Source organism: Camellia sinensis, chromosome 7 (assembly GCF_055761805.1).
Source record: "Camellia sinensis isolate YWXY chromosome 7, ASM5576180v1, whole genome shotgun sequence".
Taxonomy (NCBI): Eukaryota; Viridiplantae; Streptophyta; class Magnoliopsida; order Ericales; family Theaceae; genus Camellia; species Camellia sinensis.
In genome coordinates this window covers 148855818-148911736 of record NC_138967.1, presented here as the reverse complement: position 1 = coordinate 148911736, position 55919 = coordinate 148855818, and the positions used below count along the sequence as shown (strand labels likewise).

The 55919-nt window shown below is 38.1% G+C and overlaps 2 non-coding genes and 1 pseudogene across 2 annotated transcripts; 2 read left to right on the top strand and 1 right to left on the bottom strand.

Annotated features, from left to right (window-relative positions):
• Positions 1–33898: 33898 nt before the first annotated feature.
• Positions 33899–34558, top strand: LOC145796202 (receptor like protein 27 pseudogene; annotated as a pseudogene).
• A 7732-nt stretch (positions 34559–42290) lies between these two features.
• LOC114315366 (small nucleolar RNA SNORD96 family) lies at positions 42291–42384 on the bottom strand. Its single transcript, XR_003647760.2, has one exon. It is a non-coding gene; the product is annotated as a small nucleolar RNA SNORD96 family (small nucleolar RNA).
• A 2855-nt stretch (positions 42385–45239) lies between these two features.
• Positions 45240–45333, top strand: LOC145796488 (small nucleolar RNA SNORD96 family). The gene has a single exon (XR_014336955.1). It is a non-coding gene; the product is annotated as a small nucleolar RNA SNORD96 family (small nucleolar RNA).
• The last annotated feature ends 10586 nt before the right edge of the window (positions 45334–55919 follow it).

Genomic DNA, 55919 nt, shown 5'->3' with positions numbered 1-55919 from the left:
AATTCCTGTATGAATTGCAACACATCTACCTTGATCACCTTTCAACACTTTTTAAACATCATAAGATTAAACCCATCTGGTCCAGGTGCTTTGTTACCTTCGCAACTTTTAATTGCAGCTACAATCTCATTTTCCGAAAACTCAGCTTCCAAGAGCTCAACAGCTTCTCTATCCCCAACGGATACGAAAGACCCAGCTAGCCGTGGTCTATTGCACCATGGTTCAGTAAATTGATTACTAAAATGTTGTTGAACTGCAGCCCTCACCTCCATAGGATCCTCCTTAACAATTCCATTGACTGCTATTGAGCACAGAGAGTTTCTGATTCTCCTAGAGCTGGCCATAATGTGAAAAAACTTTGCGTTCCTATCCCCTTGTGTTGACCACTTTATTCTGGATTTTTGTATCCATGACCATTCCACCATTTTACTTAGTTTCCAAGCTACACCTTTAGCCTCTCTTCTTCTAGCTTGCTCTGCCATAGATAATGGTCTTTCTTCAGCACTTAAATCAAGTGCATGAATCTCCTCTTCTACTTTTTTAAGTTTATGCTCCACATCACCAAAGACTTCTTTAGCCCACTGTTTCAAAGCCAGTTTTAGAATTTTGAGCTTCTGAAGACATTTGAAACCGGCCCATCCCACCACATTAGCTTCTAACCACGTATTTTCCACAAAAGATCTGAACTTCGGGTGTAAGGTCCAAGCATTTAGAAATCGAAAAGGAGTTGGACCCCAATCTCTCTCATCCTCCATCAACAGAATAGGACAGTGATCTGAGACCTTCCGGGGCAGCCCCCAAAGCTTAAAATTTAGCATTTGTAGCCATTCTGGATTAAGCAAAAACCTGTCAATTCGACTCCACTTCTCCCCCTCCTGCGAATTGCACCAAGTAAATTTTCTTCCCCTCATTGGTAAATTAGCCACTTCAAGATTATCAATTAACTCATTAAACTCCCTCATACCTTTATCTCGCCTTGAACTCCCTTTCCTTTCTGATATACTCATGATCTCATTGAAGTCCCCTCCCAAGCACCAAGGTTTATCGAACACCGACTTTATTCGAACCAAGCTATCCCACACCGCCTTTCTCCTCCCCATATCATTTGGCCCATAAATATTTAAAATCACACACTCAAAACTGTTATAGAGAGTACCTGATAAAATTATGAAGTTCTTGTTGCTGCAGCAATCAACCAGTTGAAATACTTCTGGGTTCCAGATGCATAATAGGCCACCAGCAGCTCCTGCTGAATCAACTGCCATGAAATCCATTTGATCACTGCCCCAGATTGATCTAACAAATTTTTCATCAATTGTGGATCTCTTGGTTTCTTGTAGTAGCACCATATCAACCCTTTTTTCACAGAACACTTGTTTAATCTTCCTCCTTTTCCCAGGCCTTCCTAACCCTCTCACATTCCAGGAAATAAGCTTCATAAAAAGAAATTTTTCAACTCCTAAAACCCCCGGGGCAGCTGCTTAACAAGCATCCCCACCGCTATTCCTCGTTTTTTCCTTGTCATTGACTTCCAAAGCTATTAGTTTATTGAGGACAACTTCGTCATTCCCTTCACAGTTCACTCCAAGAACACGCCCAATTTGGAGCGATGCTTCGCCTCAGTGAGTAATATTCTCTTACTGTTTGCTTCAGATGCCGCTGAGAGTGAGAGGGCTGCCACCGCCGACCAGAACACTGTGCCTTTCTTCAACTTTAGAGAGGTTCCCACCATTGGGTTGTCCCTTTGAAGACTACCTTTTTTCTTATGATGATTGTTAGGGAGCTCATGATTTTGCACCCTCTTGATGGCTGCCCTCTTCTGAATTGATTCTACAACAGAACCCAAAATCTCGCTTCTGACCTCTCTTTCATTTCGGACTATTGGTTCTTCATCAGTACAAGGTTGAATAGAGTTGTCTAAATCACTTTGGGCCTCCACTGATTTAATTGCATGTGGTCTGTGGGTTTGGGTTTCCACTTCATTTAGTTCATGGGCTTTAGTCAAGACAACCTCAATGTTGAGCCCAGGCATTAATAATTCAGATTCACTTAGACTTTTTAAGAGGCCTGGGTTACTAAAATCACCATCAACGGACCTATTCACCCCATTTTGACCGTTGATAGAGCTCATCACCAGAGCTACCTCCCTACTCCCGTATGCGCCCCCAGAAATTGCTTTCCCCGTGTTGCTGACAGTTTGAGCCACCACAGACGTGCTCTTACAGCTAGCCTCCCTTTTCTGCCATTACCATCATCATTTCTTGGGTCACTACACCTTACTGCTACAACTCCATCATCGTCCACCTCATTGCCTACTAGTGCCTCCTCGACATCATCACCATTTTCTTGCTTGCTCTCTGCTTCCACCCTCTGGGTAACCTCATCCCCATAAGAGCTATGGTTGACACTAACACCATGTTGATGATGGCATATACAGTGTTTATTCACCATCTTCGCAGTGACAATCTGATCTTCACACACTTTTATCGGATAAAGTACCCCTTTGCAATCCAAATTGATTGTTTTATTAATGGATTCCATGCACTTGGTGACTATTCGAACCTTACCGCAAATCAGGTTTTCCATATTGGATGTATCATCAGCGAGACTAGTCACTTCCCCCCATAATCTGCCTATTGAAAAGAAGGTGTTGTTGTTCCAAACGTTTAGGGGCACCCCATAACAGCTCAACCAGACATCTCTTTCTTGTGCAATGGACATCCCCTGTTTCCACTCTGAAACCGATTCAGCCCAATCCTGAACCCAAGCCTCCATTAGCTTGAGTTTTTCGCGCATGTTTTCCATCGATGGGAAGGACAGAACTATGTCTCTACCCCCTCTTTCTCGAACCTCAATATCCTCCATGCCTCTAGTCCTCAACTCTGTTTTGAAATCTTCTCCACAGTGCAGCGGCTTTAATCGCACAAAGGCGCTGGAATACAACCATCCATTCCCTACTTCATAAACTTTTACAGTTAAAGTTGCATTAGTGCCTGACCCTTTTCCACTTACTACCTGGGCAAAGGATTCTTTACCTTTTAGCTTCCAAGACACCTTTCCCGTACCTCCCATTTCCTTTCTTTGGATCGAACTCTGTAAAGGCCTTTTCTGTGCTTCAACACGACGAACAAACTCTGCGACTTTCACTGTTAAGGCTCTGTTATCACACCACAAACCAGTTGCTTTCTGGACTACCATGTTTGCTGCGATTGGGCAGTTATATCTCACAAATCCAAACCTGGAGTGCGTCATCTTCCTTCTTTTATGTGGTATGAACACATCCTGCACCACTCCGAAGTGAGTGAACAAAGTAAACAACCCTTTTGGATCCATTGACTCTGGTAAATTATCCACAAAGACCGTATGGATGCCTGAATCCCCCCTCTGATGTTTATTCCCTACACCTCCATGCTTGCGTACCACTGGTCTCCAGCAACCTGCTTCCATCTTCAACTTCTTGTGGGAGCCTTCTAAATAGATTTTGTCCGACATATTGTTCGCCTTGTCAGAAATTTCTCTGGTTTGGTTATGGTTTTGCCTTCAGATTTTCAGAGATTGATCTGTTCCTTGCACTCTCATGGAACTCTCACATTTGATGTTCCTTCCAACCTGACCTTCATATGATGAGATTTGTTGGCTAGACAACCCCATAATTGTCCAAGCAAAAGTGACAAATTATGGGATATATTTGAGGAAGGTTTGGCATTATTAGAATGGACTCCACCACTAAGAAAAAGCTGTGTTTGTAGATTAGTAGATGGACACAATGGTGTGATCCAGATGCTCATTGGTTTTATACATATAATACACTTTTATTCTCTTTAAAATATCTTTTTCATATTATTGTAATAATTTAATTTTATCAATTTAATTTTTAAAATTTAGACTTCTAGTCAAATCAATTTAATTTCTTGTCATCTAAATCAATATAATAATAATAATAATAATAATAATAATAATAATAATAATAATAATAATAATAATAATAAAATTAAGTTTCTCTCCAGTCCCTTAAACTAAAGTGGATCGTGCAATTCTAGTTTGTGGGCTCATCACGGGTCACATTCTGATGATCCAATCCATTCATCTTTAGGCCTTTATTGCAGATTATTCATAAAAACTCATATTGATTCAATAATCGTAAAAACATGATTTCATTAAATTTGTCTTGAAAAAAGAAAAAGAAAAAGATGACAAGTATAAGTTTTTTATATTTCTTAACACAAATATAATTAAATTGTGTAATTATAATTATTAGATTTCTTTTTTTAAATGATGTAGTTGCAAATTGAAGAATGATGGTACAAGTTAGGCACACATAAGTTCAAAGAAAGGCTGCTCTACTAAAAGGATGTATACATTAAAAGGTGTACATCATAAAAACACTATAAAAAATTATATATATTTTTTTACTACAAAATGGTATTACTTTCCTTACCATGACCATTACAACTGAAAGTGGGGTCTAAACAAAATTTTAGTAAAAATATGTGAATTTTAAGTGAAATAACCCTTTTTAAAATGCAGGGGTCTTGAGTGGGTACAAAACTAGTAGATAATTAGGGGTTTCGGGACCAAATTGGTGTTATTTCACGGTAGATTACCAAATGGTATAAAAATAATCAGAACCAGAACCAAATTGTTGAAGCTACATAACCAAACCAAAACCAAATAATAATAATCAATTTGTTTCTATGATTTTAGGCTATTTTATTTATTTAAAAAATTATAATTATTAATCAACAAAGGATCAATTAATTACAATAGATCATAGCAACAACTTAAATATTATTATTGCTACACAAATATTGGTTATATATATGTAGGATAACATTACTTATTTACATATGTGTATGTGTTTGTATAGAAATATTGATTATATAAATTTATTAGTGTGACAATCTCAATAAATTTGGAACAAATCGATTAACTAATGCATGTGAGGCTAATTGAAAACTCTGAGATTTGATCTCTTCTTTCAAGACCTAAAAAAATAGGTAACAAATACGTCCGGTTGAATATATTCTTTAATCAATGGTTCTTGATTATTTAAAATCATAACTAAATCACCTTCTGAAAAAAAAAAGAAAAAGAAAAACAACAAAATCGTACAATTCGAATAAATCCAAACCGATTTATCGATTCCATCTGTATTTTCTACCCTTCTATAAACAATTGGTGCCAGCAAGTTACAGAGCATTTGTTTGACATAAGCTAAAATGAAACTTTTTGGGTTAAAATAGTCACAGAAAGACAAAATAAGTTTTTTAGCCTAATAGGACAAAATGTTACATCTAAATCATAATCATGTTATTTTTTCTCTCAAAAAAGTCAAAAAAGCCTATTCCAAACAAGGCTTTTTAGCTCCAGACTAAAATAGTCAAAAAAGTCAATCCACATCTCAAATGAACCCAAAATTTTGCAAGTAAGTTTAGCAACAAAGTTTATTTTAGCGAGTGCCACTGAAATATTAAATTCATGCCAAACACTCCCTAAAGTGTCACTGAAATATCAAAAAATAAAAACCTAAAAATTGTGACTCACTAAACTTTTATATAAAAAATTAAAATAAATTACACTAAACATTTTTAAGGTTTGAAAAAAAAATATACAAAAAATTTCACAATTTTAACATAATTACATTGACTTTCTTTAAGTTTTTAATTCGAATACCACTTGGTCTCATTTTTATTAATAATTTGATAGTTATATAGATGAAAAAAATGATATTATCATCTCTTTTACATAATAATATATATTTTACTTGGCATATCTTTAAATTTTCATATTATCTGTATTAATTTAGATTTATTTAGCCTTATATATTATATTTTGTTCAAACATCAAAGTGAGTGTTTATCCAAAAACAATTATATATAATTGGTACAATAAAATCTATTTTCAATTTACTGTATGTAATGATAACATATAATTTAATCGGCCTAACAATTGACTTGTATCTCAAATCACACGCCGAGTTCTTTTCGAATGGTGGAAAGACTGACTTCTTACCCAATCAATGGCAATGGGAAAGCTCCTGGAAAGAGTATTGCTATTATGGTTTAAAAATTAAATTCACATATTAAATTCTATGATGTATCAAAAAAATAATTGATTAATTATTAATCAATTATTTTTTTGATACATCATTGAATTTAGAACTGTGTCTAAAAAATAGACTTATAAAAATAGGAGTCTCTTTAGTTTGATTTTAAAATATATATTTTTAGTTAAATTTTCGTTTCTTTTTAATGAATTTTTTTAATAAATATTTTAGCTATTTTTATTTTTATTACAAGTATTAAAATAAAATATACATAAAAAAGGAATTACTAAAGATAAACGAAAACCCATCGAAAATTTGTTTTTTAAAAATCAAACCAAACAAATTCCATTATAAATTTTACAATATTCATCTTTAATGCTATATTTAGATTATGGATTTGGGTTAAAATCTAAAAAAAAAAAAAATAGTAAAAAAAAAATTTAACTTATATTTCGTTCACAATCCTCACATTTTCTAATTTCCTTGCCCTTTACGCAACCTAAAGAAGCAACCTAAGGAAACACATATAAAATATATCCATACTTTCAATTGACAGATATGAAAAAAGTAATATGAATAAACTCACCACAATAAATCATAATCAATATTGCTTTGAAAATAACCAAACACCATAATAAAATGTAACCACGTTATATATGAGAATTATTGTCTCACTACCACAATAATCTATAATAGTCAAATGATTCATTGAGGTTTTTAGTATATGCACCAATTATTATATCAATTAATATATTAATTGATGATATGACATAATTTAAGAAGTTTTTGGTATTTATAATTTGTATAATGAGAGAAGTCAATAATAATGTCATAACTAGCATTGATACACTAGTTAATATACTAATTAGTACATATAATACCACCGCTCATAATTGTATCTAACATACAATATGCATCATGAATATTAAATGACCTATTGCATTCCACTAGCCATGATTCTCCACCCACCCCACCCAGCGCGAGTGAGTGAAGTCAAGCTACTAAAAATAAAATCACTCCACTTCCATCCATCAAATTTTTTAAACCAAGACCACTTACTCTATGTTTATGGATTTGAATAAAAATTTTAAAAGAGAGAGAGACAAAAAAAGAAAAAAGAAAAAAAAAAGAAGAAAGTGAATGGAAAAAAAAAATCATATTTCATTTATCTTTTCCACGCCTTTTTTTTTTTCTTTATTTCTAAATTCCTATTCAAATTCATAATTTAAACACATCCTTAACTAATTTGGTATAACCAACAATGGATAGATAATTGAAGAAGCAAATCTAGATTGCACTTGAGTCATTCATGTTGATATCACCCCATGTGAGGGGTGATTTCCTTCCAATGTGAAGTCAGCTCCAACAATGTCCCCGATTGCGGTTGCCAACTGACAAGCCGCAAAGGTAGACGATCCACCTTTGCTGAATGACCAGCTGGCCATGTGCAAGGCCAGCCAGCTCTCTCATTTCTTAGTGTATAAATAGAGGTAGAGAGAGCAGAGGGAAATGTGGTGAGTGGTGAGTTCAAAAAGAGAATATAGAGAGTGACTATCAGTGTGTAATTCTTCCATTTCTCCACATAGTGAAATCTGCTGCCCGTGGACGTAGGCGACTTACCGAACCACGTTAAATCTCTTGTGTTATTGCTTGTGTGTGTTTCCTGGTGTACCCCCGATCTCTAACAATTGGTATCAGAGCTCGGGTGGTGAAAAATCGAATTTTTTTCGAAAGTGCCCAGATTTTGAAGTGCTCGAAATCGACTTTTGAGTACACCAGGAGCAAGAACTCCAAGAAAGGAGTCCAGAACAGCAAAGACCAGCCCCAGAAGACCAGTCATGCGCCCTCTGAAGAAAGAGAGTGAAGCCCACTCTCACCACACACCCTCACGCGCCGATTACTGTCGGCGCATCACACCACGCGCATCCACGCGCGTCTCCAGGGAGAAGACGAGCCACGTCAGCGCCACATTAGCTGCCACGGCAACCGCCACGTCATCAGCCACGTCAGCCGACACGTCATTAGCTACGTCAGCAAGATTGCCACGTCATCTGCCATGTGTCCAACATATCATCGCCAGAGCCATTGACCCAGCCAGTCAAGCCGCGCCACTGAGCCGCCGTTGACTGCGCTGTTCCGGAGTAATTATCCGGTGCATCTCAAACGCACCAGATTCTATAGATCTGAACCGTCCAAACTGTTTTGGCCAAATCTAAGTCATTCGGAGTCCATTTTTGACGATCCAATAGTGTTTTCAAACTATTTGGAGTATTCCGGACAAATCTGTATAGTCCGTTTTTTGAATCAGAGTTTCTTAAAAAAAAATAGTTTTAACGGCAGAATCTACAAAGACCAGATCAACCGAGTCCAGATCAACCTAGTCCATAAGTAATCCAGCGACTACAAGCAACTCTAAGCAATGGACCCCGGTGTCCCATGCTAAGTTCGAGGTAGAAAAGTTTGATGGAAGCGGCAACTTCGGCATGTGGAGATGCGAAGTTAAAGATATGCTTGTCCAGATGAACCTACACTCTGGGAGACAAACCAGATGACCTGGACGAGATAAAATGGGAGAAGGTGAATCTCTTGGCCTGCAGTTCCATCCGACTTTGCCTTGCAAAAGAGGAGAAGACAAGCATTGAGAACTGGCTCTACTTGAAGAAGAGGTTGTTTCCTTTCGACTACAAAAAAGGCATTTCGATGAACGAACACCTAAACAATTTCAACAAAATTCTCACCGATTTGAAGAACTTGGATGATCATATTGGTAATGAAGATAAAGCACTATTATTGTTAAATTCCTTGCCTGACTCATATAATCATCTCACTACCACTTTACTGTACGGTAAAGAAAAGATCAAGTATGTTGATGTTGCAAACGCCTTGGTAAATAATGTGTTCAGAAGGAAAGATAAATCTGCAAACAGGGACACAGCATTCAAGGCATTGATAGTTAGAGGCAGAACAAATAACAGGAGATATACAGGGCGAGGAAAGTCTCGCTCAAAATCCAGAGGGAAATCATCAGATAGAAGACGTCTTGCAAATGACGAGTGTGCTTCTTGTCGCCAGAAGGGGCATTGGGCAAAAGATTGTCCCAATAAAGACAAGAAAGAAGAAAAGGTGAACGTTACACGAGATGGAGATAATGGTGAAGGATCAGCCTTCACAGTTTCATCATATGGCCAGTCTGATGAATGGATTATAAATTCCAGGTGTTCATACCACATGTGTCCGAACACGCAGTGGTTCTCGAGCTTACGAGAGTTCGATGGAGGAGTTGTGCTGATGGGCAACGACTAAGCTTGCCAGACAAAGGGAATTGGAACAATTCGACTGAAGATACATGATGGAACAATCAGAATTCTTGAAGATGTTCGGTATGTACCAGCTTTGACAAAGAATCTCATCTCAGTGGGAGTTTTAGACTCCAAAGGTTACAGAGTAACTATGGAAGGTGGAGTCCTCAAAGTTGTTCGAGGAGCATTTGGTGCAATGAAGGGTACTTGAAAGGGAAATTTGTATTTCCTAGACGGCTCTACAGTCACAGGGAGAGTGGTTGTCTCCACCAGCTCAGAAGATGATGTATCAGACACTTCCAGACTTTGGCACATACGCCTAGGGCATGTCAGTGAGAAGGCTTTACAAGGGTTAGTAAAGCAAGGTCTGTTGAAAGGTGCCAAAACAGGGAAGCTTGAGTTCTGCGAGCATTGTGTACTGGGCAAGCAAACAAGAATCAAGTTTGGTACTGCTATTCATCGTACCAAAGGGATTCTAGACTACATTCACACTGACGTATGGGGTCCTTCCAAGAATGCTTCATTGGGAGGTAAACACTACTTTGTGTCGTTCATTGATGATTTCTCAAGAAGAGTTTGGATTTACACAATGAAGCACAAAGACGAAGTCTTAGACATCTTTCTTATGTGGAAGAAAATGATTGAGACCCAGACAGGCAGAAAGATCAAGAAGCTCAGATCTGACAATGGTGGGGAATACACATCAGATCCCTTCTTAGAGGTTTGCCAAAATGCAGGGATAGTGAGACATTTCACAGTTCCTGGAACACCGCAGCAAAATGGAGTTACAGAACGCATGAACCGCACTTTGGTGGAGAAAGTCCGGTGTATGCTGTCACATTCAGGATTGAGCAAGGCATTTTGGGGTGAGGCATTGAACTATGCTCGTCATCTTGCCAACAGACTACCTACTGCAGCACTAGATGGCAAGACTCCTATGGAGGTATGGTCAGGAGTGTCAGCTACTGATTATGATCAGCTACGTATCTTTGGATGTCCAGCTTATTTTCATGTTACAGAATCTAAGTTGGATCCAAGAGCCAAGAAAGCCATCTTCTTGGGCTTCAGTGACGGTGTCAAGGGATACAGACTCTAGTGCCCTGAATCAAAGAAAGTTGTCACTAGAAGAGATGTTACCTTTGATGAGTCTACAATGCTGAAGCAACCAAATCCTCAAGAAAATGATGAAGCATTGAAGAAGTTAGTGCAGGTGGAGTTTGAGACTCCAGCAAAGACTAGTCAGCCAATCAACCATTCTGGAGAAGTCTCAGTGGATAGCTCTGAAGAGAGTTTAGATGAAAATGAAGATCTAGAGGCCCCACAACAATTAGAACCCATTGCAATCAGGAAAGGAAAAAGGGTTACTAAGCAACCTGGTTGGATGACCGATATGGTAGCCTATGCACTTCCAATCATTGAAGACAATGTTCCTTGCACTTTCAAAGAAGTTGTGCATCATGCAGAAAGTGTCAATTGGAAGGAGGCTATGGATAAAGAGATCGGGTCACTTCACAAGAACCAGACATGGGAGTTGGTGGAACTTCCAAAAGGCAAGAAAGCAATTGGGTGTAAGTGGGTTTACAACAAGAAAGAAGGCATCCTAGGCAAAGACAACATCAGATTCAAAGCTAGATTGGTAGGTAAAGGCTATGCTTAGAAGGAAGGAATAGACTGCAATGAGGTATTCTCACCTATTGTGAAGCACACGTCTATTCGTATCTTACTAGCTTTGGTTGCCCAGTTTGATCTCAAGCTCGCCCAACTCGATGTCAAAACTGCTTTTTACATGGAGATCTTGAAGAGGAGATATACATGTCCCAGCCAGATGGTTTCAAAGTTGCTGGAAAAGAGAATTGGGCCTGTAAGTTGAACAAATCGTTGTACGGATTGAAGCAATCCCTGAGACAGTGGTACAAAAGATTTGATCGGTTCATGATAGAGAAAGAATACACAAGAAGTCAATTTGATCATTGTGTTTATTTCCGTAAGCTTCCAGATGGTTCCTTCATCTATTTGCTCTTATATGTGGATGATATGTTAATTGCATCTAAGAGCAAGACGGAGATTGACAAACTCAAGGCACAGTTAGCAAGAGAGTTTGAAATGAAGGATTTGGGAGAAGCAAAGAAAATTCTTGGCATGGAGATCATGAGAGACAGGAAGAAGGGCACGGTTTGTCTGATACAAACCCAGTATCTAAAAAGGGTGTTAGACAGATTTGGCATAAATGGGAAAACAAAAGCTGTGAGTACACCATTGGCCCCTCATTTCAAGCTCAGTGCTTCGATGTCTCCATGCACAGAAGAAGAACGGAAGCATATGGCACAAGTTTCATATGCAAATGCAGTTGGTGCATTAATGTATGCTATGGTTTGTACAAGGCCTGACATCTCACATGCTGTGAGTATGGTAAGCAGGTATATGCATGATCCAGGAAAAGATCACTGGCAGGCAGTGAAATGGATCCTAAGGTACATACATGGCACGGTTAATCTGGGATTGAAGTTCGAGAGAGATAATCGACTCGGACAGAATCTGGTTGGATATGTGGACTCAGATTATGCTGGTGACTTGGACAAACGGCGATCAACAACAGGGTATTTATTTATGCTTGCTAAAGGGCTGGTGAGTTGGAGGTCAACGCTTTAGTCAACGGTAGCTTTGTCTACTACAAAGGCAGAGTACATGGCAGTGACAGAAGCCTTTAAGGAAGCTATTTCGCTACATGGGTTAATTGAGGACTTGGGTATTGTTTAGAAGCATGTTAAGGTGTTCTGTGACAGTCAGAGTGCCATTTGTTTGGCAAAGAACCAGGTTCATCATTCCCGCACCAAGCACATTGATGTCCGTTTCCATTTCATCCGAGAAATTGTGAATGAAGGGGATATTCTGCTTCAAAAGATTAGTATTGCAGATAATCCAGCCGATTGTAGACACCCAATTTTTGACCGTCCTCAAGACTTGGACGTCATCGTTTGAACACTCAATGATCATCCGTGTTCGTGTTCATGTTCGTTTTGAGTTCTCGGAGGTCTCGGTTACGCGTCTTGCCTCAAGATCTCTCAACGTGTCTGTTTTGTGCCTGGTCTTGGATCAAACACTTGTGTTTTTTGCTTCTAAGGGAAGAGGGTGGCTTGTTTGCCAACCCCTCAAACCACCGGCCATGAAATGAGGCCATCGGCCCCTTTTTCTTGCCACCGGCCAAGAGTCTTGGCCGATCGGCACTATATTTGGTCGACCGGCCATTGTGTTGGTCGATCAACCATTTTTGCTGGCCGAACCCTGTTCATCTGCTTTATGCAGATATTTTGTGCCAGCTGGCACCCATTATTCACCCCATCCATACACATGTATGGACGGATTTGCCTCTTGTTTAGCTTCTCTTGGAAGCTTGAGGATTTGAGCCTCTATAAAGAGGGAGCCCCTCCTCCCTTCTCCAGGGTTCAGAAAATTAGGGTTAGAGAGTGAGATATAGTTTTATATCTATACTCCCTTGTTTGATCCTATTTGTGCCTCAAAAGTGAGTTTTTGTCTTACTTTTGTACTTGAACACCTAGCATTACACCACCCTTGGGTTGTTGAGGCATTAGAGGGTTGTTGTTAGGGTTCTTGAATTGGTTTAGTTACCCCATTTTGGCTTAGGCTTTTATCCATTCTTGCTTATTGTTTTAAGCTTTGACTATAACTAATAAAAGTTTTGATTTTGTGTGCTTTAGAACTTTGTTTTAGGTCACTTTGAGGTTTGGGGTTGTCTCCCCCCCTCCAAGGCCTTGTTAGGCCTTGTTTTAGGCCATACCTTTTGGCCATTGTTTTGGTCTTTGCATGACCTCTCTACCACTGAAATCCAGAGGATTTTCAGTGGTGGAGAGGTGATTTTGAGGTCCTAAATAGGAGAGGGTCATCCCCTCTCCTTGTTGTCTTTAATGCTTGCATAAATGGCTTATGTGGTAGCATGTGTGTTTAACTTGTTTTAACTTCATTTCATTATGTATTAGGCTTTGTTTTTCCATGATACACCTCTGTTTTGAGTTGGTTAGGCATGCCATGTATGCTTCATACAATTGTCTTGTAATCCCATGATTTGGCCTTAACATGCATCATGTTGTAACATGTGTTTTTAGCATGATTTTGGCTCAACTCCATGAAACTTTTAGCCTTTTTATAGCATGCTTAAGCTCTATTTTTCATTGTTTTGGTCATGCTTGCATTGTTTTGTATAGCCACCATGCAATCTAGCTTGTTAGCTTTAAGTGTCCAAGTTGCTAGCATGCTCTATTTAGATCGTTTCAGTGGTTTGGCATCACTTGTAATGTTATTTCAGTCCATATTCCATGCTTATAAACTTACACTTATTACTCCTTTAATGCCTTAAAGAGTTGTGGTCTTATGCTTCTTGAACGGATCATTGCGTATGCTTCCATGCTTAGGCCATTTGGATGCCATCTAAGTGTGTTTTTGGCCTTGTCTTGACCTGCGTTGGGACTGTTTTGAGTCCCTTTCACCCTTTGGGACTTGCCTTGTATGGCCATGGTTTCAGCCTCTTGGTTAGCCTTAGGCCTTGGATCTTCTTGCATGCTTTGCTTGCTTTACTTGGTTGATTTGGCATCATTCCTCACATATTTTCAGAGCTTAATGCATTGCCATATTCTCATATTTATCGTATCTTGCTCATTCTTGAGGAGTGTGCATGGTTGCCTAAGTGTTGGACCACTCACATGTGCATGATTGTTTTGCATTTTCATGCCTCCAATTCTTCACTTTGGTCACTGTTTTGGACCTATTAGAGAACTGTCCATCTTGGTGTAAGTCCATCCTTTGCATGTTGTTGCATGCTCGCCTTGTATGTTGTTGCGTACTCGGCTCATTGCATGTTATTGCATGCTTAAGTTTCATTTTCAATCCTCGTTAGCTTGCATTTTGCCATATGTTTGATATGTTGTTACATGTTTGCATGTTTGCATGTTTGTTCACATGCTCGTGTTGCATTGGTTTGCTTGCATGTTTAGGGTGCATAGCATTGTGCATGTTTGCATCCCTTGTCTCTTGATAAATCATGATAGAGGTTGGGGCTCTTCTATGTATTTGTGTGCATTTCATTTGACATTAAAATGCACATTTGGCACCTTGGGTCATCATGCATTGGAATGCGTGATTGATGGCCTGAGGGTCGAGAACCATACTCCTTTGAGTCTCAAACATGATGAGGAGGGTGGTTGTGCAAACATTTCCTTGAAAATGAATTGCCATGCTCTATTTGCCCTCTGCTGGAGCAAAAACAGCTTTCTGCAGGAAAAGATGGCCGATCGGCTATCCGCAGTGCCGATCGGCTAATTATTGTTGGTCGAGAGCCTTACCAATGGTTGATGACCATTTTCCCATGGCCGGTGACTTCATATCTTGGCCGGTGGCATCTCACAGCACCCAGAAAGTGATCCAGAAGCATCCTTGAGACTTTTGCAGTCCTTAGAGGTGCAGAGCAGTGTAAACAGAGGCAACATGAGTATGGTGATGGATTTCCGAGCGAAGCCGAGCATGCATGCATTTGTCCCTCTTCCCGAGGCCTCTTTATTGCTTTAGTAGCTTAGTTAATTTGTTTAATTAGTTAAGTGTTGTATAATATTTAATTAGCTTGTTAGTTAATTAATTTATATTATTCTTTTGGTCCCTCCCTCGAGAGGGGGCAATTGTGTAATAAGCTGTGATGCATGTCTTCCAACCTCCACTTCTTTCTCCCTTTTACTTAACCGCTTATGATGGTTAGTTCTAGGGCACGTTTCAATTAGCATCTTTATGCTATGCATGTTTGCATCATTCATCTGTATTGCATGTATCGGGCTCGGCGCATCATAATAGCTGCATTGTATTTAAATTCCAAGTTGAATACATGTATTGAATTGTTGCATCTCACGTGCCATTTCAGATTAGTCAAGCCTATTCTAGTTGCATTTATGCCTGGATGCATTAGCCATCTTAACATGGACTTGGATCATGCATTTGATTACTAACATGTTCTTTGTTTTGGCTCAGAGTACACTGTGAGTGTTTATGTTTTAGCATCTTGCATGTATGTGAGTGTTAACATGACAGCATGCTTGCCATGAGGCTAATTGCTTACGTGATATAATTGCCTGAATGCCTGCGGGTGAAGGTTGGATTACTTGAATTGGATCAATTCATCAAAATCCTTGTTTTAGCCTACTCGCGAGTAGCAAACCTCAAACCATTTTCCAAACAAACAAATATGCGATGCTTTGTTTCAAATTAGGCGATCTAGTCTATACTTGTGTTTTGTGAGCATCACATAGTAAATTCTAGCTAATTAACCGGAATAAGAACGCATGTGTTTTTCAAAAACTGGATATCATGCTTAGTACAGGCCGATCTTCGGATCGGGCCAACGGGGGCGTTCATAGATGACCGTCCCTAATCGTACCCAAGTTTCCAAGCCGAGGCAACTTTGGTGATGACGGACACGTGGCCTTAGGCAACGAGTCAGGGTTTCCTAAATTCTCCCAAAATAAAATACTTAGGTGGCGACTCTGTATCTGGCAAAGCAGTCTATGTTTGGCACTTCTTTCTTAAAAATCTATTTTCCAAAACGATTTGCCATATTTGGACTCTTTGGTGATTTATTGGTCTTGCATTACACATTGCGAGATCAGATTAAGAACGTGACAAATGAGTCCGAGCTGTGGTAGCATAAGGCCCGAGGGCGCGTCCATAGTTTCTAGCGACTCCGCTAGGGAGTTAGAGAACTTGACTCGAACTCATGATATCTTGTTTTGATTACACTTATGTGTTTCTTTGCATTGCATTTGCATCGGTGCGCCTAGGACACCGTGTTTGCCATATGCTATTCCTGAACGGTTTGCCTGAGGCTCGCTTTGAGAAGTGTGCCATAAGGCTGACCGGTTACGGGCTCTGCCACGATGGAAACACAAACCCCGGTTCTCACCAGGGCACCCTTCTTGACCATTCAACCTAGTGCATATCGGAATCCGTAGTGACTATTCCAAACTAGGATAGGATGCTTACCCGATTTTAGGTTGTTTGAAACCGCTATGTGTGTAGTGAAACCCTAGCTTCTGACAATAGGACAAGGAAACCCTACCCCAATATAGGGGTGTTTTGGTTCTTACTTGCTTGTTATATGCTTTTTGAGTTGACCTCTACAGGAATACACATATCAGTTTGCAAGTATGGGTATCAGGCCTGCGGGTATCAGTGTTTTGAGAATCAGTTATATCTGCGGGTATCAGATTCAGTTTTCAGATAAGTAATTTGGGAACAGTGATCAGTGATCGAATACAGTTATTTAGTTGTGCCCACGATTGTTTGGGTAAAATTGGACTGAAATGTTGCCTGTCTTCTCTTTCAGGGGGAGGGGGGAGATTCAGAGATTTGGTTCAGAATAGCCAGTGTTCTCCTTCGCCAAAGCAAGGCAGACATCTGATCCATCAGTCACTGGTCACATCACCTCCGTTCAGTTCAGTGGATTTATGATGGCACAAAATTCAGAGGAAATTGTGGTTATGGCAGCCGCATTAAACCAAGGGATCATCTTGCAGGGTGAGACCGATGTTGAGGTACCACACCTGCCTAGGTTGCCTGCCGCGTGCCCGATCTGGGAATCCCAGTTGTTTCAAGCTCGTGAACCCACCACGTTTGAGTTAATGGGAATGATTGGCGACCTCCAGAGATCTGTGGCTGATCTAGCCTATGGAATGTCAGCCCCGCCACCAACTGCATCATATGCTGGGAACTTTATGCCACAAGAGCCCCTGCTACTGGGGCGAATTGTAATTGAACTTAGCCAACCTGAAGCTATCTCAAGCTCTGGCAATGACACGTCGACAACAACGGGGCTTCGTACTGAAGTAACAACCCGAACCACCCACCAAGTTGAGGCTAGTGGAAAGAACAAGATGAAAGTGGACGCAGATCCTTATGCACAACTCCAGCAAGCTGTTGAGGCTCTGAAAGCCTGGGGGTTGAATAAGCAACAAGTACTTGCGGTTGTGGCTAAGACCGTGGATGACATTTTCCCCGTTCAAACTGAGAGCAGTACAAGCCAAAGGGAAAACCGGGATAGGGACCATCGTACCAGAACAGTTCCTTCCAATCCTAACCCTGCACCTGGAAAAGATCAGAGAGCCAAGGCAGCACCTGCCGATCCTTTTGCTAGTGTGTCTAGCAAAGGTCCACAGACTTTGAAGTATCTGCCCCGAGGTCGGAGGGTCTTTCATGCCCTCTACATGCCTTTGTCCAAGGCTCTTTGAATCCTCACTGAAAAAGGTCATCTCAAGCCTCTTGAGCCTCGGCCTCTCCTGAGTAACCTCCCTCTCTCATATGATGCTACCCAGTACTGTGCGTACCATCAACAGGCTAGTCACACCACCGACAATTGCTTTCGTCTTCTCCACGAAGTGCAAGACTTGATCGATGATGAGGTCATCCTCCCACCTAGCTCAGCAAAGTTTGTCACTACTAAGTTTGTGGACTTCGAAGATAATACAAGTATGTGATCAGGGGTTGGTCCACCTGCGGGCGGCGCTCGGTTTATTTCAGATGTGGCGTTTGGCACGCACCATTTTGAGCATTTTGCACGAATGCTAGTTTTTGTACTCTCTGACTTGGGTATTGAGTCAGTTCTGTGGTTTTATTTTGAGCCTGTCTCTTTGTTTTGAGTCAGTTCTTTTTACTTAAAGGTCTGTCTTGTTGTAATCGAGTCAGTCTTGTTGTATAGAAGTCAGGTGATTCCGGGGTTGTTACCTCGGATATCATTGTTTTGTTTTGTGTTTGTCTTTTGCTTTCTTTTGGGTCTGTCTCTGCTATGGAGCTAGTTGCAACCAGGAAATCTGAATGAAACAGTTGTGGTTGTCATGTTTTTGTGCTTATTATTACTCTGAGCCTGTTGTGCCAATAAGTCTCGATTGAAACGGCCGTACATCTCACCTGCTCTTTTGTGCCTTGAAATCATTGCATTTGACCTAAGTTTTTCAAAACTTTTTGAACATTGTGATGAAAAAAATGAAGAGGAAGGAATTCCTCGGGATTTGTGAAAATTTGATCAATAGAGAGAAAGAAAGGCATGCTGAGCGCTTAATGAATGAGATCATGTTTGTTAATGTGAGTATTGAGAAGGATCCTGGCTTGATCCAGATTGGTTCCGCACTGTCTTCAACGCGAGCGATTAGTCGCTTTCTTAAAAAAATTTCAAAAAATGTTTTGCGCGGTCCTGCGAAGACCTGTGTGGAATCGCTCTTGAGATTGTGCAGCTTAAGATCGCTCTCAGCCTCGAGACTCAACCCCTTTTGCTTTCAAACAATTGAACTTGCATTTAGAATGTTCAATGGTCAACCACAAGGTGAGGCTTGTATAGCCAAATCAGAAGCACCCCTCGAACAAGGGGCAAAAGACGTCAGATAATGCACTCGAAGAGTCCAAGATGAAGATCGGCAAGAATGCCAAGTCCCAGAAGGGAGGAAAGAAGAAAGTACTTCCGGAGAATAGCCGAGTTCCTATCCACAACACTAGGGGCAAATTTAGCCCCCATTGGATGGACTCCGGCATCATCAGCAAACAACAACCACTCTCCTGGATTTAGATGGCTTCGAGATCTCAAAACCATTTGACATGGACCAGCTACACTTTTACCCTTGAGAGGCTCGCTGGGCCGAAAGCCCAGAAGGGCGACCCAGGCAAAAGTTAGAGCTAGAAAAAAAGAAAAGAAGAAATGAAAAGAAGAAAAAGCAAAAGAATTGAAAAGAAATGAAAAGAAAAGAAAAACATAGCTCACAAGGTTGAAAACCCAGAAAGGCGGCCTTGGCAAAAGTTAGAGCGCAAAAGGAGAGGCTAATACCCGAGTGTACCTTAGCCCCTGAACTACGTAAGGCTTGATTCCCATATTTGGGATACGTAGGCAACTTCATTCTGAAGTCCAGCCATAAACACTTCCAAATCGATTGTGTCCATGCAATGGTTCTGATCCTCGTTGTCTTCTCTGTATCCAAGAATTCGATTGTGATCGTCACTTTGAGGACTGATTACAGTGTGCTACGGCGCTATCCAAACAAGGGGCAACTTTTCGTTGCCATACAGTGCGCTGCGGTACTTTTCAAACAAGGGGCAACTTGCCATTGCCGTGCAGTGTCCATCAGACAAGGAGCAATTTTCTATTGCTCCCGATTCGAGGTTGCGCATCTTAAGAGTAGGTTCCGTGCTCATTGAGCAGTGGCCGTTTACAAAAAACAGTTTTGAGAATTTTTAACTGAAGTTGACTAATTCTCTCGAAAATTATTCCATTTTTTTAAAAAAATCGGACCATTTTCTTGGACCTAACAAGGAAATTTTCAGTGCTCACAATCTAACTTGCATGATTTTGAATTAGAAAATCGAACAAGCATGTTAATCTAACTCTCATATTAGTCAAAATTGTTTTAGTAGAAAACCAAAGAAAAAATGGTCAAAATGATGAACTCGGGGCGCAGTTGAGTCAGGTGTTCTGTCTTTTCCCCGTTGTCAACATGTTTTCTAGGAAAAGCATCATTCCTGCCAGAAAAGGGCACGATTGAAGCTAATAACAAAGGGTTGAAAGCTCTTATACCCACCAAGCAGCGAGGTATCAAGCCAAGTGCGAAGCACGAATTAGGATGGATTGAGACATTTCACTCCCTCATCTGGGGCATCGACTAAACGTCACCAGAAGAAATAGACGCGAGATAATAATGTTGGGCATGAACCCACAATTTCTTGATTATCCATCAACCACACAGCGGAGGGATGAAAAATGAGAGACTGAAGAATAGAGAGATGTGCGATGAGAGAAAAAGTGAGAAAAGGGCTTTTTCAAAAAAAAAAAAATAGAGCCTGAGGGCCGAGTGATATGAGAATCACAAATGAGAAAGGGTGGGAAACAATACCCGGAGAAACCGGCTCCTCATGATCTGAGAGGTCTTTCGTCTTTGTAACACGTCTGAGTGTCGTGTCTTTTGTTTTTTTGGTCTCGATTCTTGTTTTGAGTCGTTTCAAGTGTTAATCGATGTGTTTAGGTTGTTTATCTTTTGTTTGTCTTTGTTGAGTCATTTTGACTGTGGTTAGTCGTAGGCTCAATACCCCGGTTAAGAATTTATTTCTTAATTTCAAAAATGAGTTGTTTTGTGCTCAGAGTGCTGTGCCATTCTTCACATTTGTGCAAAACAAAATTCGTTCTTTCATAAAGCCGCGGGGTTTAACCCAGGTCATATGAGAACTGTAGAACCAGCACCTATCTGAAGCTATGGGTTCCAGACCGCGATGCAAAAGAAAAGAGGAAAGATTCGGAGCATCTGAGTTTGTTTCGACTTCTGTAAATCCCGTCTTTACATCCTGTGTGTTCAAAATGAATAGAATGCTGTGTTATGGGCTGTGAGTTCAGAATGAGCAATATTCAGAACAGGCTGTGTGTTCAGAATCAGCAGTGTGCTGCATGAGCCGTATGTTCAAAATAAACAGAGTACTGTGTTGCGAGCTATGTGTTCAAAATGAGCAGTCTATGTGTTGAACATGTTGGGAACTTGTGATTGGTTCCACTTCCAGTGCCTTCCGGTGTTGGTTTTGCAAAGTCACACCTGTGTTACTTCAATTTGCTTATCAAGTTGTTGCTCATTTTCTTATCAAGTTGTTATTCATTTGCTTATCGAGTTGTTGCTCATTTGATTACCAAGTTGTTGTGATTTTGTTTATCGAGTTGTTGCTCTTTGCTTATCGAGTTGTAAACTTGTCAAGGTCTTATTGTTGCTTATTGAGTTAATTTGTTTTATTTGTTACGCTGGTCTACCTGACCTGGTAATACATGCATGTTCAATTTCCATTCGATTACATTGTTATGTTATATAATGCGATGCGATGTACAAATGCAACACTTTTTCAGCAAAAAGCTTGTTTCATTCCATCATCTTTTCAAATACATAGTTTTGAGAAAGTAAAACCTACCTCAGGCAGTACAATGTGCTCAATCTACCAACAAAAAAAAAGAAGAGGATAAATAAAAAAAAAAAGAGAGAAAAGTAACGAAATGTCCGAACAGAGCAAAGAAGAAAAAACGCAGCAGCAAGTCTAGATCAAAATCAGTCATCTCAAGTACGGGGGTCGGTCTTGGTCCTCTTCCTGGACGAAGGTCCAGGATCACCACCGCCATCTCCAAAATCAGAGTCTGAGCTATCTCCGGCCTCACCTTGTGACGACGCCGCCTCCTCATCTGACTCATCATCATTTGGAGTGGGCTCTCGGGAACTGCTCTCAGCATGAGTGCGCCTATGTCTGCCTCGGCTGTGGATAGTCATCCTCCGCCTGACTCCTCCTCCTCCCCGAGCAGGAATAGATGGTCCAGCTGATGCGCCTCTTGCGGCCGGAATCTGGAATGGGGCCTGAAAAGGACAAATGGCAAATGCATCAGTTGCAGATAAAACAGGATACAGTGTTTGAATACAGTGTATGAATGCCGTGAGCAATGCTATGAGCAGTATATGGGTTGCAGTGCATCAGTGCCGTGAGTGCTGTGTTTCAAGTGCCGTGTCAATAGTGTGATGCATCAGATTATGTATGAAACAGATTAGGCAGAGTTTGAAACTGCAGTTGAAAGAACTTGCTGGGATATTGTTGATGGCCAACAAATCGAAGCACCGCTGCAGCATCCCTACTGCTGAGGCAGTCAACTCTAAGGATTAGAGAGTGTACTCAATGGAAGCCTGCAAAAGTATTGAAGTCATTAGTATTCTGCGGGATATCAAAGGAATTGAAATGACTGTACAAAATGCAAAGTTTAGTAGTGCATATCGTGGTCGAGCCACAGACTTCAACGAGCTCAGAATCAGCCGGAGGAGGGGCGAAAGGAATCTGATAGGTCTCCCCACCCTGCCCTCGGCATGTGATCATCGTAGGCAGTGCTGGCCACTCAGCTCCCTGTCTCCTCCGGGACCCACTACTGCCACGGGCCCGAGCCGCCCTCGATGCTCTTGCTCCGACCGCTGGCGCCGCATGCCTCTCCCTCTCAGCTCGACAAGCACTACTTAGAGACAGCATCAGATAGGCCTGGACAAACTCGGTGTAGTCGCCCTCGTCTCTAAAGCCCTCCGAGTCCCAACCGATCGTATAATTGGTCATCTCTTGTGGGGTGTACATCTCTGTCTACCTCATGGTTGTAGGAGGAGGTGCTGGAACTACCTGCTTCGGTAAGTCGAGGGTCTGCCGCAAGAAGCGCTCACCCAAGTACCAAACGCAGCAGACTGGACCCTCTAGCAGAACTCTGAAATGGGCATTCTCCCGAGCACCGGCATACCGTTGCCGAACTGCGTTAGGCAACGGGGCCCATGGCTGCCAGGTGATCTGCAAATAAAACACAGTTTGTTATCTACTGATGTTGAGAATAAAATAAAGTGAAGCTTAAATGAACTGTAATGTTTGACATACCTCGGCTGCGGTGATGGTGTCAAAATAGCGACGAAAGAACATGAAGGACTCCCATGGCCTCCGCTCGCATCTCACATCAAAGCGGTGAGAAAATGGAACACCGAGAGGGATCTCCTCATCTGGCACTGGGGCAAGCCTCGGGAAGTAGGCATACACTCATAACTACAGGATGCAACAGAGCAGATATGAGTAAGCAATATACAGATAAAACAGTATGCAGATAAAGCAGAAAGCGGTATGTGCAATGTATTGTGCAGTGTGTGTAGTGTACAACCAGTGTAAAGTAGATTACGCATGCACAGTGTGTGTGATGTATAGATAATGAAAAACAGAACTGAAAAGACAAAAAAGGGAACATGTACCTCCCAGGCTTGCCAGTAGCCTCCAAGTAACTGCCCGCTAAGGCAAGAAGATGAGCTCATGTACCCGTAAAGAGTGGCCAAGCCCGCGCTACCCCAGTCATAACGACGGATCCCTGTCACGTCCACTAATGCGCTCAACAGGTAGAGGGCGACAGTGTTCGCCCGGTCGGCGAAGAGTGTGGTCCCCAACAAGAACATAATGAAGCCACGAGCGTACTGCTCCTCCTCTTCCCGGGTAGTCGGCACCTAGATCCGAAAATGATCCTCGAACCACGAGTACCGCACAAACCCTGCTCAAGCGAGAGGTGGCTGAGTACCGAGCAAATATAACTGTGCGGCGTCCTACTCGTCCATGTCTGTATCAAAGGGGATCGGATCGCCCCCCACTCCGATGCCTGTGAGCATGGAGAAGTCGAAGGGAGTCATCGTCATCTCCCCGATGGCAGAGAGGTGGAAAGAGTCGGTGGTATCCCACCACCTCTCCACCAGAGCAGCAAGAAGGGGCCTACTCGCAGTGAGGCGCGAAAGTCCCATGTAGAAGGTCCCAAAGCCGGCTCGGTCGACAGTACGACGAACCGCGTCGGGCAGCTCCATGTACCAATCTCGGGCGGCAACGTTCTCATACCCCCGGAAGGCATGGGAATCTCCCTGTGGTCAAAACAAATAGTTGCGAAGCAGTGTTACAAATACAGTATTGAATATGCTCAAAATTAGTGAAAATACAGCGTGTGTGCACATATTCAGATTCAAACAGATATCGGGTGCGGGTGTGATTGCAGTGAACTACAGCATATGATGTATCAGTGTATTTGGGTGGTTCAGTGAAAATACAGCGTGTGTACACGTGTTCAGATTCAAACAGATATCGGGTGCGGGTGTGCTCGCAGTGAACTAAAGCATGCAATGTACTAGTGTGTCTGAGTTAAGCAGTTAAAGAACAGAATCGACTATTGCAGTTATATGTTCCACATTGCAGAAAATGAAACAGGGGAAGAGTGTACCTCAGAAGCGCCATAGGACAGATGAGACTCTGGTTCGCGCAACGAAAACTCCAGTGGCGCGCCTCGTGCACAGCTCCGAAAGTGGCGGATGCCGTCGGGAGGCAACACATGTATCGCTAGCCTATAAACCGCCGGATCGAACGTCCGGATATGAAGAGGCAGGAGCTCGACCTCAAGGTCCATGTCCAACTCCGAGGGAGCCCCACCGCCTAGAATGTCGTCTGCCATCTCAAGAATAGTGTGAAAATGGCCAAAAGCATGAAAAGCAGGCAAGAATGTGAAAAGTCAATCCCAAAGTCAACCCTGAGACGGTGAAAAATGGACGGAAAGGTCAGAGTTCGAAAAAGGCACAAAGATCGAGGTAAACTTGGGGGAAACAAAGCCCAAGTGGTGGAAATCGAGAAAAGTACACTGAAGCTAAGATTTGTTCGGTTCAAAACGTGCGAAACGAGGAGGGTTTCGCGAATCGAATGACGAAAAAATGGTGAAAACACGAGAAAAATGAAGATCGAAGGTTGGAAAATCACCTAGAGAGAGAGGGGAGGGTTTTTCGAGCTTGGAGGAAGTGGAAATATAAGGTTTGAGGCCCTATATTTAAGGACCCGTGGCTAAATGTCGAAACTGCCCCGACTTTGCCATTTTTGGCCGATCGGCCAAATTGTTAGCCGATCGGCTAAATAGTTGGCCAATGATCTCATTTTGTCGCCGATGGATGGCCGGTGGCCTCCCCTTGGGTCGGTGAGCCTCCCACACCCTTGGTTGGGTCAGTTATGTGGTTTGGCACCTTCATCACTCAAGACAGTGCAAGAAAGTGCACTTTTGAACCTTGACCGGCCTTCGTGTTGACCTCGAACCGTGTTTCCTGTATGCGATGCTCAGTACGCGCAAGATGTATCCTTTTCCTTGGTATCTTGGAAAATTCAATAACTTTTTAAAAATACGTTGCATTACAATGTTTTGCCTTGTTTACGATAAACACACATAGGTTGCATCGTTATGCACGTCTACACGGGTTGTAACGCGCACAACTGGCATTTTTATGCGCTGTCCATTTGCATTGTCATGCATTCCAAGAAACGTGCATTGTCGCGCATTTGAGTTTTGTCATGCATTTCAAAAAATGTGCGTTGTCGCGCATTTGAGTTCATTTGTATTGTCATGCATTTCAAAAAATGTGCGTTGTCGCGCATTTGAGTTCATTTGCATTGTCATGCATTTTAAAAAACGTGCGTTGTCATGCATTTGAGTTTATTTGCATTGTCATGCATTTCAAAAAACGTGCGTTGTCACGCATTTGAGTTTATTTGCATTGTCATGCATTTCAAAAAACAAACGTGCGTTGTCACACATTTGAGTTCATTTGCATTGTCATGCATTTCAATAAATCATACATTGTCATGCATTTCAATAAATCACGCATTGTCATGCATTCCAATAGTTCATGCATTGTCATGCATTTCAGTTCATACATTATCATGCGTGTCTCATTTGCATTGTAGTGCATCCCAATAGTTTGCATTGTCATGCATTTCAATAAATCATGCATTGTCATGCATTTCAATTACGTGCATTTTCGCGCATCTTTCGTCTGCATTTCAATTCATGCATTGTCATGCGTGTCTCATTTGTATTGTCATGCATTCCAATAAGTCATGCATTGTCATGCATTTCAATAATTCGCATTGTCATGCATTTCAATAACGTGCATTGTCATGCATCTTTCATTTGCATTGTCATACATTTCGAACAACTCGCATTGTCATGCATCTTCCATTTGCATTATCATGCATGTCAATCTCTCGCATTGTTGCATATTTCATGTGCATTATCTTGCGACCTATCTAACTTTTCTCCACTCATGTGCCATGTGTGGACGTATCTAACTTTTCTCCACTCGCATGCCGCGTGTGGACGTAACTCTAACTTTTCTCCACTCGCGTGCCGTGTGTGGACGTATCTAACTTTTCTCCACTAGCGTGCCGCGTGTGGACGTAACTCTAACTTTTCTCCACTAGCGTGCTGCATGTGGACGTAATTAACCCTTACTAACCCTTACTAACCCCCTTCTCCCCCTTTTGCATTATTACACACATTGCATACGTTTTCGCATATGCTTTACTTATATGTGTTTATGCACCCCTCTTGCATTGTTACACACATTGCATACGTTTTCGCGTATGCTTTACTTACATGTGTTTATGCACCTTCTTTGCATTGTTACACACATTGCATGCGTTTTCGTGTATGCTTTACTTACATGTGTTTATGCACCTTCTTTGCATTGTTACACACATTGCATGCGTTTTCGCGTATGCTTTACTTACATGTGTTTATGCACCTTCTTTACATTGTTACACACATTGCATGCATTTTCGCGTATGCTTTACTTACATGTGTTTATGCACCTTCTTTGCATTGTTACACACATTGTATACGTTTTCGCGTATGCTTTACTTACATGTGTTTATGCACCTTTCTTCATTTTCGCATTATTATACACATTGTACACGTTGTCGCGTGTGCTTTACTTATATGTGTTCAAGTTTCGTATCATTATACACATTGCTATACGTTGTCACGTATGCTTTACTTACATATGTTTATGTTTCAAATTGCATTGTTATGCACCACTCGGCTCGTGTTGTCGTGCGTGCCCTCCTTGCATTGTTATGCCTGTTTCAAATCGCATTGTTATGCACACACTTGGGTTACATTGTTATGCACCCCTTCCACCCGCATTGTCATGCACCCCTTCACTTGCGTTGTCATGCACTTTTCACTTGCATTGCTATGCATGTTTCTAACAATGTTGTACCTGTCAAGTTTCTTCCTTTTGCAGGAATGATATTGTATGTACGGTTCATTTGAAGCTGGCACGACTAGACGAACCGGACAGGTATTGTATTCTCCACGTGAGACGTAGCAAGAATTATATAATTCTCTTGTATCCTTTCTGCATTGTAATGTAGTTTGGTTTTTGGCTTGCTTAAAACTGTTGCATGTTATGCTTCGTTACAACGTTGTTTGCATGATCAAAAGTTATATTCGGCTTTGTGCATTGTTTTTGCATTTTGCCCCTGCCTTCGAGCACATATCTTGCTATCTTGCATGCTTGTCTAAGTCTTCGGCCTTGTCAAAAATGGGTCGTCTCTGGGCTTTGACATTCACTCTCGTCATTGTTATGACTTTCGAGTTCTGTCAAAGAGGGGCAACTGTAGACACCCCATTTTTGACCGTCCTCAAGACTTGAACGTCATTGTTTGAACACTCGATGATCATCCATGTTCGTGTTTGTTTTGAGTTCTCGGAGGTCTCGGCTACGCGCCTTGCCTCAAGATCTCTCAACGTGTCTGTTTTGTGCCTGGTCTTGGACCAAACACTTGTGCTTTTTGCTTCTAAGGGAAGAGGGTGGCTTGTTTTCCATCCCCTAAACCCATCGGCCATGGCATGAGGCCATCGGCCTCTTTTTCTTGCCACTAACCAAGAGTCTTGGCCGATCGGCACTATATTTGGTCGACCAACCATTGTGTTGGTTGATCGGCCATTTTTGCTGGCCGAACCCTGTTCATCTGCTTTATGCAGATATTTTGTGCCAACTGGCACAGCTGGCACCCATTATTCACTCCCTCCATACACGTGTATGGAGGGATTTGCCTCTTGTTTAGCTTCTCTTGGAAGCTTGAGGATTTGAGCCTCTATAAAGAGGGAGCCCCTCATCCCTCCTCCAGGGTTCAGAAAATTAGGGTTAGAGAGTGAGATATAGTTTTATATCTATACTCCTTTGTTTGATTCTATTTTGTGCCTCAAAAGTAAGTTTTTGTCTTACTTTTGCACTTGAACACCTAGCATTACACCACCCTTGGGTTGTTAAGGCATTAGAGAGTTGTTGTTAGGGCTCTTGAGTTGATTTTGATCAGAGAAACCTGCTGGAGTGGTGTTCTTGAAGAGGTTCTACAAGGGTGAGTTCCTTACTTTAGTTACCCCATTTTGGCTTAGGCTTTTAGCCATTTTTGCATATTGTTTTGAGCTTCGACTATAACTGATAAAAGCTCTGATTTTGTGTGCTTTAGAACTTTGTTTAAAGTCACTTTGAGGTTTGGGGTTGTCTTCCCCCCTCCAAGGCCTTGTTAGGCCTTGTTTTAGCCCATACCTTTTGGCCATTGCTTTGGTCTGTGCATGACCTCTCTACCACTGAAATCCAGAGGAATTTCAGTGGTGGAGAGGTGGTTTCGAGGTCCTAAATAGGAGAGGGTCATCCACTCTCCTTGTTGTCTTTAATGCTTGCATAAGTGGCTTATGTGGTAGCATATGTGTTTAACTTGTTTTAGCTTCATTTCAGTATGTATTAGGCTTTGTTTTGCCATGATACACCTCTGTTTTGAGTTGGTTTAGACATGCCATGTATGCTTCATACAATTGTCTTGTAATCCCATGATTTGGCCTTAACATGCATCATGTTGTAACATGTGTTTTTAGCATTATTTTGGCTTAACACCATGAAACTTTTAGCCTTGTTGTTGCATGCTTAAGCTCTGTTTTTCATTGTTTTGGTCATGCTTGCCTTGTTTTGTATAGCCACCATGCAATCTAGCTTGTTAGCTTTAAGTGTCCAAGTTGCTAGCATGCCCTATTTTGATCGTTTCAGTGGTTTGGCATCACTTGTAATGTTATTTCAGTCCATATTCCATGCTTATAAACTTACACTTATCACTCCTTTAATGCCTTAAAGAGTTGTGGTCTTATGCTTCTTGAACGGATCATTGCGTATGCTTCCATGCTTAGGCCATTTGGATGCCATCTAAGTGTGTTTTTGGCCTTGTCTCGACCTGCGTTGGGACTGTTTTGAGTCCCTTTCACCCTTTGGGACTTGCCTTGTATGGCCATGGTTTGAGCCTCTTGATTAGCCTTAGGCCTTGGACCTTCTTACATGCTTTGCTTGCTTTACTTGGTTGATTTGGCATCATTCCTTACATATTTTCAGAGCTTAATGCATTGCCATATTCTCATATTTATCGCATCTTGCCCATGCTTGAGGAGTGTGCATGGTTGCCTAAGAGTTGGACCACTCACATGTGCATGATTGTTTTGCATTTTCATGCCTCCAATTCTTCACTTTGGCCACTGTTTTGGACCTATTAGAGAGCTATCAATCTTGGTGTAAGTCCATCCTTTGTATGTTGTTGCATGCTCGCCTTGTATGTTGTTGCGTACTCGGCTCATTGCATGTTATTGCATGCTTAAGTTTCATTTTGCATCCTCGTTAGCTTGCATTTTGCCATATGTTTGATATGTTGTTACGTGCTTGCATGTTTGCATGTTTGTTCACATGCTCATGTTGCATTGGTTTGCTTGCATGTTTAGGGTGCATAGCATTGTGCATGTTTGCATCCCTTGCCTCTTGATAAATCATGATAGAGGTTGGCGCTCTTCTATGTATTTGTGTGCTTTTCATTTGACATCAAAATGCACATTTGGCACCTTGGGTCATCATGCATTGGAATGCGTGATTGATGGCCCGAGGGTCGAGAACCATACTCCTTTGAGTCTCAAACATGATGAGGAGGGTGGTTGTGCAAACATTTCCTTGAAAATGCATTGGCATGCTCTGTTTGCCCTCTACTGCAGCAATAACAGCATTCTGCAGGAAAAGATGGCCGATCAGCTATCCGCAGTGCCGATCGGCTAATTATTGTTGGTCGAGAGCCTTACCAATGGTCGATGACCATTTTCCCGTGGCCGGTGACTTCATATCTTGGCAGGTGGCATCTCACAGCACCCAGAAGGTGATCCAGAAGCATCCTTAAGACTTTTGCAGTCCTCAGAGGTGCAGAGCAGTGTAAACAGAGGCAACATGAGTATGGTGATGGATTTCCGAGCGAAGCCGAGCATGCATGCATTTGTCCCTCTTCCCGAGGCCTCTTTACTACTTTAGTAGCTTAGTTAATTTGTTTAATTAGTTAAGTGTTGTGTAATATTTAATTAGCTTATTAGTTAATTAATTTGTATTATTCTTTCAGTCCCTCCCTCGAGAGGGCGCAATTGTGTAATAAGCGTGCGTACGTGTGATGCATGTCTTCCAACCTCCACTTCTTTCTCCCTTTTACTTAACCGTTTATGATGGTTAGTTCCAGGGCACGTTTCAATTAGCATCTTTATGCTATGCATGTTTGCATCATTCATCTGTATTGCATGCATCGGGCTCGGCGCATCATACTAGTTGCATTGTATTTAAATTCCAAGTTGAATGCATGGGTTCCTCTATTTCAACTTGGAATTGAAATACAATGCAGTTAGTATGATGCGCCAAGCCCAGTGCATGCAAGACAAATGTATGGATGCACGCATGCATAGCATAAGGTATGCTAATTTAAATATGCCCTAATACTAACCATTGAAAGCAAGTAAATAAAAGGGAGAAAGAAGTAGGGGTTGGAAGACATACACACACTCACACGCACTTATTACACAATTGCCCTCGCTCGGAGGGTCCGAAAGAATAATACACAACCAAATAAATGATTAACTACTTAATTAATTATAGAACTTCTAATTGATTAACGAATTAAGTGCAGAAGGAAGATGGCCGCAGCCTTGCCTCGGAATGATGGGATGATGCATGCTCGATTCGTCTCGCCCGGAAACCCGGTACCATGCCACTGTTGCCTCTGTTTACACTGCCTTGCTCCTCTGATATTTATGAAAGCTTCCAGAGTCCTTCTAAATCACTCCCTGAGTGTTGTGGAGCGTCACCGGCCATAATTCAGTTCCACCGGCCATGGGAATAGGCTTATCGACCAAATATTGAACCACCGGCTGGACACTGATGGTCGGTCGGCACCAAAAGTGGTCGGCCGGCCATTTCTTCCTGCAGAGCCCTGTTTTGACAGCAGCAGAGGGCAGACAGTGCATGATATGGAATTTTCAAAGCAATGTGTGCATGGCCACTCTCCCTATCACGCTATGGGCTCAAGGGAGTTTGGTACTCGACCCTCGGACCACCAATCGCGCATTTCAATGCGTGATGGTCCAAGAAGTCAAGTATGCATTTCAATGTGAATGAATGCAACAAAACACATGAGTGCTACACGCCCTATCATCTTGAGATCAAGGACATCGGCGACCGAGGATTGAGGCGCGTTACGTCACTTTGAGTATGAACGCCCCTCATTCCTCATGCTTGGTTTGACACCCCAAACCAAGCAAAATGTAATGCAAGTATGCAATGTGACTCAAGTATGCAACATGTCTCAAGCATGCAATATAAGGCTAAGGTAACAAACATGCCAAGTGTAATGTGCCAAACATGCAAGATACAATGCAATGCAACCAATCACGCAAGCTAGGATATGGAATGCAACTAGCTAAACAACATGGAAACGTGCAAAGATGAGACAATGCAAGCATGAAACCAAAGTAATGCAACATGTCAAAACATGCAATGGTGGACTTAAACCGCAAAGGGAAGACCTTATCCTTGCCATAAACAGTGGCCAAAGATGATGCAAATGAAGGACAAATGCTCATGCAAACATGCACACCAATGGGCCTAAAGCTAAGGCACAAAAGGTAACTTTCAAGAACACTCAAAAGATGATAAGCATGGACATTAGACCAACATGTTAAACTCTGAAAATGCATAGAGGATGATGCCAAATCAACCATGTTATGCAAGTAAGGCATGTAATAATGACCAAAACTTGAAGCCAACAAAGGGGTCCAAACCATAGCTATGTCAACCAAACCCCAAAGGACCAAAATGGCTTAAAACAGTCCTAAGGCACTCCAAAACAAGACTAAAGCATGCATAGAACATGATCAAAACATGCCAAGAAATGGGCCCAAAACAAAGGGCATTCAAAGCCACAAAAGGGAGCATTGCTCTACACCCACCCCAACCAAACATGGCATGGATTATGTGATGAAAAACAGAGTTATAATATGCCAAAATAACCCCCAAAACCCACTTAGATGACCTCTAAATGATTTGAACAAAGAAGCATACACCAAGGCCCAAACATGGAGTATAAGTCCACAACTCTTCAAGGCATTGAAAGGGTAGCAAAGGCAAGCATGTAAGCATGAAACATGGACTGAAATGGTATAATAAGTGATTCAAATCACTGAAATAGCCTAGGTAATGCAAGCTAATGACTCACACACTCAAGGCTCACAAGCCAAAATGCAAAGAGGCTATACCAAACATGGCAAACATGATCAAATCAGCACCCAACAGACCTTAAGTATGATGAAATATGACCAAAAGCTTCATGAAGTCAAGCTAGAACATGCAAGCATGGAGGTCTAAAGACAAGATGCATTTCTAGGCAAAATGGAGGAATACAAGGCAAGTATATTATGCATGCAAGGGGTCAATAAACCAACATAGAAAAGAGGTAAAACATGCTAAATAAACTCCAAATAACCTCTGAAACAAGACCAAACAAAACTAAGCATGCATGTTACCCTTATGAGCCAAAAACATGAACAAATGAGACACAAAGGGAGAGGGGTGTCCCTCCCCTATGCAAGGCTTCAAAACCTCTTCTTCACCATTGAAAATCCCCTGGATTTCAGTGGTGAGAAGGCCAATGCACAAAAGCATTCAAAGCTCTACCAAAGAAGGCACAAAAGGGTCCAAACAAGGCCTAAGAGGAGGAGGTCGACCCCAAACACAAAAGAGACCTTAATGAAACATCTTAAGCATGAAAAATCAGAGTTTTTATCAGTTATACACAAAGCTCAAAATAGCATGCAAAGTGGGTTAAAAGCTAGTGCAAGATTGGGGAATATAAAGCAAAAGTGTTTACCCTTGAAGAACACTTCAAGAACAGCAAGTCCAGTCCCCTTTTTCTGATCAAAACCGACTCAAAACTCCAAGAACAAACTCTCAACACCTCCAAAATCGAGGTATGGTGTAATACTAGGTGTCTTAGTGCAAAACTAAGAACAAAACACCCTTTTAGGTCCTCTAACACACACAAATGAAAAGAGAGAGGGAGATATAGAGAGAGAGAGTGGTGTATATATCACATATATATCTGATTTTTGCTCAACCTCCTCAAAGGAGGGGGAAGGCTTCCTTTTATAGAGGAAGACAAAGTGCTAAGCTTCTAAGGGAAGCTAATACAAAAGGGTCAAGGGGGGCAAGCTTCTCAAGGAAGCTAACTCAAAGGTCCAAGCTTCTTAAGGAAGCTAAGACAAAGGTCCAAGCTTCCTCAAGAAGCTTGAGCAAAGGGTGCAATCTTTTCCAAGAAGCTTAGAACAAAAAGGTGCAAAAGGGGCAAATCCTCCATACACGTGTATGGAGGACAAGTCCGTGCACTCCAGCTGGCACAGCTGGCATGCACCATTCCTGAAAAAGGAAAAAAGGAGGTATCGGCCAAAAAAAGAGCCTATCGGCCAAATAAATGGCCGGCCGACCACACAAAGAGCTGATACACCTAACATAAGTGCCGACTGACCAAACATTTGGCCGATGGCAACAAAACAATGGCCGGTGGCCTCAAGCCATGGCCGGTGAGGTGTGGGGATGGCCAGCAGGCCATTCCCTGCCCCTCAAAAGCAAAATACAAGTATTTGGTGCAAAACCAAACACAAAACAGGCAAGTCGAGCGGTCTTGAGACAAGGCGCGTGGCCAAGACCTCCGAGAACTCAAGACGAACACGAACATAGATGATCACCGAGTGTTCAAACGGTGACGTCCAAGTCTTGAGGACGGTCAAAAATGGGGTGTCTTCAGGATGTTGAATATAGGTGTAGAAATATATCTTCGGAATAACTCTCTAGCAGGCTTTGAGAAAAATCCAGATATCCTTCCATGGGATAATTTACTCAAGTTAGACCTTTCTTATAACAGACTACAAGGACCGTTGCCAATACCACCATTATCCACCTGCTCTTATAGTGTCTCACACAACGGATTGACAGGAGAACTTCCACCATTGATCTGTCAATTGAGTTCTCTTTATGTTCTTGATTTGTCTAATAACAATTTGATTGGAACTATTCTTCCATGTTTGAGTAACTTCAGTGATTCTTTGAAAGTTCTAAATCTCAAAGGTAACAACTTTCAGGGTCCCATTCCTCACTCATACAATAGAGGAAACAAATTGAAGATGATTGACTTCAGTGATAATAAATTACAAGGGAAGGTGCCAAGATCATTGGCAAGTTGTACCGAGCTTGAGATTCTTGATCTCTCAAATAATCTGATCGACAATACATTCCCCTTATGGTTAGGAGATCTTACGAAGTTACAGGTTCTTATCTTGCGATCCAACAAATTCTATGGTGCTATAGGGAATCCCAAAATTAAGTTAGAGTTACCAAATTTGCACATCATTGACCTCTCTCATAATGGTTTTACTGGCGATTTGCCATCAAAATACTTTCAAAATTAGAATGCAGTGAAATTTTTTGATGTCGACAAGATGAAATATATGGACACAATCATTGAAGTTCGCACGAACAATGACATTTGGGGTGATGGCTATTGGTACACAATGAACATTACAAACAAAGGTGTAAATACAGAATATCAGGAGATCCTGAATATCTTCACTGTCATTGATCTCTCAAGCAACAAATTTGAAGGATTGATTCCAGAATTTATTGGAAACCTTAAGGGGCTTAAGCTGCTTAACCTTTCCAACAATAACCTTAATGGTGGAATCCCATCATGCTTCGGGAACCTAACAAACCTTGAATCTTTGGACCTTTCTCAAAACAAGCTCTAGGGAGAAATCCCCCAGCAACTAGCACTTCTCACTTTCCTTGAATTTTTAAATGTCTCAAATAACCATCTCACTGGACCTATTCCACATGGGAAACAATTCAACACATTCGAGAACAATTCGTACGAGGGGGATTCAGGATTGTGCAGAGACCCTTTATCAAGGAAATGTGGAAAGTTAGAGGAATCACCACCATTGAACTTAGAACAAGATAATGGTTCAACGTTCCCAAGTAAAGTTGAATGGATTTTCATATGCGCGGGATATGTGCGTGGGATAGTAGTTGGGATGGTTATTGGGCACAAAATAACCACAAGGTACCATGAATGGTTCATCGAGAATTTTGGAAGGAAATAGCGCAAGCTGAGCAGGGAGAAAAGGAGGGACACGAAAATCGAAGTTGATTATGTATTGTTTCACAAGTTATTTCCTTTGGGGCGCGTTTCTAAATTTATTGAATTATTTATGTATAATGCTTTCACGATATATTTATGAAATGTGTACTCTAGCTAGCTTCTACTTATAGAATGGCATAGATCGTCTTACCCAAAATTTCCATTCCCATGTATTAAAAGCACTCTCAATCACATAATTGTGTCGTGAGTTTTCTGTATTTTGAGATTCTTGACATAATTGTGTCTTGAGTTTTCTGTATTTTGAGATTCTTGGCATATCATATGGTTGATTGTTCATTAAGTACAGGGATCATGAGATTTTGGATATAGAGAATCTCTAACTTCATGGCAATACTACTATATGAATCATGTGAACATAAGGTAGGATTAGAAAAATTCCAGTAACCATCATGTATTTTTTGGGGCGAATTATATTAATGATTCCTTTAATTTGGGACTTGTGTTACTTTAATTCATAATATTTTAATTGTGATATATTTGACTCTTAGTTTTGAATCTCGTTCCAAATAAAAATAATTGAAGATATTGTTTCCTTTGCAAACAAAAAAAATGCTTCATTTCAAGGGCAAATTCATCAATTTGATAAAATATAAACTAATTTAATAAAAATAAATGTCAAAAAGTTAATTTTGAATTTTTAAAAATTATTTCTACCCACCAAACATAAAATTATATAAAAATAATAAATCTTTTACATTTTTATATTTTTACCTAATTAATTTTTAGTATGCGTTTGAATAATGATAATGTAATGGGTGATTGTTTTTATTGATGTTTTTGGATAATTATCATGTAATAGATGGTTGTTTTTGTTGTTAACAAATATTTTTGGATGGTCATAATGAAATGGATGATTATTAGGCTTTTTTTAGTAGTGGTAGTAATAGTAGTTTGAACTTCCACCCTGAATAATTTGAAATTATGTTTTTTTTTTATTTTTTTTTGTTACTATTATATTTTTGGAATACTATGAATATGCTAGGCATTTAAGTTGTGCAATTTTTTTCCCCCTAATAAATATTGTATGTTGTGTACTTGAAACAAAACTTTGAAGAATGTGACTCAGATAAGGCTCGTCATATTTCAAATAATTCGACTATAGCAAGATTTGTTCAAAGTTCCAAATTAGCCCATACATATTAGTACAGTGGGCTGGTCTGGGATTTGAATTTTGTTTAGGGTTGGATTTGGGATAGCCGAATTAGGCTCAATACGGGGCCACGTTTTACGAACCGACTCTTTCGAGTACGCAGCACAAATTTTCTAAAATCAACAAATTGGGAAGACTTCCAACCCAGCACCCAAAATTAGGAAGTTGGGCGACCAAGTTTTCAACAAACTTCTATCCTTGAAAAGTCTCCAACTCCAAATTAAGACTATCAAAATCCATACGGGGAAGAAAAGAAAAGAAACTGCTAAGGATCTATTTAGAAGTGCAATTTGAGCAGGTTGAAAGGTTGTCCAAGTTCAGTCTAAGTTATGTTGAGAGATGGTCAGATCCACCTAAGTACAAATTGTAACCTGAGATTCTCTATTCAAGGCCGAGGTTCTACTATTAACCCCAAAAAAATATACATACTATATGCATCTTTACCTTAAACTATTAAATTATAAAATACTAGCGTATGCCCGTGCCTGAAGGCACGGTGTAAATAATATTGAGATTAGAATATAATTGTAATCCCAACCCTTCAATATAAAAACACTTTCACGAGGCAAACTAATAAATAGACAAATATCATTGTATATGAGCCAATATGCAAAAACACTTTGATGAACACTGTGATATTGTTTTTTGCACATAAACTGCGTCATACAGACAACATAAATGCTTCACTAAAACAATGAATAGAACTCACTTGAGAAGATGGGATGCCATCAGCAACTCAAGCTCTCCACCCCATACATAAGGTTTTCGAATTCTTTCCACATACGCATCAAAGTCTCCTTCAATGAACCTAAAACCCATGAAGAGAATGAATAAACACTTGCATTCAAATTTAACCATGTGCAATAACACTACCTATACACTTATCAAAAAGCTCACCATTCAGTCTCTTTCCGCCTCGTTAAGACTTCATCCAGAACCTACAAATCACAATAACTAATGTACTTCAAAAAAAATAAAAATCAAGTTAAACCATACCTATTGTTTTCAATGTGTTTGATGGAGGAAGTCTTGAATTGCAGCAAAGGAAAAGGTTGTACACAACTAAATTATCAATCTCAAGGGAAAAGGTTAATTTAAAGGCTTGATTTGAACTCACCTAAAGAAGCAAGCAGCTGGCAGTTAACAGAAGCAAGTGGTCTACCACGACCCCTTTTGGAAGAAGAGGACTCAAAAGAAGAAGAAGAAGAAGGAAAAGGAGGTGAGAAAGAAAAACCTGGTGGTGGTGATGATATAGATGGCAGTTTCAAGTTACCATCTGATTCATACTTTCGTGGCCTCCCTTTCTTCTTCACAAAGATAATATAAAAAATCTATATCCAGATTCTTTGTAAAAAATCTATATATAAATAAAAAAATCTATACAATCTATATCTAAATAAAATCTATACAATCTATATCCAAAACTAATCCATATTCTTCTGCATTATCTCAAATAAAATAAAAATATACTCACAAATAAAAATTCAAAAAGCAAACTCTTTGCTTGGCAATTCAACAACAAACTCTAACTAACTTAATTCCCCCATGATTTACAAATCAATATAGCCCCAAAACCCCCATTTACTTTGTCCAAAAACCCAAATCACCCATTCAGATTCATTTTGCTTCCAAGCTTGAACTGAAAATTCTGAATACTTTTGAAAATTCTAAATAAAATTGGAATATTTGTTAAGCAATACATGACCATAAGCAAAATATCCAACCAACACCTTGCCACAACAAAAAGAAAATTTATCACAGCTTACCAATCCTCACTCCCAAAGAAAGAAAGAAAAAACAATAGAAAAACACAAAAAAAACCCAATAAATATAAAAAAACTTCATATCAGTATTTCAAAAGTATTTAGCAAACTCATAAGTGTTTAGAATTAGAATGCACCAGAAACAACAATAATGCCTTTGTGTGATTTTTTTTGGTTGATAAATAATGCCTTTCATTGTGAATGTGACATTTGATGTTTGAGGTTTTTATATTGGTACAAAACTTGGACAATGCACTGTTGTTATGAGATTCAATTTGTCCTGTTTTTGTTTTGAAACAAAACAGCATGGTGAAGGACCTTTGGTAAAACATCTTACATTTTTTCTCTACTCTTTCATTCTCTTCAACACTGCACCTCATTACCAAATTCTGGATACTAATCTTAAAATGCAAACTCCCATAGAGAGAGTGAGAATATTTTACAGAGCAACAATATGAAAGTAATTTAAAAACCCAAGTACTCCATTTCAGCCTTTATCTCATCCACTCAGCCAAAGAAAATGCACTTTAAACTCTGGATACTAATCCTATGCTTGCTTGCCCTTGTTTACTAGCAGGGTTATAATAACAGAAAAAAAACCAAACAAAGAAAAGATAACCCCGCTCTTGAAATCATAGAGAATGTTAAGCTCTTTGTGATATTCACTTCTTTCATAATGAGTGAGAATATTTTACAGAGCAACAACAACATGAAAGTAGTTAAAAAACCCAAGTACTCCATTTCAGTTTAAAAAATTCTTAGAATCTGAAACCAACAGATTCTGTAAATATTTAACCATATTTATAACTTGAGAAGTATGAAATCCATCTATAAATACCATATTTATAACTTGAGAAATATGAAATCCATCTATAAATACCAAATCTGAAATCCATCGATTAGCAGTAAACTTGATAAATCTAACCATATTTATAACATCTAATAAACAAATCTGAAATCTAACCAAATATGAAATCCATGTATTGACTAATTCATGAAAACATGGTACTTAATTAACTTTAGATAGTGGTAAATAAATGCGATAATTTGTGTACTTACAGCATCATAGACTTGATTTGCTCTGGTTTCCATGTTAGCAAAAACTCCTAGATACTAGATCCATTCTGCTCTCTGAGAAATGACAATATTAAATTGGCTATCTGATCCATCACCACCATGGTTACATAACTTCCTAGTAAATCATATGTTCATGCATACATCAAGTGGCAATGTACATTTGAATTGCTCATATCCAAATGTTAGAACTGCTTGATGATAGACAATTCATTTACTTCTAAATTGCAGTTAATGCACTCAACTGGTTAGAGCTTAGAAGTCAGAACATAGCAAGTTTCAACTACAATACAACTAATCATAAAATTAATCACAAAAGATACACGGGAAACAAATATAACTACAGATATTAAACATTGGAGCTAGTTTCGTCCAAAATAAAAACAGATTATATAAAATAAGTATGCAACTAAAAGTATAAGACAACTAAAAGTAATTTACTCAATTATCATGATAAACAATAAGTATGCAACCCATTATATAAAATCTAGAGCCAGCATTATGCATCCATGAGTTCAAATTTGTGTTTAAAGAGTAAGATAACAATTTCAATGGAGATAAGAGTCATGGACTAACCCATTGAATGGCCAAAAACATGGGCTTTTCTGCAACCCAAATGATCCATTAGGGCTATTGCATCTTTTGCCATGGTTCTTGTTCTGCACACAACAAAAATAAATTCTTTGAGGAGTACATCCACTATTCCAGCAGCTAGGAAACAATTTAAAACACCACCTCAACTGGTCCTCAAAGGCTAAAAGTTGTAATAGGCTCAGATTCTACCTTTACCCATATCATAGTTTCAACAACAATAAAACTAATCATAAAATTAATCACAAAAGATACACGGGAAACAAATATAACTACAGATATTAAACATTGGAGCTAGTTTCGTCCAAAATAAAAACAGATTATATAAAATAATTATGCAACTAAAAGTATAAGACAACTAAAAGTAATTAACTCAATTATCATGATAAACAATAAGTATGCAACCCATTATATAAAATCTAGAGCCAGCATTATGCATCCATGAGTTCAAATTTGTGTTAAAGAGTAAGATAACAATTTCAATGGAGATAAGAGTCATGGACTAACCCATTGAATGGCCAAAAACATGGGCTTTTCTGCAACCCAAATGATCCATTAGGGCTATTGCATCTTTTGCCATGGTTCTTGTTCTACACACAACAAAAATAAATACTTTGAGGAGTACATCCACTATTCCAGCAGCTAGGAAACAATTTAAAACACCACCTCAACTGGTCCTCAAAGGCTAAAAGTTGTAATAGGCTCAGATTCTACCTTTACCCATATCATAGCTTCAACAACAATAAAACTAATCATAAAATTAATCACAAAAGATACACGAGAAACAAATATGACTACAGATATTAAACATTGGTGGGAAAATGTCCAGACAGACGACTGGATAGATTCAATCGCCCTTTTTAAAATTTAAAATTCAAAAATTATTTTCAAAATTCATAGCTAAATAAATTTTATTTTTTCAAAACTCAATATACAATTTCACAACCAAATCACAACTCTAAAAAAAAAAAAAATCATAATACCAAAATTAAACCAACACACAACCTCAGTTTTCCCCCCTGTAGAGGTAACTTTGCTTGCCTCTTTCTCTTTCTCACTTTTGAGGGGTAATGGTCTGAAAAGCAAGAATGTATGGAAATAATTCGATTTTAGGCTTTATTTGGTTTAGTTTTTTAAATAAATTTTAAGTTACATTTAAAAAAATAAGTTGTTAAAAGAATTTAAAGAATTAAAAATTTATTTGGTTATGAATTTTAAAAATAAATTTGAGTTAATTTTAATTTTATTATTTTATTTTTAATTGAATAGGTAAGTGTGAAAGAAAATTTAATTGATTGATATGTAGAATATAAAAAAATAAGAGAAAAAAGAGAAAAAAATATTAATTGATTTATTAATAACAAAAAAAAAGAGGTGAGAGAAAAGTAAGTTTTGAATTGCATTTTAAAAATTTATTAATCGAACAAACTTTTTTTTATTTTTTTGATTCAACTCATATTTTAAAAACTAAACCAAACAAATAGAAAGTGCAATATAATAGCTCTATCAAAAAACTGCTTTTTTTAGACTATATGTAATTCTTTCATCATATAATTTTGTCTAATTAAATTTTAAATTTAGATAAAAAAAAATTGATTTGATATGAACTATTTTAATATTTTTTTAACAATTTTTTTTATTTTCTCACTCTATTTTTCAAAAAATTTGAATCAAATTTAATAAAAAAGATTATCTTTTTAAATATTTAATGTTGTCAAATTAAAACAAAAGATTTGATGAGTTTATATTTTGATAAATAATGACTCTTCTTCAATTTGAACCATTGATGAAGGGGTTTGGTAATGATTTTTTAAGCATTTTTTATCAAATTTAATTTGAAAAGAGAAAAAGAGAAAACGGGTGATTGTTGAAAAATAGAATTTGGTACACAATATAGTAAGGCCTAATATGAAAACTTGCTTTTAAATTATATCACATCTCTAATTTTTTTTAATGTATTTTTAAAAAAATAAAAAAATTAACTTTTGACTAATTTTTCAAAACAACCATACGAAAGCAAATAAACAAAATTCACATTGAACTTTATTGGATTGTCGGACGGAGGTACTAAAGCTTGTTATTCAAAATTTCATTCGATTTGTTTATCTTTTAATAATAATAATTGCATTCTCAATTTTCAATCTATACTATAAAAAGGGTTCATATAATAAATTTAAAAGATAAATAAAAAAATATTGAAAATTTTAATGCATATTTACCTTTCAATCAAGATATTAATTTCTTATTTAAATTTCTCTTTGATCAATCAAATATTTAACCTTTACTTAAATTTAAAAAAATAAAATAATAAGAGACTAAAAACTTTTAATCATTTTTAATTTTTCATGACTTGAGGTTAAATTGAACAGCAATTAAAATTATTCTACCAAAGAAGAAGAAAATGAAGGCCTCAGAATTGCAGAAAAGTCAGCAAGGCTTTTTAAAGCCATTCGGTCCCGAAAGATGGTGTTATTGTTTTTCTGATATCCTCAGTGGCCAAAACCATATCAACAAAGCAGATCAAAACTAATAGCAGAGAAGAGAGGAATACAAAACCATATCCTCAGTGTTATTGATCAAAACTATATATATATCTGTTTTTTGAATTCCCAAATGATAATAGTAGAAACTCAAACAACAGAGACACACCAAACATTTTATCAAACACTTAATAAGCAAGGAATATAGAACCAAATGATAGAAAATGGGTTGATTTTGCGAAACCCAAACCCAAACCCAAAATCAAAATCAAATTCGTGAAACCCAACCAACTCTTCATAAAAGTGTAAGAAAAATCAAATTCTCATATATTAATACAGAAAAATCAACAATACTCACAGGGCTGGTATGAAGATGAATGATTTTGCGAATCGTTCTTTTGATGATCTCTGTGATGATCGATTGATGATCTCTGTGGCTATGGGCTGGCATGTGAAGCGCCTCACCGAAAACAAAAATCTGAAGCGCCTCACCTCATGAAAACAAAAAATCTGATCTTGAATCTCATGAAACCCCAAAAATCGAATCCGATCTCGAATCAAAACCCTCCTGAGATCGGTCTCCAACATCGTTCTGGTCATCGGGATTTGAAGAGAAATGTCCATCTCTGGCGATGTTGATGACTCTTTCGAATGTGGAAGCCATTCCTTTTGCAGTGGCTAATTGAAGGGGGTTGGGTCTACAGCTAGGGAATGGGTTCTGATGGAGAGAGAGAGAGAGAGAGAGAGAGAGAGAGAGAGAGAGAGGAAGGGTTGTGTGTTCAAAATTTGAAAATTGAAACAAAGAGAGATTTTGAGCAGAGAGTAGCACGTGAGCTGAGAGACATTTTGAACCATTAGATCCTGATTGTAATTGATATCAGCCCTTGGATTGAGTAAGCCATTTTCAGCCATTGGATTGAAGCAATCTAAAGGTCCAAATTTTGACACATATATATTTTCAGTTTTGAATTCAAAATAGCCCTTCTATTGTTATATAGACTAGCGTATGCCCGTGCTTGAAGGCACGGTGTAAATATTATTGGGATTAGAATATAATTGTAATCCCAACCCTTCAATATAAAAACACTTTCACGAGGCAAACTAATAAATAGACAAATATCATTGTATATGAGCCAATATGCAAAAACACTTTGATGAACACTGTGATATTGTTTTTTGCACATAAACTGCTTCATACAGACAACATAAATGCTTCACTAAAACAATGAATAGAACTCACTTGAGAAGATGGGATGCCATCAGCAACTCAAGCTCTCCACCCCATACATAAGGTTTTCGAATTCTTTCCACATACGCATCAAAGTCTCCTTCAATGAACCTAAAACCCATGAAGAGAATGAATAAACACTTGCATTCAAATTTAACCATGTGCAATAACACTACCTATACACTTATCAAAAAGCTCACCATTCAGTCTCTTTCATAAGTCTACCTGAATGGTGAGCTTTTTGATAAGTGTATAGGTAGTGTTATTGCACATGGTTAAATTTGAATGCAAGTGTTTATTCATTCTCTTCATGGGCTTTAGGTTCATTGAAGGAGACTTTGATGCGTATGTGGAAAGAATTCGAAAACCTTATGTATGGGGTGGAGAGCTTGAGTTGCTAATGGCATCCCATCTTCTCAAGTGAGTTCTATTCATTGTTTTAGTGAAGCATTTATGTTGTCTGTATGAAGCAGTTTATGTGCAAAAAACAATATCACAGTGTTCATCAAAGTGTTTTTGCATATTGGCTCATATACAATGATATTTGTCTATTTCTTAGTTTGCCTCGTGAAAGTGTTTTTATATTGAAGGGTTGGGATTACAATTATATTCTAATCCCAATATTATTTACACCGTGCCTTCAAGCACGGGCATACGCTAGTCTATATAACAATAGAAGGGCTATTTTGAATTCAAAAACTGAAAATATATATGTGTCAAAATTTGGACCTTTAGATTGCTTCAATCCAAGGGCTGAAAATGTCTTACTTAATCCAAGGGCTGAGATCAATTACAATCAAGATCTAATGGTTCAAAATGTCTCTCAGCTCAGGTGCTCCTCTCTGCTCAAAATCTCTCTTTGTTTCAATTTTCAAATTTTGAACACATAACCCTCCCTCTCTCTCTCTCTCTCTCTCTCTCTCTCTCTCTCTCTCTCTCTCTCTCTCCATCAGAACCCATTCCCTTGCTGTAGACCCAACCCCCTTCAATTAGCCACTGCAAAAGGAATGGCTTCCACATTCGAAAGAGTCATCAACATCGCCAGAGATGGACATTTCTCTTCAAATCCCGATGACCAGAATGATGTCGGAGACCGATCTCAGGAGGGTTTTGATTCGAGATCGGATTCGATTTTTTGGGTTTCATGAGATTCAAGATCAGATTTTTTGTTTTCATGAGGCGAGGCGCTTCAGATTTTTGTTTTCGATGAGGCGCTTCACATGCCAGCCCATAGCCATAGAGATCATCAATCGATCATCACAGAGATCATCAAAAGAACGATTCGCAAAATCATTCATCTTCATACCAGCCCTGTGAGTATTGTTGATTTTTTTGTATTAATATATGAGAATTTGATTTTTCTTACACTTTTATGAAGAGTTGGTTGGGTTTCACGAATTTGATTTTGATTTTGGGTTTCGCAAAATCAACCCATTTTCTATCATTTGGTTCTATATTCCTTGCTTATTAAGTGTTTGATAAAATGTTTGGTGTGTCTCTGTTGTTTGAGTTTCTGCTATTACCATTTGGGAATTCAAAAAATAGATATATATGTATATATAGTTTTGATCAATAACACTGAGGATATGGTTTTGTATTCCTCTCTTCTCTGCTATTAGTTTTGATCTGCTTTGTTGATATGGTTTTGGCCACTGAGGATATCAGAAAAACAATAACACCATCTTTCGGGACCGAATGGCTTTAAAAAGCCTTGCTGACTTTTCTGCAATTCTGAGGCCTTCATTTTCTTCTTCTTTGGTAGAATAATTTCAATTGCTGTTCAATTTAACCTCAAGTCACGAAAAATTAAAAATGATTAAAAGTTTTTAGTCTCTTATTATTTTATTTTTTTAAATTTAAGTAAAGGTTAAATATTTGATTGATCAAAGAGAAATTTAAATAAGAAATTAATATCTTGATTGAAAGGTAAATATGCATTAAAATTTTCAATATATTTTTTTATCTTTTAAATTTATTATACGAACCCTTTTTATAGTATAGATTGAAAATTGAGAATGCAATTATTATTATTAAAAGATAAACAAATCGAATGAAATTTTGAATAACAAGCTTTAGTACCTCCGTTCGACAATCCAATAAAGTTCAATGTGAATTTTGTTTATTTGCTTTCGTATGGTTGTTTTGAAAAATTAGTCAAAAGCTAATTTTTTTATTTTTTTAAAAATACATAAAAAAAAATTAGAGAGGTGATATAATTTAAAAGCAAGTTTTCATATTAGGCCTTACTATATTGTGTACCAAATTCTATTTTTCAACAATCACCCGTTTTCTCTTTTTCTCTTTTCAAATTAAATTTGATAAAAAATGCTTAAAAAACAGGGCCGGCCCTGAGTTCGTCGGGGCCTAAGGCGAATTTCAGAAATGCCATCTGATTTTTGAAATCCTGTCTATATCTATATATATAAATTATTCTTTCATTTTGAATAATTTACTAATGATTGCTTATATGTTGAGTAAAAGTTTTTTTTCATAATTATACAAACATTCTTTGTCAATTATGCAAGAAGTTTTTTTTTTTTTAATTACATAAACATTCTTGGTCAATTATGAAATAGGTTTTTTTGTAATTATGCAAATATTCTTGGTCAATTATGAAACATAAATATTTACTTTTCAATAAATTACAAATACACTCATAAAATTTGTTTAAAATATGAATCATTCCTATAATATTAGAAATTACAATTATTGTTTATTATAAATTTTAATTTAACACAATACCCAAGGAAAAAAAACTATTCTCCTATACAATAATAAATTATCAAAATTTTTTATTGAAAAATATTTCTCATATCATGAAAATTTGTTAATTGACTTAATGATTTATTTATTAACAAAATGGTTAATTGAAAAATATTTTTCATATCATCAAAAATTGTTAATTACTTATGAATAAAATTAATCATTTATTATGCGAGTATGATTTATTTATTAATAAAATTAGTCATTATATGGATGTATTTTCTTCTGCTCCTTTATTAGTTCAGTCATTTATCTTAGTAATTTTTTTTAGACGGGAGAATTATCTTAGTATTTGTTTTATAATTATCTGTTGAGAAAAGTTACACACCATGATTTTGTTTTTGGTTTTTTTTTTATTTATAAATTCGAAAGAAATGTTAAAAACTCATAAATTCACTCAAAATGATATTGTAATAGAATTGGGATAGACATCATTGGGTGTATAACAAATAAAAAAATGATACATATCATACCACATAATTCTATCATATATTTAATGATTTATTCTTTTCAATTTCATAAAACAGTAGTCAAAATTTAAAATTAAAAAAAATTATTAAAATATAAAATTTAAATATACTGTAATAATAGTCCGTACCTTGCACAGGCCTATGTAAACTAATATATATATAAGAACTATTTACCTGCTTGAGGTTCATCTTTTGTTTTCGATTTTGTCCTTTCATTTTCAATAATTTACTAATGGTGGTCTATATGTTAACTGAAAGTTTTTTTTCGTAATTACGCAAACATTCTTGGTCAATTATGAAATATAAATCTTTTATTTTTCAACAAATTACAAATACACTCGTAAGGTTTATTTGAAAAATGAATCAGTTTTATAATACTAAAAATTACAACTATTGTTTGTTATAAATTTTAATTTAACACAATGCTCAGGAAAAAAAAAAAAAAACTATTCTTCTATGCAATAATAAATTATCAAAACTATTTATTAAAAAATATTTATCATATCATTAAAAATTGTTAATTGATTTAATGATTTATTTATTAACAAAATGGTTAACTGAAAAATATTTTTCATATCATTAAAAATTGTTAATTTACTTAATGATTTACTTATTAATAAAATTGATCATTTGTTATACGAGTATGATTTATGTATTAATAAAATTAGTCATTTATATATATATATATATATATATATATATATGTATTTTCTTACACGTTTTTATTAGTTCAGTGAATTATCGTAGTAATTTTTTTAGAAGGGAGAATTATCTTAGTATTTGTTTTATATTTATCTGTTGCGAAAAACTATACACCATAATTTTTTTTTTTATAAATTTGGAAGAAATGTTAAAGACTCATAAATTCACCCAAAATGATATGGTAATAGAATTGGAGTCTACATCATCAAAAAATGATACATATACCACATAATTTTATGATATATCTAATGATTTATTTTATTCAATTTCATAAAACAATAGTTGAAATTTTTAAAAAATTATCAAAATATAAAACTTAAACATACTGTAACAACAGCACGGGGCTTTTTTAAACTAGTATATATATATTGTATGGTTGGGGTTTAATTTTGTTAAGGGCGAATTAGTCCTTTTAGGGGCTTGTGTTTAATTGTAATACATTTGATTCTGAATTTTGAATCTTATTTTAAATAAGAACAATCAAAGATATTTTCTTTACAAATGGTCTATTTTAAGGACAAAGTCGTTAGACAATTTATTTTGTGGTGGTTAACTTGTATGTATGTTTGAAATGTAATAGTCTTTTTTTTTAATGAATAATGTTATAACTTTATTGGTTATAAAGTTGTGTTTAGTTTGGTTTTTACAATCTATTTTCAATTTGTTTAAGAAATTAAAAATTAAATTGGTGAAAAAAAATTAAAAACACATCATATTTATATAATTTTATCTTTTGACAGAGTAGAAATAATTTTTTTAAATAATGTTTTTTGATATCTTTATTTTGTTATATTAGTTTTTATGTTTTCAAAAGTCAAACATGGTGAAATATTTGAGATCCTTATTAAACTAATCTATTAAATCAAGAAATCTAAAATTAAAAATATTTTGTATATTAAACATATTTATTACACATTAAAAGTCCAATAACCATCCATTACATGATAACCATCCAAAAATATCTGTTAACAACAAATATAACTATCTATTACATGGTAATCATCCGAAAACATCAACAAATACAACCGCTCATTACATGATCATCATCCAAACATATATTAAAAATTAATTTGGTAAAAAAATAAAAATAATAAAAATGTAAAAGATTTATCATTTTTATATAATTTTATCTTTGGTGTGTAGAAATAATTTTTAAAAATTTAAAAATATTTTTTTAATATTTATTTTTGTCAAACTAATTTATATTTTATCAAATTGACTATTTTGCCAATAGTATCTTCAATTGTTCTTATTTAGAACGAGATTCAAAATTCATGATCAAATGTATCACAATTGAAAAGTCATGAACCAAAATGATGCAAGTCCCAAATTATAGGGATCATTAGTGTAATTTACTATTTTTTTTTAAAAAAATCTGAGTTCGATGATGGGACACGAAAAGCTCAATTCATTGGGATAGGTGATATGCATTCTTATGGAAATGGATATACAAGTCCACCTTCTAGACTCATTTTCTAGGTCTAACGATATGTAATTTTTATAATTAGACTTGAAAATTGAGTCTAATTTTTAAACTTGTATAGTAATGTCCTCATAACTTTTACATTGTTTTTTTTTTTAGTGAATTTTTGTAAAAATTGTTATAAAATTTTAGGAAAAATTACAAAAAAAAATCCAAAATTTTGACTTCAATAACAAATAAAATCCCACATTGTAATTGTATCAATTTAAATCCTACAATTTAAAATTACATACAATTCTAACCACCTGGTCATCTCCATTTATATAATCCTAACCATCCGTTCATCTCTGTTTATATAAAGTGACACGCGTGTTACAAACAAAATTTCTGCTAGTTTATTTAACGGATCGTTGGCATTGAGTCTATTTAAAAAAATAATAATAATAATAATCAGGATTTCAACTGATACAATTGAAAATGTGAGGTTTTATTTGTTATTAAGGTCAAATCTTAGGATTTTTTTTTTTGTAATTTTCTAAAAAATTTATATTTTTGGATTCTACTCAATTTGACGGATAATAAAGTAAAAAATAAAAAATTAAAATTCAAAATAAAAATCTTAAAGACAAAAAAATAAAAGAGCCAAAAGCAGTTGGCTTTTTGTTTTTAATCTTCAGTGAATTATTTTTAAAAAACAATTTAGGAAAATTTACTCATAAATTCTATATAAGATAATGTTGATCCATATAGTCCTAAGCGTTTTTTTTTTTGGAACCAATTAGTCCCTTTGTTTTAAAAAGTTAAATTTATTTGATTTGGTGCCATTTGAGTTTAAGTGAATGTCATTTTGTGATTCATTTTTTTAATTTTTTGATTTGTTTTTGGAATGAGAATGGAAAGGTGAGGTGTGGAAGATTCTTTTTGTGGGGGATTAGTGGTTGAAGGGTTGATTGTTGAGCGTGAAAATCTATAGTTCTGTTAGTATGATTTTCTGGTTTTACATTAGAGTGCTACGTTAAAAAAAAGTAAATTAAGGAATTTTTGTGTATTACATTAATTAGAGTGTTACGTTTGGAAAAAATACACTATGAAATTTTTTTTAGATTATTACGTTTGAGAAAAGTACATTAAGGAGTTTTTTTAGAATATTATATTCTTACGTTTAAGAAAAGTACACTAAATGAAGTTTTAATATGTTATATTGGAGTGTTATATTTTTGGAGTTACGTTTGAAAAAAGTACATTAAGGAATTTTTTTAGAATGTTATGTTCCGAAAATTTCAACATTGTAAGAAAATTTATATTTATCTCTCAATACATAACACACGAGTGTTTTATACTTGGTCATTTATGTAATTTACACTAGAATGAGACCTTTGGATTCATAAGAAAAATGGATGACCAAATAGTTCATAAGATCACTATTTGAGATTTATTTTAACACTGGACAAACCAAAAAAACAAGTCAAAAAAAATTGACATAAATTTTAAAAAGAAATCACTCAAGGCAAAAAAATGCTCAAACATATGTTACATTTTTAGGTGGATCCCAAACACATGATTGGAGAGTGGGATTGGACTCCATGTCCAATCCATCACGGAGTCCATTGTTTTGTTGAGAATTTGTAAGCCAGATTAGGAGTCTCACCAAACTATGAATTTCATATATGTTGGATTATTGTGTCTTAGGGAGATGTGTGGTAGGGATGGTGGGATTGTAATTCCATTAAATTATAAAATGACACATTTGCTCTCAAAGTATTTGATTTCATTATATATTGTATTTAGTAAAATAAAATAATATATAAAAATCTCAATTAAAAAAAAAATAAAGTAAAATAAATTTATTTAATTTTTATTGATGTTTTATTTTAATTTTTTGTTGGTATTTTATTTAATTTCATTATTTTTAAAATAATTTTATTTAAAAAATAACATAAATTTTTATTGATGTTTTATTTATTCAATTTATTTAATTTAAAAAATAAATTTATTTATTTTTTAAAAAATAAAATAAAACATATTTTTATTTAATCTTGCCAAAAAAATTAAAATATTAAAGACATATTAGTATTGTTATTACTTAGTAGAGAATTGAAAAGAATAAAATAGTCTGAGCATTTATATTTTTTTATAATATTTCAATCAAGCATTGGATTCAATAAAATAGTTATTTGCAAACATCCAATCCATGAGAAAACAAGCGTGAGATACACATTATTTCCAACCAAATAGTTCAGAGACTATATACCTAAGGATTAATAGTTCGATAGATTACAATTCTCCATTATCCAACTCGTCCAAACAAATATAGCCTTAAGGATATGTTGGATTGGGAAGATAGTGAAGTAACAAAAAAAAAAAAAAAATCATTTTATTTTTAGCAATACTCACCCGTTAAACAGATGTTATCCGTCTTATTTTTGGACCATTAGATTTAAAAATAATAATAAAATGATTAAAATTATAAAAAAAAAACTTTAACTATTCTAATAACAAAAATGGATTACCCACTGAGCCGATTTCTTCTGCAATTTTTTTTTTCATGATCCATTAGTTAATGGGTTAGTAGTATATTATCTCTTCTTTTATTTTAACAATCAATTAGTTTATGGATTAGAGTGAGCATTGACAAGTGCCACTTGATTACTTGGAAATCGATTTTTGCTATGAAAATGAGATTATATTTCATGATAATCAAATTGTCTAGATTCGATCTGATGACTTGTAAAAGAAGATGAGACGAGTTTTTAGGGCATTGGTGTGGTGCCGGTCAAAGATTTTTTGATGCCTTTGTTAGACGTCTAGATTTAGGGAGAGTAGAGATGGAGAGTTTAAGATTTATCAATACTGTGGGGATATATTTTCTGAGTACCAACACGTGGCCAAGGTGACGCCGACGTGTCAGCCGAGGTGCCACGTGTCCTGGTTGTTATGCCGAGGTAATCTCGGAGTGGCCAAGGTTATCTCCGAATATGTCGGAATCCGAGATAAACTGAAAGGAACAAGAGTCCTAGAGTAAATATGAGACTTAGCCAAGATAAGGATAAAGCTCTTAGGGAGTATATCCTTATCTGTTGAGGAATCCAAAGTAAGCACTAAATTGGAGTCCATAGAAGTCCAGTTTCTAGTAGGACTAGAATGGAGAAAACTATAAAAGAGAGGCACCCCCGTGGGTCTAAGGTACGCAATTTATCTTTTGAGCATTGAGTTTAGCACTTGATTATCTTTGAGAGATATACTGACTTGATCGTCGGAGTGCCCCCGGGTGGAAGAACCACCGCCGGAGACTTTTCTTTCTGTTTCAGGTTAGTCAAAGCCATCTATTCTGTCGGTGCTCTCCAGCTGATTACTAAGCGGGCAGTGTGGTCAGAAAATTACTCACACAATTTGGCACCGTTTGTGGGAAAGATAGACGAATAGATGGCTAGTGACGGACAGAGGGAAAAGATAGGGGACAACGCTCCTGCTGGGAGTGAGAGGCCGATTGACCTTGAAGTCACAGGAGATGACCACAATGCGGAAACTCAAGACCAGGGACACAGAGGGAAAGACATCGGCCGGGAAGGCAACACTTTGAAGAAGGCAGACCAAAGCAGGTATTACAATGAAGATAACCTCCAGGTATGGAGGGACAGGTGCCTACGAAGGGATGATGAAGTAAAGGAATTGGCAAACAAGTTGGCGGACCTACAGTCGGTCGTCAACTTTATGATGCAGAACAATGTTATGCAGCCACCAAACCCGCTGCAAGATACGCCGATGCCAGAAATTAATACCCAGAAGGGTGGAAGGAAGACAATCCCCGAAGCCCCTCAGCACACCAGGAGCGGAAGGCACTCTCACCGACCTTCCAGGGAAGTCGGACGAGAAGAGCCGAGGCATGAAGAGTCCCGAAGGACGCATCACACGAAGGATCCAGAGCCCAAAGAACATCGGCATGTTCAAAGGCAAGCGCTCTGCTTTGATACGACCCATGGAGAAAGATCGAAACGGGCCCACCACGAGGCCGAAAGTAGTGTGCCAAAAAGACTGAAGTCCAAAGATAGCCGAGCTCCAGGGAGGAGTAAAGAAGACTTGAGGGATTACCTTAAGAGGAAGCAGCAGAACGGTGAAGCCGAGGTAACTTCCCCAGTTAAGCCGAGGACACCATTCTCGGTGGAACTGGACAAATTTGAAACACCAAAGAGATTCAGTATGCCGAGGTTCCAAATTTACGATGGTAAGTCAGATCCTAATTTTCATGTTAGACTATACCTGAATTCAATTGCATTATATAGTGGGAACGAGCCGTTGCTCTGCAAAGTATTCCCCTCGTCCTTTGGGTAGATTGCATCCGACTGGTTCTATAAACTGCCGAAGGGAAGCGTAAAGACGTGGGAGGGCCTGGCCGAGATGTTTGTGGCCAGGTTTGTGACGAACAAGCTGCAGCCCCTAAGGGTTAACGCTCTGATGGCTTTACGGATTACCAAGGATGAAGGCCTTAGGGCCTATGCAAAAAGGTACTACGAGGTGTTCAACCGAATACCCGAATGCAACCAAGAAGTGGCGGTCATGTTTTTCAAAAATGGCCTGAAAGACGACTCCCACTACGGAAGTCTTTGGCAAAAACATTGCCAAAAAGCATGGAAGAACTCATGGCGAGAATCGAGAAGTACGCCAGAGCCGAGGAAGACACGTTGGGAAACAAAGAGATAAAGCAGGAGAAAGGAAACGTCTCGCCAAACCGAGGCCGAGGTAACAACGGGTCGACCAAACAAGAAACAGAATTGAGGAATAAACAGGCAGTGACAACATCAAATTCGAAACCAACCCTATTTCAAGGCACCGGCAAGAGCACCAGGGGAATTTATGGGAAGGAACGTTGGTAGGCGTTGTGCTTACTACAATGAAGAAGGGCACCCAACTCAGGGTTGCAGAGCCTTAAAAGCACACTTAGAAGACCTGGTAAGGCAAGGCCTTCTGAGGGACCTGGTCGATGAAGCCAGGACAAGGGAAGAACAGGCAAGATTGCCTCAAGCACCAGCAGCTCCGCCACCCCTAGCACAGCAACCACAGGCAGGAGGACCGCGGGTGGTTAATGTAATCCACTCAAAGGTGAACGAAAGCGACATACGAGGGGAGACTCAGAAAGTAAAGCACCTACAGCACGTGAACCAGGTCGGACAAAAAAGACCTCGGCCAGAAGAATGTTAGGGGCTAATGATAGCCTTTACTGGAGCCGACCTAGAGATGGTCCAACATCCACATAACGATGCCTTGGTAGTATCCCTCCAGGTTGGGGAGTGCCAAGTAAAACACATCCTGATAGATCAAGGAAGCTCCTGCGACATCATGTATGTCAGATGTTACAAGGAGCTGGGCCTTCATCCTGATGACTTGGAGCAATCCAACGGCCCAATGGTCGGCTTCAATGGAACGCCGACATGGTCACTGGGCGCAGTAAACTTTGAAGTACAAGCCAGCACTAAGAAGATCAAGATAGAGTTTTTGATAATTGACACGCCCTCGCCATACAACATCATCTTGGGAAGGCCGTAGCTGCATGCAATGGGGGAAGTTCCCTCAACATTGCATCAACTACTGCGGTTCCCAACAGAGCATGGGATTGAAGAAGTCAGAGGAGATCAACTGCAGGCAAAAAATTGCTCCATGGCAACAATGAAGTCTACCTGTAGTGTACGGGAGCCAAAGAACGCAGAAATTGAAGATGAGGACATAGAAGTCCTGGAAGACGTCGGCAAGGAACCAGCCAAGAAGAGCGAAGAGACGCTAAAGAAAATCCTCGTCCAGAAGGGCGACGAAGAGCGCTACTTTCTTCTTGGCTCAGGCTTAGCCGAAGAAGAGGAAAGAGAACTGGAAGATTTTTTGAGAGCAAATATAGAGGTATTCGCCTGGACACCTTACGAAATGCCTGACATTGACCCCGAGGTCACCTGCCACAGACTGAATGTCGACAGGTCGGTAAAACCTGTGATTCAACGAGCGAGAAGACCAACGTTGACATACGTTAACGCAGTGGAGGAAGAAATAGACAGACTTCTGGAGGCCAGGGCCATCCGAGAAGCTCACTACCCGACATGGCTGTCCAACACAGTAGTGGTGAAGAAGAAGAACAGAAAATGGAGGGTCTGTGTAGACTTCACCAGCCTCAACAAAGCCTGTCCCAAAGACAGCTTCCCCCTGCCCAAGATAGACCAGCTAGTAGATGCTACTTCAGGGCACGGAAGAATGAGTTTTTTAGATGCCTACAGAGGGTACCACCAGATTGCCATGTACCCTCCAGACGAAGAGAAGACAGCGTTTATCACCCCTAAAGGCCTATACTGTTACAAGGTAATGCCTTTTGGGTTGAAAAACGCTGGAGCGACTTACCAAAGGCTGGTAACCAAGATGTTCAAACATCTGATTGGCAAAACGGTAGAGGTCTACATTGATGACATGGTCGTAAAGACCAAGGAATCTCAGGGTCATCTTGCCGACCTAAAAGAGGTCTTTGATATACTCAAAACATACCGGCTCCGACTCAACGCATCGAAGTGCGCATTTGGAGTTGGATCAGGTAAGTTTTTGGGGTACCTGGTAACGAGAAAGGGCATTGAGGCCAGTCCAGACCAAATTAAGGCCATCCTGGAGCTGAAGAGTCCGACGTCGGCAAAACAGGTTCAGATACTTACTGGCAGGGCCGCAGCCCTAAACAGGTTCATCAGCAGAAGCTTAGATAAGTGCAGACCCTTCTTCAACCTAGTAAAAAAAGCCACAGACTTCCTGTGGACAGAAGAATGCGAGGCCGCTTTGACCGACTTGAAGAAATACCTGACCATGGCTCCAGTCCTATCAACACCTGAGCCTGGGAAAGAACTGTTTTTGTACTTAGCTGTGTCAGAACACGCAGTCAGTGCAGTGCTAATCTGAGAGGAAAAAGGAGAGCAAAAGGCTGTCTATTATGTAAGCAAAACCCTGGCCGA